Below are 72,089 nucleotides of genomic sequence, written 5' to 3'. Positions count from 1 at the left end.
GGTCACTGGGGAGAAGAAATCGGTCCCGCTCCTTTGCTGTCCCTTGTGAGGAAGATGTCGACCATGATGAGGTCTCCCCTCTATCTCCTCTTCTCTGGGCTGCACAAACCAAGCGGCCTCAGCCACTTCTCATATGGCTCCCGCTCTAGATGCTTTACCATCTTTTTAAACATTTCTTGTACCAAGGTCCTGAAAAATGATTGCAACATTCCTGATGGAGTCTCCTAATTGCTGAGTAAAGGGCAATAATCTCTCCCCTTGATCTACTGGCTATGTTCTTTTTGCTACAGCTCAGTATGCAATGAGCTCTTCTGCCAGGGCACAGAGATGATGCATTTTTGGCCTACTGCCCACCATGTCCTTTCTGCAGAACTGTTTTCTGGCAGTAAATCCCTGGCCGATCCCTGGCAGCAGGGGGTGAGTGTGTCTCAAGCACAGGACTTTGCAGCTGTCATTGTGTCATAGGTTAGCAAGCATAGTCTCGGAAGGGATGTCCTTGCTAAGGGGTGCTTACAGCTTCCTCTGGGACCTGATAGAGCCTATCAGCTGGCCAGTTTGAATATGGACAATTCTTTAAGCCACTTAAAGTTGTGACCGCCTCTGTGATCCACACTTAAGAATAGGCAAACTCCCACCCCAAGCTCTCTCTCGTTTCCGGCGCTGGCACAGGTGGCTGCGGGCCCCGTGTGGGGGCCAGCGGGCCCGGCCAAGCCCAGGTTGGGCCAGGCCGGGCCGGGCCATGACCGTCCTGGAGCCGATGGACCTGTTCCAGCTGTGGAACCCCCCCACTGCCTTGCCATGGGCAGCCGGAGCATCTCGGCTCTCCCCCCTCTCCACTGCGATAAGAAAAATTCAACATTCCAGCTGCAAAGCTGCAAGGCCGAGGTGAGATTAACCTTTTTATTGCTGTGAAGAGCTGAAAACCTGAGGGAAGAGAGAGAGGAGATGCTTAAAGCTGAAATTCTGTTGTGAAGCTATGATATATCAGAGTATACTGTTGTAATTCCATGAAGATACGGGGGGTGGAGTGTTCAGCTCGTAAGCAAAAGCACCTGCGCTGAGATAGGCAGATGCTGACGCAGCTGTAATTTCATGAGAAGTTTGGACAGGGAGAGATGGACCAGATGAGCACTTTTGCTCCACACGGGAAAGGAGAAAACCTCAGTTCCTAGAGATGCTCCCAGAGATAGTCCTAACAATGAAGATGAGGAAGACCCTTTGCTCCCAGGGAAGGAGAAGGGCCTCTGGTTTTGTTTCTGAATGGCTCAACCTTAAAATTGTACCCCAAAAAACTTCAAGAGTGGACCCTCGAACGCGGGAAAACCAATTGGTATCTGTGTGTGACCTTGAACAAGCTGCAAGTCGGGGGAAGGGACTCACAGGCAGAGAGACTCCTCTTCCTAAATGGACTGAACAATATTTGGAAGTGGGCGGCTGTCTCGTTGTGATAATGTTTTCATAGCATGAGCAAGAAGAGACTTCTCTTTCTAAATGGACTGAACAAGGTTATTATGGCAGTGGTAACAGACTGAACATCTTATGGGTTGTCTTTTCACATTGTCAGTGGGAGAAGGGAGGAAGGTGGGGGGGAGGAGGAGAGTTCTGAAGATGGTATAATTTTTTTTTTTTTCCTTCTTTTAGGTCTGTTAATAAACTTCTTTATATTCTTTCAAGTTTGGTGCCTGCTTTGCATTTCTCCTAATTCTTATCTCACAGAAGATAAACAGTAATGAGTATTTTAGACCAAACCACTACACTAAATTGGTGTTTCTGCCCGGTTACAAACCGAACCCGCGACACATTGTTGGATTTCATAAGGATCTTGTTATCCCACTTCTCCAGCCTTTCTAGATGCCTCTCAACTTCAGCCCTATCCTCAAGCATATCAACTGCATGCCCCATCTCAAAGTTACCTACAAACTTGATGAAGACACACTTCATCTAGTCCTACAGGTCATTGATAAAGATAGTAAGCATGATAAATTCCCTGTTTAGCCTCTGAGGAGCTCAACCAGTCTCCTGGTATATTATGAACCACCAAATTTCGAGCATGATCATGCATCCAATTTTTTACTTATCTAGTAGTCCATTCATCTGGACCATAATGCCCCAACAAAGATACTGTGGCAGATTAGACTCAAAGCCTTGCTAAATTCAAAATAAGCACTGTCCACCACATCCACAGATCTAGGAAACTCATCATAGAAGTAAATCAGGTTTATCAAGAATAGGTTACCTTTGGCAAATACATATGAGTTATTCCAAGTCACCAGAAATGTTTCTAGGGGAACTTGCTCCCTGGAGAGTTCTCTCGGGGATCAGAGAGAGACTGACTGACCTGTAGATCCCTTTGTGCTTTTTAGAAAGTGATGTTAACATTTGCCTGTTTCCAGTTCTATTATATTATTTCTGAAATCATGAAATCAAAGCAATCTGTGAAAAATCAACACGTTATTCAAGATCTGGGATCTGGGGAGAAGTTGAATTGATACAGTGGCATAAAAAAATTCTTGTTGGCATAGAAAAATTCTGGCTTGCTCTCTATTCCTTTCCTAACACTCTATTTAATTTTTTCGACTGTCACTGAGTTATTCATATAACTATCTGTGTAATCCCAAGGACTCATGCCACTGCATTAACAGGCTGCTCTGATTCCATCTATGAAAATCTGATTGTTTTTGATAGTGTGCTTCGATTTACATTTATCTTCACTGACTTCTGTTTGTCATTGGTGTCTCAGGTATTCGATTGCATGAGACTTCTTCAGTCCTCACAGCTGGTTTTCGTTTTTACCAGATAACTCTGTTTCATTGCGGACATTGACAACTCACTATCCTATCAATCTTGTTAAGTTTTCTTTGGCCCAAAGAAAGATTTCACTAAGATTCCATTTATAGATACCATATACTTCAACATCTAATGGGTTTTTGGTTTTTTTGTTTTTTTGTTTTTTTTTGCTTTTTTACTACCTTTTAAACAGTTTTCTTTTGTATGAGAACCTTCCCTGGTCTCCCTCTTATAGAGCAGAACTGATCAAAATATACTAAAAGAGATTAATTTTTAATGGAAAGCAGAGAATATCATGCATATGGGGAAAAAAAACAACACAGAATTTAGTTATATAATATCATTAACCTACTTGAAATTAGAATTATAGTCTTTATAGAAACCCTTCTATAAGAAATGCTTTTTGGATTTTGATAGGTATAAATGTTCAGGTTACTAGATTTAAATTTTATTTAGACAGAGGACAAGTTTGTGTTTCTGAAAGGTTATCTGATGATACCACTTAGATTTTCAAAGCTAATGCAGCTCCACACTTTCCCAAAATACTAAATTCAGAATCCCAGTATGACATCAGATGAATTCTGATTTAGAGGTAAAAGCATTATCTTCTGAATCAATAACATCAGCCTTTTAATATAAGTTCATGGTGAAGTAAATAGAATTTTTTTTATTGATTTTAATTGGATTTCACCTCTAAATAGCTCTTAGAAGCTTCTTAGCCATGTAACAAAAGCAGTTGCTGACCTTGTTTACCATGCTAGATATCATAAGATTTCAGTGCAAGGTGATATATCTTCAAATTTAAATTAAGTCATGGGACGTAGAAGGAACAAAGTGTTGCATTGACAAATGTGAGTAGGCAAAAAGTGGGTAAACAAAATTGTAATACATAGCATAATGATGTTTTTACTTTTTCTCCTTGCCTTTCATTGTTGGAACTATACCTTAATCTTGAGATATTTATTACTATCATTTGGTAATAAATCACAGAGAATCTATAGTGAGAATAAATTTTCTGACATTTTCTTAGTGTCGGTGTGTCTTAACTATGGATATTTTTGTAATTTCAGTGCTAGCTTTGAGGATTTTAACAGGAGCATCTTTCAACATGCGTAGTACACAAGGAAACACACTGACTTGCTTTTGCAATGAAGATTTTGGGTCAATGAGTGAGGACAAACCACTGAAACCGATCGTAGAATCATAGAATGGTGTTGGTTGGAAGGGACCTTAAAGATTATGTCATTTCAACCCACCACCTTGGGCAGGGACACTTCCACTAGACCAGTTTGCTCAGAGCCCCACCCAGCCTGGCCTTGAACACTTACAGGGATGGGACACCCACAGCTTCTCTATGCAACCTGTTCCAGCACCTCACCACCCTCACAGTAAAGAATTTCTTCCTAGTATCTAATTTAAATCTGCTCTCTTTCAGTTTGAAGCCATTCCCACTTGTCCTGCTATGCATGTATGCTCCTGTAAATTATCTGTCTCCATGTTTCTTGTAGGAATCCCAATTCTCTTAGTCTTTCCTCATAAGAAAGGTGCTCCATCCCTCTAATCATCTTGGTGGCCCTCCTCTAGACTCACTCAGACAGGTTGATGTCTTTCCTGTGCTGAGGACCCCAGAGCTGGATGCAGCACTGCAGGTGGTGTCTCTCCAGAGTGGAGCAGAGGGGCAGAATCCCCTCCCTTGCCCTGCTGACCACGCTGCTTTGGATGCAGCCCAGGATATTGGCTTTCTGTGCTGCAAGTGCACATTGCTGGGTCATGTTCAGCCTCTCATCCACGTGCATCCCCAAGTCCTTCTCAGCAGGGCTGCTCTCAATCCATTCTCCACTCAACCTGTGTTTGTGCTTAGGATTGTCCCAACCCACTTGCAGAACCTTGCACTTGGCCTTGTTGAGCTTTATGGACAATAAATCATTTGTCATCAGTCTGAATCTCAGAGAACGGAGTCATGGCTAACGATGATCATTCTTGGACAGTGGCTTTGAGCACCTCTGTGTTGCTTGTGAATATGACATCTGTTGATTATTTTTATGAGAGATACATAGCATACATCAAGAACTAAAGATGCTTTCTCTATATCTGAGTATTTTGGTAAGCATTTTATCTGAAATTCTTGTGTCTCATTCTAGAGCACAAAATTGTTACGGAAGATATTATTGTTTTCTCTAAGCTTTACACAATTAGTGTAGGCTTACACAGAGATACTTTCTATGACCTTAGAGAGATCTACTCTGAATCATTTAGTACAGAGATTTCCTGGCTTTTATTTGGGTTCTTCATCCACAGGGTGGCTGGTCACTGGAACAGGGTCCTCAGGGAAGTGGACAGGGCACCAAGCCTGACAGAATTCAAGAAGCTTTTGGAAGGTGTTCTTAGGCACATATGTGACTCGGAGATGGTCTTGTGTTGGGCCAGGAGCTGGACTTAACGATCCTTGTGGGTGTCTTCCAACTCAGGATATTCTAATTCTGTGAAGAAACGTAAGAAGGAAAGGAGTAAATACAGCCTTTTTGTGGATTTCATCTAAACAATTTTTTTTCTATTTTTAAGAATATTCATACTTTGGTTAAGAACCTGTTAAATCACTCAGTTTTACGATATAGTTCTCAACTGCTAAATAAATCCCTCTTGCTGTATTATATGATATTAAAGAGACTTTTAAAGACTCTGTAATGATTCTTTGGTTTGTCTATAGAGAAACACATTGGGTATGAGATGCTGGTGTTTATAAGTACTTTAAGCTATCATATGCTAACACTGCCAGAAAAAAGCTTACCTCTCACACCTGCTATCACTTCAGCTCTGTGCAATGAGCCACACTGGAGAACTGATGGAGCTGAAAAATAACTGTTTCCTTCTGCTGTGGAAGTTTTCATTTGAATAACTCTTGGTTCTGCCACTGTGAAGTTATGCCCACATAAAGGAGGATAGGGCATTGACAGGACTAGGTAACTTAGGATGCTACAAACAGCAGTAGCAGTTTAAAAAGGTCAAGCTTCAAATGAATGTTCTCTTTTTTACTGAGTGGCTATCATTTTCTCCATTTAATTTCTGCTTTATTTTGCAGGATTAATTAGCTAACCCGGTGGAGTAGTTTCCATGCTTTTCCACTCTAAATTACTCTTCATGTTTTGTATTTGCTTTAAATTAATGCTATTTGAATGAAAAGTTATTGGGTGAGGTATTTTTCTGGAATCTAGACAGAGGTGAGGGAAGAAGAAAAGAGTGATGGTAAGGAAAAGAGCCTTTGCAGCTGTGTAATCACAGCTGCATCACAGGATGCAGGAGAGAGCACTGCTGTTGAGTGTGAATGGCGAACCTGGGTGCCCTAAGCACACCTGCATCTCAGTATGATTAGTACAGCACTCTTACTTTTAGAGAAGAATTGTATGTTTTTAACTGCCTAAAAGGTAGCTGGTGTATATCATGTTGTCGAGGTGACACTGCTTTCCCTGAGTTTAGACGAGGCAACCAACTTTTTGATGATTATGTTGCAAAGACACTCACAGATGGAGCATTTGCTAAAATCTTATTTCCTAGGATCTTGGCACAGGATAAGTCTTATGTGGGAAATCATATCTCGAACAAAAGGTGGCTCTCCAGACAGAGATGGGCATCCCCACAGCAAGGGTCCTTGCAGCAATGTCTTCAGCCGGATTGTCTCACACTCCTCAACCCACTGCTCTGCTCAGTTCTTGCAGTTCATCTGGCACTGCTTCTGTGTGACAACCCCATCATATGCAAGCTGCACTGCAACAGATTATTTCAAGACAAAACATCTCCTAATTCTCTTAATTGTCTACAAAAGACTGCCCCATTGGACTTTTATATGTACAATTTGATCAATTTTGTGGCAGGAACCTCCTGAGAGTCTCTGAGATAGCACATTTCTCCACCCAGGTTGTTAATCAACATATTTAAGCACAGAAATTGGTCTAGGCACTGCGGGGTTTCCTGGGGGAAATCTTCAGGGCAGTCTCAAATTTCCACTAGGAGAGCTTCTGCACCAATTAGTCAAATCCTTAATTGAAAGGGTGGTTAGAAGTTCGGTCAATCACTGTCTCAAGTCAGCCTATTGTCTAAATTACTCCATTATCTCCTCTATGCAGATGTATACATGGGGAGTTTCTGGATCACCCAAGGAGTTAATGACTTGAGTGCATCCGGTGTGCACACAGGCACAGCCCTGTTACTCAGCTACACCACAATTATAACTATAGGACAAACTTGAATTCATACTTATTTTTATACTTAAGTTCTATACCTCTTGCTGCAATTAAAAGCCAGGCAACCTGAAACTCAGCACCTCAAAAACAGTAGCATTGCCTGAGGAGCAAGAGTCTAAATTATAACCATTCTTAACAGAAATTATTTTAAACAAGCCTTTTTTGAGTAATATTTTTATGCTTTTAGCAGATTCAAATTGTCTTTGTAGATAATGCAAAGTGATTAAAAATAAATAGATATCCTTTAACAAATTTAAGGCATAACCTATCTTCCTTGTGTAGGAAGGGCCTAACTGGACTATGAAGTCAAAGACTTACACATGTGCTTGTTCTTCTCTTTAGAACACTTAATATTATGCCTACAACAAACTCACTGAGTTTGAAATACCGGCCTAATGAACTAATGTGGCCATTCCTTTATTTGCATATTTATTTTCATAGGTCATGGTAAATGAAAGCCAAGTGACTACACCCAGCTTATGCTGAAGGTAACAAGCAGCATATATACCTCTATTCTCCCGTCAGAACAACTGAGCTCATCAAGGGTCGTAGCTCTACAACTGAAACAAACCACCAGCTGATTACAGCCAGGTGCATCCAAGAAGTGAGAACGGAGGAGTAGTCAAGACAGATCTATCTCATGAAGGTAATTCCCTTGGACATCATTTTGGGACACTGCATCTGGTAATCTCAGTCAATGGGAGGTTACACACAATTTGTGACTGAATGTTATAAATTTATACCTATTTTAGTTCCATATTCTGTCCTTTGTCTTATCAGTAGCAATGTTAAGTTAAAAAGAAGAAAGTGAAAACAAAATATGTCTCCCCCCTGTTAAACCTCAGCTGTTGGACTGCTTTACCTACCTCTTAAGAGTTACTACAAATACAGGGTCTGGCACTTGATGCTCCTAAATCACTTTAGAAGCTGTTTTTAACAGGTATTTCTGAAAGAAACCATCTTAACTGAGGTGTTGTTAATGCAGGCTTCTTAATCTCAAGACCTTATTTCTCCCTGCAGAATATCAGCAATTTCTACTGACTTTAAATAGAGGCAGTTTGTGTCCTGCAGGGAAGAAAAAGACCTAGGGAACATTAACTAAAAAAGCTTTAACACAGAAAACTGTAACTGAGGTCATCTTAATTCAAATACTTTACACTGTGCTGGCCTCAAATGAACTAATTTGAGACCTACGACCTTAACGGAGGGATTTCTCAATTGACATACTGTTAGCTGATGCAAAGTCTACCTGAAATAGCCTTAGGAGCTCTGTATAAGCATATTACTAAGCATATACTACAGTAAATGTGAAATTCTTCTGGATTTAGTAAAATCAGATATTCATATAGAACTTCTATGAGGAAAGCTTTTTGGGTATTAGTAAGTTTTTGAGTGGAAGTAAGAAAGTAATAATGAATTCTGATGCAAGCAGATTAAAATCTAAAATTATAAACCTTTTCTGTGCCATAAAGAAAGTTATGCAAAATCAATGTCTCTGTTTCTCCTATTAACTAGAAGAGTTCCAGGGACTGACTGTTGTATGCAAGGCCCCAAAACAGCAGCTAGTATTTGTCTGAAAAATTTGGAGACAGCACCATCTTTACAAAAGATTAGGTTTGCAAATATTTTTTAAAATCCAAATCAAAGCCAGGGATTCAGTTAACAAGAATATAAATGATCAGAGCTTATGTTCAGGACTCTAGCTTCCCCACATGATTTTCCCTTATCAAATATAAGAGGCAGCCAGATTTGTAGAACTTTTTGCATGATGGAGAGTTCTGTTTCTAAATTATCAATCTCCCACCCCTCACACCCCCCCCCCCCAAGAAAAAAAATCCAAATAGGAATTTCCCTGAAATAAAACCTGATAAAACAAAATAAATACTTTTTAATTGTCCCAGTCTTTACATCTCAGCTGGCAATGAGTACAGAATGTTTGCAGGTATCTATTGTAGCTTCTCAGCCAAAGTCTACGAGCCTGACTCCTCGTAGCTATGTGATGTGGTCAACATTGGAGAGACAAGCGGGTTTCAGCTAATTTCTGGGATAGACTATATTACCTGAGAGGAGGTGACAGAGCTAGAGGAGTTCCAGGGCTTGTGAAGCCTGGTGAAGAATATGGGGAGGGAGCTGTCACAGGCAAAAGGAAGGAATTGTGGCTCTTTTGGATCTCTGCTTCCTAGGAGAGTTGCCAAATAATTTTTCCTTCTCTCAAAGGCAGATGAGTATAAAACTTAGTGTAGCCATAATAATTCACCACTAATTTTTTAAGATTTATAAAAGAGAAAGGGACAAATAAGCACAGGAGAAAACCCCAAAACATATATAGCAAATCTTTTCAAGAACTCATGCAAAATACATTTTCCCAATATGTGTGCATGAAATGATAAGCAGACCCACACAGCTCAGGACTTTGTGCACATGTAATTCTATCTTCACATCAAGCATTTGGCATGTAAATGCATGGACAGTTAAAAACATTCAGACTTTATTGCATTGTTACAGATGGTAAAACAATATAATACTTGGCAATATCTAAACAGAGCATCAGTGCACGGCTCCTGCATCAGAATCCTTGTAATGGAATGCCATTATATATACAGGTTTAGGACAGAAACAAACCAGAAGTGATATAAAGTTCTCTTCCCACACAAAAATCCAAGAACTTTTTTTCATTTGAGCAAGACTGCTACTCTTAAAATTGTGTGTTAGATTTAGCTCCAGAGATTACATTTTTGTTCTCATGACTGTGTTTTTTGGATTTAATGCTGTCTGTTGATTTTGGACTGCTGAGTCTGACTACATATATCAGACAAAAGGATTGGATGTGTGCCTTCGATGTCTCCTTCACTTACAAAATTTGCTTTGGAGAAATGACATTTTTGGTGTAACAGATTTGAAGGTATTCCTTCGCTGCTATATTTTGTCCCCTCAGAAGGATATACTTATATTTTTCTGTCTAATATTCTTCTGTGATGTGTTAGTTGATTTCTATGTCTAGTTTAAAATGATAATTGCTTTATGAAAATTTTCTTCTTATAAAGTTTCATACACTTCCACCACACATGAACACAGGGATTTTATAATAACAATTAACTGTTATTTAACTCTTAAGAAAAATACTGAATTATGCATGTGGCTATTACACAGAATTTCACCTGCATTTTGAGAAATGATTGGTTAACCTGTGTTTCTCACTTTGTCTCTCAGATCACATTATTTTCCACCTCAAGGTCTTACCATGTTTACAGTAATGACCAATATTACATAGATCTGCTCATACATCTGTTAATTTATAATTTTTTACATAGTTTCTTTATGTACTTGCCTATTTGGGAATATAAGGGAAAATGGTACTCTGTTGTTTGATGGTATAATTATGCTGCAGACTTCTGCCAGAACATCCATGTCAGTTGGGATAGATGTGGTGTGATTTGAGACTGATTTAGCTGTAGGAGCAAAAACCTATTGTGTAGACTACAGTGGCAGGACCATATTTTTGTCAGCTCTCTGTGAGAAAGATGTACTTTGCCAGACATAATAAAGATATGTAACCAGAGTAAGAGAGCTTTACTGACATGATGGAACAGTTTAACTGTACTTAGAAAGTAGTTGTGGTTTGGATTTGTTTGGTTTGGTTTTGGTTTGGGTTTTTGGAGGGTTTCTTGGATTGTATTTTTGTTGTTTTTTGTTGTTGGGGTTTTTTTGTTGGTTTTGTTTTTTGTTTTAATAGCAACTTTAGGCAGCTTTTCAATGACACAAAAACCCATGGAAACTCCTTAATGCTTCTGCATCTGGACTTTTCCCTGCAATATCAGGTGAAGAAAAGACTATGTAAAGCCTCAGAGATTTAGTACATTTTCCATTTTCTGGACTATTTGTCTACTGGATCCAGTAACTTTAGTAGGTTATTTGTCAGGAGTTTGGTTCTGGTAAGAAACAGTAAAACAGAAGTTGTCTGAACAAAAGTGCGTGCTTGGGAAAAACTCCTAAAGAAAATAACTTGTTTGGTCCACCTTTGCTGTATGTGTTCTTTATGAAGTTTATTCTATATAAGATGACATAAATCCCTACAATATGATGCTGTTTCCAAGAGTATAATTTTCACTATCATTTAGGGTTTTACAGGGATCTTGATCAAATACAACTTGCTTGAATTTGTGTCTGTATTTGAGAATCCAACAGCTAGAAAATGAGTATTCACCTTACCTAAAAATAAAGTTAATATAGGTATTACAGCTCCCACTTTATTAAGCTTTTTATCGAACTCCTGGCCTGTCATTGTGACAGCTGTACTTGGCAATGGAGGGAAATCTCATGGCTGATGCTCCAACAAGGAGCTCTCATTCTGGAATAATGTGCTAGGTGAGGTCTCTGTCTCAGGCAACTCAAATTTGTCCCTCCAGAAAAAGATAGGAGGGTTTTATACAAGAATGACATCTTGGTAATGAGTAAACTGTACACCATAAGGGCCCAGATGAAAACTTTCTTCTTTAACAGACCTTTTAGAAATATCAAAAATATCCCAAAAACTGATGGGGAAATAGACTTAAACTGCAGTTCAAGAAATAATATGTCTTGTAATTTTGGAGACAGATTAGACAAAAAAAAAAAAAAATACTACACCTGAATACAAAAAGTAAATAAAACCAATGTTCTTTTAGTAATATTTAGAAATATTTAAAAAAAATATTAAAAAATCCAAAACCTAGTACTTTTGTAGAAAATTGCTTTTTCACTCTCAGATTTTTAACAAACCTTATAGCAGATGTCTTTACACTTTTATTAGTTTATATGTTTTCCATGGGGACTCATGATAATAGATTCCTGATGAGATATTGTGGTTCAGACTTCCAAGTGCATTCTCTTATCTTATTGTGTTGGGGTTTTTTTCTTTTTTTCCCTTATTTTTAATAACTTAGCTATGCACATATTTTGTCATTATGTCATACTCTTCTCCTGGCTCTGATATGAAACTTTGAAGAACAGCTGTTATTATTAGGCTAGGTATTCTGGTGCTTCTTTATTGTTAATAAACTGATGAATGCTTTTATACTCCATTTTTGCCTTGAGGTTTTTAAAAAGTAGACATTATATCAGGTTACTGAATTACAGGAGATACATTCTCTAGTATTATTAGGTGCCTAAGCACTTACCAATCACAACTTTCATCTAGCTATTTTAATCTTCACCTGTATTAGTCTTTACTTAATTTACTCTGGTTTACGTACGATCAGGTGCATTATCCTTTACCTTTGTTATCACAAAGGACTTATTTCTCTCTCTTCTATTTTGTAATCCTTTAGGAAAATAATGATAATTATGTATTTATTGCCCTTGGATATTTAAACGTCACATTTTACCTTGCAAAATTACAGTAAGTAAAGAAGTACAAGTCAAATGTAGTTTTTCTTTATGGATGCTGAGGTGGACAATTTCTGTAACTTTTTTGGCTGCGTGTTATTCAAGTGAGATGAATATTGCTTTAAAGTAACTTTTGTGTCTCAGCTAATTTATGCTTCCTGAAAGACAACTAGATTCCTCATAAGAATAGAGAAGGATTCTTAATGTTTCCTTTGTTTGCAGAGCAGCACACAATATAATTTAAATTGACAAAACCTTAGAAAGGTTCATCCAGCTGTTTGCATTGCCAACAAAAACTTAAAGCAAAGGAAATTTCAGGAAAATTGTTCTGTAGAAAAATTTTCTTGTCTTTGACTCATTTATTACCCATCACAAGGCTTATTTTAATCTTCCTTATTGTCTGAGGGGCTGTCCTTCAAAACAGCAGGTGCTGAAGTCTATCATATAGCCAAATTCTTCCTTATATGCATATAATGGAGTTAATAGACATTTAATATAGAGGTACTTGAAGTGAAGCCTAACCCACATGAACCATGCACCTGTAAAATTGATAATAAGATACTGTGTCAAGGAGGATACTTTATTCACTTCCATGGAAGAAGGAGTTGGAAGATTAGCTTGATCAATTATATTTCAACAACCCAAAGTATTCCACATTTTGAAACTGAGAATCTCTGTGATTTTAGCTGTTGTCAGTCAGAAAAGTTACTCTTCTTGTCAGTCAGAAAAGTTATCATATATAGCAGTATGAAGAATTTTTTCATTGCATGACATTCAAGGAAGTAAAGTAGGACATGTGTTTTTCCTTGCACAAATCAGTGGCAGTATAGAGTCAGCCAGAAGGGAAGGTCTTGTGGGAAGACCTGCTGGATTGCTGCCAGAAGGCTTTGCTGACATACTGTCCCTGATAACCTGAAAGGGGGAAATTCTGAGTTTCCTTATTTTGTCAAGAACACTGGCAAGAATAAATGGTAATTTTACAAATTGTAGTTCAGGACAAAATGCTAGTCAGGATTAGGGTAAAAATAGGAACAGAATATGCAAGAGTCAAGGGATCTGTGACCTTTTCCTTTCCTCTGACTAAGTATAAAATTTTTGGCAAATCTTGTTGAGATATTAGATATTATATAGTTCATTGATCCCGTCCCATGGTGGATATTTTTGCTTCTGTTATTGTAGTATTTTGGAGCTTTCAGTCTGTTTTGTGCTTGCACTTACAACCATAATGAGCAAATACTATTTAGAATCACAGGTTCTTCACCAGAAAAAATGAACGCTAAAGGAATTTTTTCTGATATTAAAGCAGATATATACTTCACCTAAATGTCTATTAAAGATCTCCAGTTATTGCCACTAGATACTAATCACAGAAATAATCTAGCAATGCAAATATATTGCAACATAGTATATGGCCAATATAAATATCTATCACCATATAAGAGATCTGACACAAGTAAGAATTTTAAAAATTGTAAAATTTAAAAAATTGCCAGACCTATTTTGCTTCCTTGATGTATAAGTATTATACAACTTTTGATTATTTTGATGCACATTATCATTTTGGCTGAGTTTGGCCTCATTCAGTTTACAGGTAACCTCTGAAAAAGAACTGGCAGTTGTACAATATAAGATCATTTTTCACACCTAAATATTATTTCCACATAGTATATATGTGTTTATGGTCTTTTTGCTGCCATAAGCTCCTTTTCATCAGTAATTGAAACACTTAAATTGAGAGTCTATAAGTCTGCCTACAATATTCCCCTTATGTGGCATTGAAAATTAAATGAAAAAAATTGATTTATTGATTTTGCTTATCTAACTAACCAGTAAACGAAAATCAGCATCTTGTGTTAAACTAAGTACAGCTGATCAAAACTGATGTGCTTATTATAAATACCTTCTTTCTTTCCCCTTTCTTTTCACTGTCATGAAAAAAATAAAATGGAAGAATATGATGAAATTAAAATATGTTGCATGATTTTATTTATCTGAAGAAGCATTCAAGACTCTGAAGCATCAGAACCATGAGCAAATCCACAAGTGAGGTATGGTAGTCACAGAGATGGGCTGGCAGGGACAGTGCCCCCTGAAGGACGGGCTCGGAAAGCCATATGTGGACCGTGGGCAACGGACCAGGCAAGTGCAACTAGCCTCCAGTCTGATTTTTAACCCCACAAGGCATTAGCACCACACAGCTGATCTGGCACAGAGTGTGTCAAGCCAGTTTTGTGCCTCCAAGAAAACAGCCCTGTGCACATTCATGAAGTCTGAGGCTCTGGAAGACATGAAGCAAGAATACAGGTATAATGCCTGGGACCTTTTGGCTTCTTGAGAGAAATTGACATGAGAAGACTGAGGAAATAACTCTCTCAAGGTACTAAGATGAAAAAATGTAAAACTTCCATATTAGTGGGACACACGATTAACATTAGGAGAGAAAACACCAGTGGAACCTATTTTAGCAGGAAATTTCCCCTCTCTTCTGACGTGGTTATAATCCTGCCTTGGTGTAGTACTGCTGAAAACAAACATAGTCTCATTCTTTAGTCTTGTAATTTATATTTGGTTAAGGAATTTAAATAAAATTTAATGTTTTTTGAATAAATTTGGATAATAGTTTCACAAAACGGCATTTCTTTCAGGGAAAAGAAATCAGAGAATTCCACCAATTTTAGTTTTAAGAATCTCATATATCATCCACTGTCTGAACAGATGAAGTAAACAGCTTGAAAGCATCTTGAAGCATTTGAAATGTGTGGTAAAGGGAGTAATGATCACATAAACATAGCATATAATTATTTCTACTTATAAAGGGACAATATTTCAATAGTATTTTTAAAGATCATATAAGTTGTGATGAAATATTCACTTGAAAAGAAGTCAAGCATTTGAACCACAGTTTATCTCTGAGTCTTTGAGCAAATTGACAGCAACTTGGCTTTAACTCATCAAGGTTTTCTTTCCTTCCTGCCCACAGCAGGAATCCCTCTGAGAGCAAGTAGGCTGTTTTACAACTGAAACCTTAATTTGAGACAAACAGATGTAATGTAAAACTAGCAATTTGTTTTGTTTGTTTTGCTGCTGGAAGAAAAAATAAAAAAACCCCACAGATTATCATGCCGGCTACTTTAAACACAATCAATAATTTGAAATTCACCATTAATTCACCTCTTACACTTGTAAATCCTTACAAGCAATACCACGAGAACTGTCCAGATCTCCAGAGAATGGATTGCCCTACTCTAAGAAAAAAATTATAGAATGAAGATTCACTCTTCAACTGTGCTACATCTGGAGTCTTATGACTGAGTTAATGTTTCAAATTTGTGTGTGCTTCATGGCAGAAGTACCTCAGAAAGGCAATCTGAGCTACAAGCACCATATAGCACCACATAATACCTAGTGTGGAGTACTGGCAGGAGAAATATTAAAAATGCCTTTTCTCAGGAACTAAAGTGTAGGATAAAGGAAAAAATGCTAGGTAACATTGACATCCTCAAGTATCTTCTAAAAAATCAGATATGTTGATAGAACTGTTTCTTCTCAGCTTTTGTCAGCCGTGTACTTAAAATACTAATTCAGAAAAGTGAATTTTTAGTTCTGATTAATTTTTCTTCTGTCTCAAGAGAATGTTTTATTCCTACAACTGGAGAAATTAACACAAAAAATGCATTCAGCTTTTTCTGACACTGGACACTTTGAAGATGTTTTGGGCCAATATGAAAGCATAAATCAACAAATTATGCATTATGATTCTTATCTTTGAAAAGTCCAGTTTTGTTTTCCTTTCTTGGGGTCATTCCTGTATTTTGTCCATTGACTCTTGAGTATAAAGGTAAAACAATTCCTACAAGCAGATTTTATTCTAAAGGAAATGGGGAAAAATGAATATTTATCAATTAACTCCGTGCTGAATAAACTATTTCACAACATTTTCACAGCATTTCCTAAAGGAAATTTCTATTTGCAATCTACTGCTTAGTTTTTCTTTGAATGTGTTGTAAAGAACTGAGCCATCACTCTATTTCTATGGACCAGTTGTATATCATAGATCAGAATAATAAGTAAATATTTATTTAAGTCTGCAACTATGCACTTGACGATTTCTAACATTGCTTGATAGATTAGACCCTAAACTAACTAACCAGAATTGTCATGCCAGCTGAGACTGACCATTAGTAAACTGTGATTTGAACGCTTCACTTTCTTATGTTCAGTTAACATTTTTCTTTTGCAAACACTGTTCATTCTCACATTTCCCAACAGAATTATAGAATGGCCCCTGCAAGTATCTTTTTAGTATTTAGCAAAGTTTTGATCTATTTCCCAAGTGTGATAAAAAGCCAGCTCAGGCACTGACAAACCACTATATGAAAGGCCTGAAGGATTTGTCAAAAGCCTAAATAGCTGATCTGTAAAAATCAGATTATTTTCAGAGTGATCCATGGGAAGTCATGGTCCTTTGTTAACAAACTATAATATAAGACCTGATACATTATATATGTAGCTTTGTTAATGTATGATACCCATCATGAAAGAAATGCAGAATGTCTATTAATACTTGTTGTGGACAGATGCAAGTAAGTAACAATACCTATTATTTTTCTGAAGTGAGTAATAGTGAAAAATATTGCCCATGAGTGGAATCTGTCAGCCTCTACAGGTACCTATTTATTTCTAATGGTTACTGAGAAAAATAAAAGCTCATTGACTGTGAAGGTGCCTAATCTATGAAACATGAACATCATCCTTGTGGGAAGATAAGGCATTTGAAAAATTTAACCTCGACAGGGTAAGGACCTTGATAAAGGTTGAGATTACAACAAGACATAAAATTAAGGAAGGGAATTTGAAAAAAGTAAGACTGGACGATCACTAAGAACTAAAAAAAGTAGACTGGTTTTGATTATCTTTTTGCAGAGTCATAACATTATCCTAAGTAGGCAAAAGGGTAAGCAGCATAAAAGATGAAAGGAATGAATTTTGAAAAGGAAGAAAATATAGATGGATTCAGAGACTGACAGTACTCTTCGTCATCTGTTCCTCCTTCACTGAGATAGGCTAAATAAAAGATCTCTATTTTACAAGGACAAATAAGAACACAAATAAATTTCCTGTTACGTGATAGTAAATCTTCAACTAAGCTATTTCTTTCCATGCTGCTATGCAATTTTGCATAAAATATCTTCTACTCTAAAATGTAATCCCTAGTGAATTTTGTACAGTCTAATTGTGGATTGGTGAAAAGTAAGAGAAGTGCTGACATAATCTTAAATAACAGCATGCTAAACTAAAATGCCTAACTTGGATAACAACATCTAAAACTTTGCTCACTGGTGTGTGCAACACTGGCTTTGAAGCAAACGTAGCTGTTTGCAGCTCAGCAACGTATCTAAAGAAATTTTATAGTACATAAAATGATGCAAATGTGATTACTATGTCACACTCAGGTCAGTATGCTATGCATTGTGCATCAACACAGTATGAGTGGTTTCTGCACCATGAAGATTAGGGCTCAAGTAACAGAGTAAATGTGAGTGTTATCTCTTTTGTATAGTTCAGGACTGTAGTAGGGAGATTACTGACGATATCCGGGAAACTTTGTTGGGAAGTTGAGAAGTGAACCAAGATCTTCTCATAGGCTGATCAGTGTCTTGAACCTCTGTTATAGTCTTCTGGTTTTGTTTTTGGTTTGATTTTTGGAAATTTTTTTAATATGTTGGTTTTATTTCTGAGACTATCACATTATTTTGACTTGTTTTTTGTCAAAATAAATTCAAATAGCTTTTTCAGACTAAGGTGGGTCGGTCCCAAGTTTTCAAACTTCCAGCTTAGCAGTGCTTACTTACACAGAGAAAAAACCTGAAGCTAAATTTATGAAAGGAGTATCTGCTAAATTTAATTTTGCATACCTCACTAGGAATGATAAAACACAAAACAAAAAATGTCTCCTTACTTATCCATTATGATCACTTCTTAATTCAGCTGGAAATAATAAACACACTTTCTTGGGCATCTTAGCAGGGAAATTACATTCTGTCTGTGCAGCTGGACATAGTTTGAGTTTGACAAGGGAAGAGAACTGTAGTTTGCTCAGCACTGAAAGCAAGCAGTAAAACGTGAGGGTAAAGTCTAAGCATACCACTGAGGCGTTGGATTACTTGGATAAGATGTTCACTGCCTTGTTTGTTTGTTTGTTTGTTGGTTTTTCCCAGCTATCTGACATGGCTTCTCCTCTGGAAGAGCAGAGCTTGTTAACATGCTAAATTTGTATGTCCTTCTCTCGAAAACTTATGTTGCTTGGGAGGAGAACCAGCAGCCATGCCGATGTTATCATCCACTGCTACAGTAGTCACCATCAGAGGGGGGGTCTATGTTTCTTGAGTGGAAAGATGAAGGACATCCTTAATAAGACATCTTCACAAAGGGCAGGAGAGTTGTTGCATGTCATGGTTTAAGAGCACCAAGGGCTCTCTCACACTTTTGTGTGTAGAGGATAGCAGTTCCTTCATACAAAGAAAAAAACATTTAGATGAACTTGTCAATCATTCAACTAAGGAAGTTTTATCTCTGTAATCTTAGGGGGGATAGAGAAGATGTTTCCGTTGTTTTTTTTCTACATGCAAAGATGAGAACTAGGAGAGTTATAGTCATGAAAAAAGCACCAGTTAAACTTCGCACTCTGCATTTATTTACCTACCTCTTAGTAAATGCATGTGGCCTTAGGCTTAGCAATAATCGATGCAAAGTTAAATATTTATGAAAAGTTTTCACTTTTAAAATATCATCTGCACTTTTATCTTGCATGTTTATGCTATATGAGGAAATGTTTTCAGTTAAATGGAAAAGCATCAACATTCTATTTCCTACAAAGAGAGTAAATTACTTCCCATTAAATACAATATGCAGGAAGTTTCCAAAAGCTTCAAGATCACTTAAACAGTCACCTTTCTGACACAGCTGCAAACCCTTTTTTGACTTTAAAAGAATCAGCTCCACTATTTGCTGGAGCATCTAATCTCTGCTAGATGAATTCTGTGGAGACACATTCCAGTAGTTTAATCTCTGCTTCATTGGATTTCCTGAAAAAATAAATGAGAGATTTCTGAGCACTGAGGTTTTAGATTCCAACCTCTTTATTTCAAATTAAAACAAAATATAATAGTGCTAGACCTAGAATCTAGGTGCCTAAATATACACCCAACACTTGCAGAAGTATTTTGCTTTAGAAAAGGACATTGTAAATTTTAAGAATAATTACATGGTATATACTGTACTGATCCTAATATTACAAACACTCACAAGACCAAAGTTGAAGACTTGACTGACTGAGCATTGGTAAAAATAGTTTCAGAGGAGCCAATTATAAGGTTAATCATACATATAATCATACACATAAATGTTTGCATGCCCAGGTATATAATTAAAACTTTGTCTTCATAAATGCCTTTATCCTGTCTCCATCAAGATCCTACTCCTGGGTCCTATATGTGAAAAAAAAACTGAAACAGAATTTGAACCTTTCATAGTTTCCATTTTGTGAATACTAGAGTAGAGGGAGCAAAGAAAATGTGAAACAGAAAAATGAACTCACCTTTATGAAAAGAAATCATGACATAAGATCAAAACGGAATGACAAATGGACTCTGCACTACAAAATTTTCACATAGGGCCTTAGATTAAATTCTGATTATAAATTGCAGTCACTTATTAATAATAGTTATGTCTCATTTTACATAAACACCTGCTGAAAACTCATTGGAAATAGACATTTTTTATTCGTTCCTCTACAGAGTTGTGTATATTCTTCCATTTAGGTAATCTAAACAAAAAAATAAACTGGAAATACTTCCAAAAACAATGTTTAAAAATGAACACAAAACACAAAACACAATTAATTTATTTCTCTCCTAGTTATTACTCAGAAATTTTAGGATAAATCACACTGTCTCTCACTGTTCGTATGATCTAGATATAGCTAATATTTTAAGTAGAGAAATAGTGAAATGTGAGACTGCATGAAATTACTGCAGATTTACCCAAAAAAAATAATAATTATTAGTTCTCTTTAAGATAGTCTTGAGATAATAGCCATGATCTTGCTTCTATTAAATAAAAGTAGGATATCTGTTTACAGAAGAGGACCCAGAGGGGAAATAAAGATGTACAAAAACCTGTTTGATTTATATAGTTCTGTGATTTAGAATACCAGCCTGGGATTCTCAGGACAGTTTTACAGTCAGAATAATAAACAATTTTCTTCTAGATCAACTGGTGAATTCCATGTTATAACTTGTTCATCTCAAGTAAGCGTTCACTTGACTTCCAGTGCCAGTTTAACAGTTACCTTGTGAATACAGGAAATATAATTTTTTTGCTACATCATTTGTATTACTAGCAAAATATTTAACATATATTTGTAATCTATCCCATAGGAAAATTTCTAAATATATTCATCTGATTTTCCAGGGGTTTTAGTCTCTTGACAAAGATGATAGTGATATCTTGTCTTAAATTCTGTGAAGTAGTGGTCACCTGCTCACGTATAGATGCAGAGACTGTTGCAGCCTTTGTGGTAATAAAAGCTTTTATTTAAAATCCTCTAATGACTCATTGAGGAAAGGATATGAGTAATATCTGAAATTCAGTTCATATGACCTTGACAGACAGCCAGTACAGAGCACGGGAGAGGAGCACACAATGAAACCAGTATGGAAAAAAAAGGATCCTTTTAAACATATCCTATTGAGAGGGAGTTTTTCTCTTCATCCCTCATTCACAATGAAAATGGATTGAGGTAAAATGAGTTTCCATATCCTCACATATGGACGAGTGTGTCCACCAAACTCCCATTTCATTTAATACAGCATGGTAGGGGGATCAAGATGGATTCACCAGAAAGACTTTGGTATATATTCATCCACAAGTCCAAGAAGTTAAAGAAATGAGCATCAGAAAAGGATGTATGTGTTTCAATATCCTCTTGAGTGAAACTTTTTTTTCTGGCTAAACATCCTATAATAGGTCACTGGAATACTTCTGACACCAGGTTAAAACGGCCAGAGGTCTCTTCTCTAACTTTCCACAATTGTCTCACATGAAACCTTAATTACCTAACACTTTCTTGAATGGATTCCACTATAACTCAATAAAATGTGCTAAGGGGAACTGAGGAGCAATACTGGAGCAAATTTGATTTCAGCTACCACCCACCCTTTAATTGCTTCAGTGGCTGAAGTCTCTGACCATTTAATCTTTGAGGCACTAATAATGTGCCCAAATGATCAGTTACAAGTTTTTAAAAATTGCCTTGTGTACATGCATTAGGAGCTCTTGGTAGACTGCGGTGGGAAGGAGTTGCTATAGAAACACCACCTTAACACACTCCATTCACTGATGGCTACAGAGAGCTACAATGGTCCCTGAATAACTACTACTAATCCACATGATATTAGAAAATTGCTAGGTTTTTGCTCTCAAAATTCTTACTTGCAATGCCAGGGGAACTCCCCCTCCTTCCCTGCACCTTAGCCTCCCACCTTTCCGTTCAAACCTTCCCAGACGGAACTTTGCTTGAACAACTACTTGCCTGTGTTATATTGTTCTGTTTTGTGCACACAGCTGAATTCAGCTGTGATCTACACAATATGAAGAACTCAACAAGATTAAATAAAATCGGCTGCTTTGTCAGAAATTCCTATGCAACCAACTGGCAAAATATGTTGAGAGCATCAGGTTGGAGTAATGCTTGGAGGAAATGAAACTTCTTATTTCCTGTAGCTTTTCCTATCTGAGTCTGACTGCTTAAAAACTGCCATCCCATCCATCGCTCCATTTTACCTTCTTTCCAGAATTTTTCTCCTTAATCTGGTAGGTAATTAAATGTGTCCTTTCAGCCATTCCTTATTCATCTTTTAACATTTCCAACATTTAATCAACTGTAGGGGATAGAAGTACATGCACAGTACAATTAATCTTTCTCGACTGTAATTGTGATTCAATTTGAGATGACAATCTCTGAAGAAAACTCAAAAGTTAAATCTACCAAGGACTAAAATTAAATCCAAGACATCTTGTGGAGTTTACCACAGTCAAACCTTAAACCATTAATTTAGGAGATAGAAGATCTGATTTCTAGACTGTCCTTAGCTTGCAGAGAAGTATAAACCTGAAAGAACATAACGGCTTTTTTCCCATTCAGATTGTTTCCTACTCTGCTAAAGCAAACCAAAAAAAAGAAAAAACAAACCAACAAAAATAAAAAAGAAAAACAAAAAACCAAACCAAACCAACCAACCAACCAACCAACCAAAAAAACCTCAAAAAACCCCCCATGTATTTGAAGTAGAATAATTAGAGAACTTATCTAGAATAAATTATTATTATTGTCTTCCAAGGGCATTGAAGAAAAGGGGACACTTAAAGCAGTATCTTTCTCTGCAGATGTTAGATATCTGCTTTCCTCTGCTGACTAAGATTCCAGGTGGTTCTTTTAGATTACTTGGGTTAGTGACCTTCTCCTTCCTAGATGTGAACCTCTACAGTGTATTCCAAATTCCAGATTAATTTCCTCCTTTATAAAATTCCCAAATCTTGTGACTAAAAGGAATGTTTTATTTTTTGGTCTGTAAATGTTTGTGAAATTATTCTCCCTGTCAGAATTTTCCATTCAACTGATTGCCCCATTTTGGACTGGGATAAAGTTAATTTTCTTTCTAAAAGCTGTTGCAGGCCTGTGTTTTTTATTAAAGATGAGGAAAATGTTAGTAACATGCTAATGTTTTAGTTGTTGCTAAGCAATGTTTACACCAAGTCAAGGACTTTTCAGCTTCTCACAGCACCCCACCAGTGAGTAGACTTGGGGGCACAAGAAGATGGGAGGACACACAGCCAGAACAGCTGACCAAAACTGTCTAAAGGGATATTCCATACTGTATGATGTCATGCTTGTTTTATAAACTGAGGGGAAAGCTGGCTGCGGGTTTCTGCTTGGGAACTGCCTGGGCATCCATGGGTGTGTTGTGAATAATTGCACAGTACATCACTTGTTTTTATATTTGTGTATCATTAATATTATTCGTCCTTCCTTTTCTGTATCTATAGCATGCCATAGTATATGTATGGGATAATATAGTGTATAATATATATATATAATGTCCTTTTCTGGGTTTTATATGTATATAGTATGCTGTAAAAAAAATCAAAAACTGTCAAAAGTCTATGATTGTGTATTGGTTCCAGCCAGGACAGAGTTAAGTTTTGCAGAAGGCAGGAGGAGGCATGGCTAGAACCCAGAGATTATTCTATACCAGTTCATGTCATTACCAGGAGTGGGGAAGGACGTCTCTTCTGAAAAGAAGGGGTTCCTTCCAGACAAGCGAGTATGGCAGAGGGAGCAGTGGGATAACACTGGTCCCAAGCTGGAGGGAATGGTGGGTTGGCACTGGTCCTGAGCTGGAGGGAACTGTCAGGGTGGTGTGGCTGTGGTTGGGTTGAGCTCTGCAATGACCACTTTTGCATGTGAATCATTCTCTTTTGTGCATTTTCGTTATTTATATTTTTGCTGTTAGTGTTTTTTCTTTTTATCTCTGTGTTGTTTCCAGTAAATTGTTCTTACCTCAGCTGGTGATCTTTACCTATTTTGTCTCCAATCCTCCTCTCCATCCCAACAAAGGGAATAGGATAGGAAGGGGAACTGAGCATCCAGCACGTGATTTGGAGAGTCTCAGGTTTCTTTGATTTGGGAGCACTAAATTGGGAAGTATAATTCCTAAATCATGACAGGTAGGCAAAAGTTATTTTGACAAAATAATTTTTTCTATGAAGCTGTAATAATATCATATGTTTTTAATGTGAGAAAAATGCAAAAATATCTTAATTTTGATTTCTTATTTCAACTGTGAAAACAGTGAAGTTGCTTTGATTTTAATGGTACTTTATCCTATTCTTTAGCATGACGACAATTTTAGAAAAATCAACTTTATTTTAAGATTTAACAATAACGGTTTTTTAGCAGTCGTTGTAATGTCTTATTTTCTGGAGGCAAAATGTATTTATATAGAAATGGAATAACTTATCTCTTAATAGTACCAGAATTTTTTTATCACAAAAAAGAAAAATAATAGAAAAGAGGAAGAAAAAATCCTGATTTAGTAAGCTAAAATCATTAAATCCATCTGGTTTGTGCTCCTTATAAGCAATGAGAATGGATTGCAAGAAACCAGAGTGTTCCATGAAATTAGTTTCATTCATATATGAAGAAGGACCATCTTATCAGATGAGATTAATCTGAAAAAAATGTTGAATGTCAGGTTCTTTAATGTCATCTCACCTTACTGAAATGAGACACATACAAGTGTTGTGTTAAAAAATGCCAATAGTTTTTTCATGAACTCTGCATAGGCTAATTTATACAGTATCAAGAGCAGCTGGGGAATTCTTATTCTTCAAAACTTAGATAAGTGATATCTCACCATCATATACTATCAGGAAGTAGTCTCTGGTCTGATGTAACAAGAATTATCTCCTCTTGTATTATTTCTCCTTTACTTTTGTGCTTTATTTCCAATTTCAGAGACATTTTGGTAATACAAAGGCTCCATATAGTGTGAGTGTACAGTTCCCAATTCTTTCTCACATTGAACCATTGCTTATTTATTCAGCTCAAAAAGTGGTTGACACCATACTTGAAAGTAATAACTTTTTTAAAAATTCTCACATGAAAATTGTTGGATATCTAATTCTCTCTATATTTCCTTGAGGGAAACTGGTTTACTACTAGCAGGTTAGCCATTCCTATGGCAAATATGAATTTCTGTCTTTTCCTTATCTTTTATTTTTATGCTTCATACAATTTAAAGAGATAACATGAAAACATGGCACATCCCACTCCGGACACCAAATTGATAATAACAATAATAATAAAAACAAAAAACAAACAACAACCAACCAACCAACAAAAAAAAAAACCAAAATAAAAACCTCATCCATCTAAAGAAACAAGTTCTTCTCAGTTTGTCTTTGCCACTGCTTAGACCTGAAACATTGAACATGTCTGTTCCCATTGTTTGTAGGATGGGAAACATAAATTTAAGATATTAATTATTTCACCTCTGGTATGACATGGACACAGAGTTTTGAGGTAATTTTGAAGTTAAGTGTTATCCTGACTGTGCAGTGGTAGCTGGCTGCTTATGATCACTAAATTAGTAATCCTGCTAGGTAACCAGACAGCTTTTGAGTTTTGATCAGAAATAGAAATGATTTTTTTAAAAATATTTCTTAATATTAGACCATTAAAATTATTCTGTACTATATACTCAATGAAACAAAAGTCAGTTATTATGTCTGTAATCATTACATGATTTTGAAGGTTAATTGGTAATAAAATCTGAAATGTCCAAGCTGTTACAATCATAACTATTATATCATTTTTAGAACAAAGATCACATAACTAGTGAACTATAACAGACCTCACAGTTTTTATGAAATATGTCTCAGGAGGTTTGTTAATCTCTTCTGGGCCATCTGTCCTATTTGAGTCAGAGAAGATAAAGACTTTTGGGATCAGGAAGAAAGTAGGGCAAGGCATTCTGGGACATATCTAACTTAGGTAGAAATATCCAGGAGGGGCTGTTAAAATAAGGATCATTGAACAGGGCACATGAATGACTAGAAGTCTGGCTAGAAGACTTCTAAAAGTGCAATTCTTTACACAGAATTTTACCACAGCTTGCTGAAGTTAGTAAGAGAAAGAAAAATCACAGTGATTGAAGTTTGGATTCCCCGGACTTTATCAGAAATTACTTTCCTCATCTTCATGATACTTGTCTCTGGCCCATCATGCTTTTTGTCTTATAAAGGAAAAGAAAAATGTCCTTTTTATGCAAGTATGTACTGAAAAATGGCAATATAATTTAATGAGACTGTTGGTCTCAGTTGTCGAGCCTCCGGCAGAGAAAGATATTTTTGTTGGTTTTTTTCTTTTTTTTCCACTAAAAAGTGTATTCATGGTGTCAAAATTTAAACAACCACTAAAGAAAGCAGCAAAATTTAACAAACCATAGAATTATGATAATGGGCAGTTTGTATTGCCGTGGTAGTAAAATGCAGCCACCTGTAGAACCAGGTACCAGAAAGGCTCCAGCAAGTTCAGCTCCTCACCAGTGTTGCGCCTTGGTGCTCTGTTGTATCCGTGCTCCCTTAAGGGCTAATCCTCACACTCCTTCTGTCTCCACTACTAGAATGGTTTGCTGTTGGCTTATCAGTCTACCCCTGGAAAGAAGTACACTGAGACTTCTCTTTAATTGGGGCTATGCATTTTGGAACGGCTCGAGATATTTTAATGGCCTCCTAGATACCAGTAGGGAACCATATAATTTTTTATCAGGTTCAGCTATACAACAATGAACAACCTTTTCAGAGCCTGTCAGTGACAGGGAGTTTAGACTGCTGTATGTGCATTTGCTTCCCTTTGAATGCTCCATCTCTCTGCAAGTAATATTGTCCTAAAAGGGAAAAGGACTTTTTATTATTTCAACTGTAAACATCAAAAGTTGGCTCTCATCTTTTCCCCTTTAACTTAGTACAAATAACCAACTAGTCAAAGAGCAAGAACTGCCTTAAACAAACTACAAAAGAATCAGAATAGCCAAAGGTGTAAAAAATCTGTGCTTCAGATGTGGCTCCCTGATAATAACATTGTTATGTTAAGCCACTGGGTTGACTAGACTAAAATCACATACCGAACCTTGCTTTTAAGCACATCATTTCAGAGGCTGAATTTCAGACTTCAGCTTTCCTAAACTGTGAAACCTCTATGTACAATATAGCTAAAATATTATTTTGAATTTAATTTGTTAAAAGCCCTAATTTTTTTAGCTTGCACCTAGGAATACAGTACCATGCCATAAACAATATTTGATTATATTTTTTTAAAAATAATTCACACAGGCAACCATCTTTAAAACTACCAGATATACTGATAGCAGAGCTCTCAGTATTCCCAAATATTCCCAAAGCAGTATGCTTCACATTATCTCAATAGTACAAATACAAGCAAACAAGAAGACAGACATTTTTCATGTCTAAAGACATGGTGTTTTATGCAAACCTAGCTATATTTATTTTTTTGCTCTTGGAACTGAATGCTGTTGAACTAGTAAGTGCAGTGGGAAGATTCTCACTGAAGAGAGGCCACTTTGATTACAAGAAAAGAAATCCAAACACTGAAAAGCCCCAGATATTTTGTTAAGTTACTTTGGCTTGTTGAGGTGCCATGTATAAGCTAAACCAGTGTAACAGACTCATTGTGTACTCTTATCTCATGGCAAATGTGAAGTAAAACTTCCCCCAGAAACCCAAATGTTGGTCTTTTTTAAAATGTTGTTCCTTTTAAATTGCATGTTTCAGTTCTTGTTTGCAATGGATGAGGTATCCACATGAACTCAGTTAAAGAACCTGTCTAACATGTGATAAGTCAGTTATAGGTCTTAATCCTGTGCTGTTATGCATTTAAGAATTATTCACATTCTTGTCTTTTAACTTGCTTTACAGAGGTACACTTGCCATTCCTTACCTTATTCCTACAATATTTATTCTCTTTTGCATTATTTTTTAATTGTGGCTATGACCTTGCTTTTTCTATGACCTCACCACCTGGAAAGCTGATAAGATTACCACCAGATCAGAGATCAGCCATGCCTCTGGTACCAGGAATCTCACTAAAAGGAGGAGGGAAAATAGAAGGGAGGTATTTTATCTAATCAATAATTCAATGTCAGATAGGAGCTGAAGGCCCCTCATGGCAGAGATTTCTCACCGGGGTGAGGATTCCCTTCTACCACACTACAGCCCTCTACCCTAGATGGAGTCACTACCTCCAACCTACAGGTACCTATAATCTACAGTGTCCAAGGCAATCTCCTGAGATATCAGTCAAGAATCTAGAGCCAACACCTGGTGATTCTGTCTGTCCTTGATCTAATAAATTTGTTAATTAGCTTAGAGATGAAAGGAGGTTATAGTATATTCTAAGGTCAAAAGAGACTGGATGACAATATTGACGGCTGAGCTTTCAGATCTCCTGAAAACAGTCAGCGCACCTTACTTCACCTAAGGCTTATTTAAAGATGATCTGGCAGCAGCTGAGGACTAAAATGAATTTTCCATGGGTGTTAGCCTGTTTAGAATGCATCCACATTCCTCAGGTCACCGGTGGCACTGTCACCAGCAGTTGTCAGTTCTCATGCTCCTGGACTTCCTGTCACCAGGCAGGAAAGAAAGTGTCAGCCTTATTTAAGGTAAGGATGACCAGATTCCTAAACACAAGTGTCATGGAATAATACTTTTATATGTTAAAATTTCATGATCTTAGAAGAAGAAGATCCTTGGCGTCTTCTGGAGCAACTGGACAAGAATGCATTTTGTCAAGGGCTATTGCACTGCATGCTGTTCAAGTTGGAGGCTATAATGTCTTGTGGAGAATTGAAGATCGTAGTGGTACCACTCAGCAAGAGGAAAGGGGAAGATATTCCCAAAGACATGAGGTTATCCCAGGGAGTATGTCCACACAGAAATAGTGGATGATGGACTGGGTCTTACATAGGCAGCTTCTGGATGATACCAACCTGCACAGGAGCTAAATACTTGGAAGTGATCGGCTCTCATGCCCTGCTTTGGTCAGCTCATTATGGAGAAGATTAACATGCCCTTGCCTGGAGGAAAGCTGGCTAACCGCTGCTGCTTGTGCCATACCTGAAGGGCTTCACTCCTCCCAGTGTGTGCAGACTGTACCCAGAAACAGAGGGAGACTGATGTCTGAAGGCCAGACTTTCAGTATGTTTCCAGCCATTACAGAGAATTTACACTGGGCTCAGCAAGGCTCCCAACCCTAATGAGCTTCCTACAGCCATCTGTAGGGTCAGTGTGATGCCAGTAATTCTGCTGCTCTGTGTATGCTGAGAGGGGCTGGATATTCCCATGAGCAAGGACCTGTAGGAATATGACATGGTGTGTGAGAAAAGTCAGGTGTAGAAATTTAGGCCTTAAAACATTCTTACCAATGTTTCTATATTGCAGTGTTATTGTGACTAACAAGCCTTTTTTAGCGGCATTTATATACATGCTGCTTCCATCACGTTCAGAATAAGGATACTTTAAGCACTTTAATGGTTTCATGTTATAGCTACTTAAGAGACTTAAATCTAATGATTATTTTAAATAATATTTTAAGGATTAGAGAGAAAAGAACTTCTGTTTCTGACCTCCTCTGTCTCAGAAGTCTGTCCTAGCATGAAAAATAGTTTGTGTTTGTTCCTATGGAAAACAACCTCAATCCTTGCTTAGAGGAATAAAGTAATTATAGAGTAATAAAGAAAGGTAATTTCCCCAGCGTGTGTGGAAAATGATACATAGAACACAACTATTTTGCATTTGTGTGCAAAAATTAAAACACGGTAGCAAAGACAGCAAAGTACCCATCCTTTCAAAAAGAGATCTGGAGAGCAACATAAAGCTCTGAGTTTCCCCAGCACTTCTGCTTGGCTCTTTTCCTACTCTCCTCAAAGTGTGATAACTATAAAATTATTTCAGTGGATATTTCTGTTATTAGCCCTTGTGATCCCTCCTCAGAGATGAGGAATGATTAAAATCACCCCAGGAGAGTTAAAGCTGCAGCAAAAGAGCTGTGTGATTACTGTGAACTCTAAAGTATTTTAAACTGGATGCATAACAGATAAAATAGCTTGCCCATAAGTGCAAACCAAGAGAAGGCACATTGAAGTCGTGCTACAAAAGGGAAGCTAACTATGTGCAGTACAAATTCTTATGAGATTTTCCCAGGAATAAAAATCAGCCAATGCTTTCAGAGTATTTCAGACATTATTTTCATTCTTTTTTTTAATCTCAGTTTATCTTCCTCTCTTAACACAGTTGCTGGATACACTGCCTTAAATACCACAGAGTGTCTGTCACATGCATACGATTCCCTCTATGTACAATTTTCTCCAACAATGCAAGATCTAATTTCACCATTTCTGCTGTCTGCGGTGAATTTTTTTCACACAGCTCTAGATGGCAGTGCTGATAAACAACTAGTACATTTGGCAGGGATAGATTTTATTTGGTGAACTGCTACAATTGATTTGGAGTCTTAACCTTTCCTCCACTTACCCTGTTTCCCACTCTACCACCTGCAGCCCTATAAACAGAAAAGACTTGCATGATGGAAGCCATCTGTACAGTAACTCATCTCATCAGAGTGCTGAAGAGCTGTTCTGCTCAAGTGTTATCAGTGTCTTCCAACTCACTGTGTATTTTTCTTATTGCTAAAAACAATCCCAAGCATTCTCTTTGGCAGATTAGTAAGGAATTCAAGTAGCAGATGTTCAAATCACTTTTTATTTTTTGTGTATTGAATCTCCATAAGGATACCAAGATCTGTTTCTTGGTCTTTGTGCTAAGTGTAGCAGTTCAATCATCTCTGCTCTATAGAGAGAAACTAAGGAAATGACTGTGAGTATATTGTCTGAAAACCCATGTACGTTTTAAAAAAAAATTATATTTAGCTTCCCTGGGAAATACCAAGAACAACATATACTGATTTTTATTCCTATGCCCCCATGAAAAATAAACATCATGTCATAGGCAATACCTGAATACATGTTTACAAGCTACTGCTGCACAAACTTCCTTCAATCAAAACTCTCCCTAATGTACAACAAATAGAAATGTCTATCTGACATTCCTCAGTATAAATTCAGCATACAAAGTTGTCCCCTGAAGACATGACTGAAGTTGTCTGATGGGATAAAATCTACTGGATTAGTTGGATTGCAGATTTTTTTGATAGCATACTTATTCTCTTTCTTGCATAGATATAGAATTCTCTTTATAATTTATAGAATCATTGAATATGCTGAGTTGGAAGAATCATCACACATCAAGATCATTGAGTCCAACTCCTGGCCCTATGCAGGACACCTCAAGAGTGACACCATGTGTCTGAGACCATTGTCCAAACACTTCTTGAACTTAGACAGGCTTGGTGCTCTGACCACTTCCATGGGGAGCCATCAGCTTCATGCAATTTCCTTGAGTCCTGTCACTGGTCACATGAGTGAAGACATCAGTGCCTGCCCCTCCTCTTCTTCTTGTGGGGATGTCGAAGACCACAATGAGCTCTCCCCTCAGCCTCTTCTTCTGCAGGCTGAACAAATCAAGCGACTTCAGCTCCTTCTCAAAAGGCTTCCTCTCCAGACCCTTCACCATCTTTGTTGCCCTCCTTTGGACACTCTCTAATAGTTTAATATCTTTCTTACACTGTGGTGCCCAAAACTGCCCCCAGCACTCGAGGTGAGGCCGCCCCAGTGCAGAGCAGACTGGGACAATCCCCTCCCTTGCCCAGCTGGTGATGCTGTGCCTGATGCCCCCCAGGACAGCACTGACCCTCCTGGCTGCCAGACACTGCTGACTCATGGTCAACTTGCCACTGACCAGGAGCCTCGGGTCCCTTTCCACAGTGCTGTTCTCCAGCCTCTCTTGGTCAATACACACAACCAGTATTGCCCTGTCTCAGGTGCAGTATCTGGCACTTGCCTTTGTTAAACCTCCATACAGTTGGTGACTGCCCATCTCTCTGATTTCTTGAGATGTCTCTGCCCTCACGTGGGTCGACAGCTCCTCCCAAATTAGTGTCATCAGCAAACTTACTTAGTATTTCTTTGAGTCCTGTGTCCAAGTTGTTAATGAAGATGTTGAAGAGAGCTGGGCCAAGGATGGAGCCCTGCAGACCCCCACTAGTGACTGGTTGCCTTTCTGATGTCAGCCTGTTCACCATAACCCTCCGTGCCTGACCTGTGAGCCACTTGCTCACCCACATCCAGTGCCGTTATCCAGCTGTGTGCTGGACATTTTGTCCAGAAGAATACTGTGAGAGACGGTATCAAGAACTTTGCTGAAGTCCAAAAAGATTACATAAACTGGCTTTCCTAGATTAGCTTAGTGGGCTGCCCTATCATGGGAGGAAATCAGGTTCAACAAGTAGGACTTTTCCCTCACGAGGACATGCTGGTTGTGACTAATGACTGCATTGTTCTCCAGGTGTTTTTTCAATACTTCCCAGAATAAGTTTTCCATTATTTTACCAGGCACTGAAGTGATCAGAACAAGTAATTTTAGGTACACAGGCATTATGTAGGGTTCTCTTAGTAAAATATATAGTGCCATGGGAGGTTCTAAAACATTTTAATGGGATCTTCTACACTGGTAAACCTTAGAACACCCTCAAGCACGATTTTGGCACATGTTGGCTAGAACTTCCCCAGCAATTTCCATAGCTTAGGGGTAAGAATCTTCCAGGCATCATTACCAGTGGGCAATTTGCATTTAGAAAACTTATTTTGGAGGCAGTGAAATTATACTAGCATGCCCACATATTTTTCTGTGCCAGTAACTTCAGTAGTCCAATATATTCTTGGACAGGTTTAATTTGCTCCTACAGAAATAACCTAAATTTTCAATACTTTCTTTCCTTAAAGAAATACCTCATTGCTTTCAGACCATAAGTTTATGAACAGACATAGGTACTGCAGTTACAGAATCCAGACCAAAAAAAAGAATAAAGAAAGTTGTTGGAACCACATGGGTGTGAAGCTGATGAATAGTCTGTAGCATGAGTCTTATGAGGATTGGCTGAAGGAACTGAGGTTGTTTATCCCAGAGAAAATGAGGCTCATGGAGGACCCTATTACTGTTCAAAACTGTCTAAAAAGAAGATTTTATTCTGGTGACCGTCAGTCTCTTCCCCCCAAAGTGACAGGACAAGAGGAAATGGCCTCAGGTTGCATCAGGGGAAGTGTAGATTAAATACTAGGGAAAATGACATCACTGGGAGGGTGGTCAGGCATTGTAATAGACTTCCTAAGGCAGTAGAGGGAGTGCCATCCCTGGAACTGTTTAAAAAGGTGTCAATGTGGCTCGTGGAGATACGGTATAATGGTGTCTATGGTGGTACTCATGTGAAGAGGTACTTGGGGGGGAGTTAACAGTTGGACTTGATGACCTAAGAGGTCTTTTCCAAATGTAATGATTCGAAGATTCTGTGGTTTCTACCCATCATTCTAATGAATTCTTGCTGAAATGTGAGGAATATTTGAGACTTTACTGAGAGGATTTAATGTTTATCACACTAATCAAGATAATATCAATCAAATAAGATTATATTCCTTGAGCATGATACAGTAAAATGTTGATATTTGGTCAGTGAAGGTTTTTAACTTGGAAATCTTGGGTGTCTACCACATGGTGATAAATGAAACATAATCCTTGTGCATTTTGATTTACTGGCATAAAAATTACCACAAAAATAACATTTCACAAAACTATTGAAATAATTTTATTCTTCAATCTTTAGGATCTTTAGGGAAATTTTCCAGTATAAATGAAAATCATTATATTTGTTTTCAGTTGTCCTGTAGGGTTGACCTGTAGCCTCAACACAATATCAAGGTACAGAAGATCAAAATCTGGCAAATACAACTCAAATCCTACTGGATCTATGTGCTTCAGAGCCTTCTCAGTTGAATGCTGTTTGGCTGAGTTTCTTGTCAGGTTTCTTGAAGGGAATTATTCTATAGCGTGTCAGTACTCACATGCAAAGAGGTGTCTGATAACCACCTGTAATGATGGCTAAAAAATGACAGAAGGGCAGAGATACTATTTTAACTTAACCTACCCAAGAGAAAAGCATAGAGGCATATCTTGACAATACAAGAATAGACCTTATTGCAACATGAAATCTGCATATTCAAGTCATAAATAGTGCAATGAAACTAGTACATAATACAAGATTGCAAGGGATAGCTTTATTCAGGCCTGCTGGAAGTATTATTGGTAGATAAAAGTCATCATGTCTTCTGTTGTGTTCAACTCATAAAAGTGATCTTATGTGGGTTTTATCACTATTGACTAGAAAGCTAATACCTTTTTTATAACTATTCAATGCTATTTCTGACTAAAGAATAAACTTTTCCTATCTGAAGAAAAGAAGGATATTGCTTTCTCTCTTTCAGGATGTTCCTGCAGTCAGTTCCTGCAGTTAGGCAAATTGTGATATTTTTGAAACTCAAAACATTGTAGATATCCATCATTTTTGATGAAGATTCTGACGGGAAGTTTTCTGAGAGTCAATAGGGACTGAGAGGAAGATATTTCAGTTTCAGAAATGTCATGCCTAAAATACTGTTTTAATGTAAAATATATATAACAGATATAATACACTTTCTGTAAGATTGCACACTCATGCTCTAAGATTATTCATCTGCTCATAAGATCAGCTTGAAAAAGCTTTGGAACAGCTTGACTTTCAGTATTAAGGTAAAAAACCCACAGCAGAGTGCTGCATATATCCACACATACACAAGAGGATGCCTTGACAAGTTTTTTAATTTTTGTTTCAATCACTGAACACATGAATTTTCCTGGTTAATATTTAGTCTTTGGGAATGGAAAGAAATAGGTGTTCTGGTCAACCACAATAAGATCATTCTCAAGCTATATTTCCTTAATAAAACACACAATTCCTCTCAGACACATATAAATCTAAATAAATGTACTATGCCCTGTGTTTGCTTGCTGAAATAGGCATACCAGAAGGCCACATTAAATATCTTAAATGATGAAAATCTTATCAATTCTGTTGGCAGTTTTGTTTTGCAATTTCTTAATCTTACCAGCTAAAGATTTTCTCAAATCAAACTAAAATTTTCTGCTTAAGAGAGAATGCTCATTCCTTCTTATTCTGCCCTTGTTGGCTAATGAGAATAATTGGTCCCCATCCTCTTATAACATTCCTTTATGTATTTGTAGCCAGTTATCATGGCTCCCCAGTGGTCATTATGTTTAGGTATTGAACATCTGCTCAAGAGTTTATTGATGCTGTAGATAGTACCATATCTGCTGGGAGTAATAGCACATTGCACTATGTGGCCATTCTGGGAGCCCTACCTGCAGGAAGGTCACTCAGTAGTAAATCCGAAACACCTACAAAATGCAAAGTCCTTACCATGAACACAAAGAAGGTATATATTTCTTCACTATCACTGAATTAGGCTGTTGTATACCAAAAAGCAAGATCTGTTAAAACCACATATAATTGTGACCATTTTTTTTTAATACCAGGCAAGGATTTTATCTGTATTTGATCATGATGGTTTTATGGTGCCTCAAAACATCAGATATTGATTTTATTTATTCCCAGACATTTTGTACTGAATTCCTATGAGGTCTTGACATTTGTATAGTACCTTCCATGCTTGAGAAGAAAATATTGCAAGCCTGACAGGTGTTGACAAGCAAAACATTCATTAGTGAAGCATAGTATTAATTATAAAGTTTGTGTCCTTTGTTTGGATCCCTACTTTATCTCGGAGTAACTTTTAAGTAAGAAACACTTGAATGTGAAGTCTACAGTAGAAAAGAGATGAAGTTTTGTACAAGTTTATAACAAAATAGAAGGTCACTTTGAGCTAAGAGTACACCCTGATCTAAAGATCATTTCTCTTTTATTTATTAAATAATGCCAGCTACAAAATCACATTTAAATCCTCCACTGACAGGAAATAATTAGGTTAACACCAGTAAAAATTACATGGAATAGCTCAATCAGTGGGAATTTTTAAGTGGGATAGCAGGGAATGTAACCAAAAGGAAATAGGCCTTTGGGTTTCTTGAAATTTAAGTGAAAGACACATTCACACAGATGCAAATAATATCATACTGTAGAGTTTTGTATCATCTGTTATAGTAATCACTGTATCTACCAGCATGTAATGATGTTTCAGTCACTCTGCACTTCCTTTTTTTAACTCATTTTCCTCAGTCCCTAAAAATATTCTGTGAATGTTATAAGGATTAGACAACTCCAGGAAGGAAGGAAGGAAGGAAGGAAGGAAGGAAGGAAGGAAGGAAGGAAGGAAAGTATTTGAATATCTAAATGAGTAGTATCTGCTATTTTTAACCAGGAATATATTTTTAAATTAATTTTCTGTTTTACCTTATCGTACAACCCCAAAAATGTGTGGCCATGTACTGTGATAAAGATGTGACACCAAAGCTGAATATTGCTGTACCGGGTTTATGTACTGCTAGAGCAGTGGGGTGGTATCTTACTCTCTGTAACAACTGCTGGCAGATTAGCAGCCAAAACGCTGAGAGCCTTCCAATTTGAAGGCATGGGGCGGGCCAACTGGCACAGTATTTATGAAAGGGACATTCAAACTATGCACATTGCTAAGCTGCCACTGTGAATGAGAAAAAGAAAGACAAGCAAAGTGTTATTGAAGCAAAGCCTAGAAAAAGAGCATCAAAGAGATTGGAACAATGAAGGGCTGCTTTCAGAATGGGATCATGAAAGCCTGAAGCCCTGTGGCAAGGCTGGCAGGTGGACACATGCTGCTGCAGATCACAGCAGCAGGGCAAGCCATCAGGATACTATACAGAGTTGGCAAGGTTGTTAGAATCCAGTTGGGCTAGATTAGAAGCCCTGCAGAGAAAGGATTAGCAGCTATGAGCATAGTTTAGACAGCAGGAAGGTGAAATGAAAATCCACAGTCAACCTATATCTACCTTTGTGCTTTTTTCCTCCTTGTTGTCAGTGAAAAAGGCCATCATGAAGTGAAATGTTTTAAAGTTTCGTTTGGATATGTCAGTCTAGAATATAGTTCCTACTCTATTTTATTCCCAGCTCAGGGGACTGAGAGCATTGTGTCTGTAGTGGGTAAGGAGAGAAAAGTCCAGGTATCTGCCTTCCATTACCTCTGGTATCTTGTTTTCATTCAAGACAAATCTTGGAGTAATCGAGACCGTTTAAGTTTCTATGGAAATACTATAAACAGAAAACTACGGTCATGTACAAGTGAGTGCTCTACATATAGTTTTTTACTAGTTTCTCATAGATACACTAGAAATTCAGCATGTATGACTAGAGATCTGGGATATGATAATTCACAATGAATTGCATCAAAGTCCCATGATCATGTTTTGGTGTGGACTCTCTAAGTTTAAGTCTTCTTGATGACTTAAGGTACAGGAAATTTCCAGTTTTCTGCAGTTTGGCTAACCTTCTGCTGAGGTTTCAAATTTGAGGGCCAGAGAGGTCCTCTGCACTACTACCTCACCAAAGAATCTGACCTCTTTCGGAGTGAAGCTGAAGTTTCCAGGATAATCCTTCTCCCTTCCTGTCTGGTCTTTATTGTCCCTATATGGAAACAGAGAGGATGACTGGAAGAAAATACCTTTCTTCTGGTACTTTGGGGTAGACAGTGGGAATGTGAGAAAACAGGACCTCCCATCTTGTACACAGGGATCCTGTTTAAATTCTAAGGCAAAACACTCACTTCAGTGCATATATCAAATCAAAATAAAGCTGCTCTAAATCAGCTGTATTTATTTAGTTAGTTATTTAGTTAGTTATTTATTTATAACAGGTCTTATACCCAGATGAACCAGCACAGCTAGTTACATGATAGATTGTATCAAACCAATAACATTTACACTGATTTTATATCATGAGGCATATGAACTGGCTTTCGCTTGTGACTCAGTTCACAGAGTAACAGGTCAGCTCTGAAGTAAATGAAAAAAGTCCATGTGAGTTCAGAGAAGTATTCATTTTTACTACTTGCCTTTTCATTTGCTCTGAATAGTGATGGAGAACTTTTACAACTATATATAAACATTGTTGATAGGGACTTTTACGTTGGGTCTTTTCATTAGAGTTGAGCTGTGTTAGTGAATTCTTGCATCTGGCAAACCTAAAATTACCTAGGCATACTTTCCTACATTTTTCTACTTGAAAGTAGAACCTAAGTTATTTTAAAGGATTCAGGTGAGATCTTGTCTAGGTATTCAGATATATTTAAACCTTTTTTTGTGACTGAATCTCATCCTTCCATAAAATTACTGATTACATAGCCTGATGTGAGTGAAGGTGACTGCTGAGAATTATTTTCTTGTTTGTTTATAGTTTTTGCTCTCAGTGACATATTTCAGCCTCACTAAACCAGAACTTGTCCAAGTCTTCCTTCCTGTGTTAGTATGAACAATATAATCATTTTTCTTGGAATCTTAAAGGCAGCTTCAACATGGGTATCTTGAGGTCCTTATGCTAATGCCATCATATTAGGATTATTTTCTACATATTTTTGTAACTGCAAAGACTTTTATTTTACACTTTTCCATTAAGTAATATTGCTCAAGCTCACTGAGTTCAACTTGGATAACGTTTATACCCTCTTTATCCCTAGCAACTCAATTTCCTCATTCACATGTATTCAAAATAATGCAGCAAGTCTATTTTCCCTCTCCCTCTTTTCTATGATCTTCACAACCCCCTTTCTTTCTGCATCATAATCTGCACAAACCTTTCTAGCTTTGTTTTTAGGAATGTCCTGCTTCTACCTTTCATCTGTTATTTGCCACTGAGAAATTGAAATTTACCTTGAATCCAAAATGCTGTGCCTAGCCTCAGCTGTTACGCACCCAAAGCAAACACAATGACACTTGCTTCCTGATTTTCAGTCCCATCAGGGAAGGGATCCTCACTAAATTTCTGCTAAACTACATCACTACCAGTTTTTACCTTTCTAAGAATTTTTGCTAGATTGGATACCAACAAGAGACTTAGCAGTGGTTAGCCACTGACAAGAATTGCTGTGATAAGTGTTGTCCCTTTGTTTTGTTGTAATTCCCCTCTGTTTGAATCTGCTATTTTTTGTCTTATGGTTAAATAAAACTTGTTATTTTGGGACTTTCATTGTTTCAGTACCTTTCACAAGAGGGCATGGGAAATTATTAGCGTTTCTAACTGCTAACTGTAATTATGATAACTAGAATCAGTAAGTATTTGCAAGAATATTATGGTATCCTGTTTTGTTTATCAAGCTGTACCATAATTTGATGAGATTATATAGAGATTTATCATCTTTATCATATTTCATTTTCTTACACCAAAGAAGAATGAACTATAAATGGGAGGTGTATGATGAACTCAGTTTATATTTAATTAGAAACTGAAGTTAAGAGCCAAGAGCCAGGCAGGAGTAAGCTGCTAGTGAAGGTTAGGCTGCTATAAACCTGATAAGGAAAAACGTGTGGGGTTTTAAATTGAGATTGCTGGTAAGGTGGCTGTGGGTTTCTGTAGTGACAAACTGTACTTACAGATTCTAGGAGCCCCTGATGAAAAGCTGTTCTCATTCCCTAATGCTTTATGGGAACACTGCAGCCTCTTGGAATATTTTTCAAGCAAAAAGACATCATTGTGACAACACTGGAAAAAGAAGGGCAAAAAAAATTTCTTTCTGGTAGGGAAATAAAGACATCTTAAGCTCGACTTCAAAAGCTCTCTACAGCAAACAGTAACTGTGGAGATACCGTTTCATCTTTGCCTCTGGGATATTATTAAGCTTTTCTAGTAGCTTTAACTGCAGGAGAAGGGATTACAGAAGTTGCTGCTGTGTAGCTGCCTGACATACAAATATCTGGAAAAGCACAGATCACGTTTTTGTACAAGGGCCACTTATTAGACAGCACTGAAGGCTTAACCTAGAGTGAATAGCGCACCACACTGCTAGCTGCACACAAACAAAAAACATGCAAGACCCGCATGATTTATGCTGGCCTTTTAAGTGCTTTGGGTGAATATTCAGGCTCCTGGCTTCCCTCTTGTCATGGTTGTGTGTACAGAGATTGGTGCTAATTGAGGCTGTACTGTTTTGGTACAGAGAGCCATGCCATGCCATTCACCCTGCTTCAGTTCAGGCTGTGTCAGCATTTCCATGACAAATCCTTACTTTCAAGGGTTTACAGCTTAATTGGAGCAAAACCCGCAATTGGCTGAAATGACACACACTGTTCCCATGTTAAAGGCTTTGTGCACAGGAGCCAGAAACACAGAGAAAGAAATTGTTTCAGGTGCTTCTATTTACTTGGAGCTGCTGCTTTGGCCTGGTAATGGCTTTGTATTCCAAAATGGAATGTGTAGGGTCAAGGTCCTTATTGCGAGTTACTACATTTGAAATGGGGAAAAAAAAAAATCAAAAGAAGCGTATGGTTTTTTCAGTGCTTTTCAGCAAATCACTGAGGATTTTGCAAGATTAGCCTGGTGAATCAGGGATTGGAAAATAAGTTGCAAAGTGGCAGGAGTCAGTTTGGAAACAGATGTGCTCAAAACAAGTCCAGTTTCACTTTGTTAGTCCTAAGAGACTGTATTAGACTGAACAGCCATGCTTTCTAGGCATCTACAGGAATAAGTCTCTGGCATTGAGTAACACATGATGTCCTTAGCATCTGCTACACCCTGTCAAATCTCACGAACCTGCACTGAAAGACAGATTTTGTTTTTTAAAGATTAGCATGAAAAAGGAAAGTCACCTTCTCTAAATACCAATAAGAAACAGTTTGATGTTATAAAGCAGGGATGCTGTCATGGTCAGAGGACAGTCACTGCAATAAATAGTCTTTAGGGCAACAGTAGCAAGTGGTTCCTGGCCAAAGGCGATGAAGAGCTGGGTGCTTCAGTGTGACCTGCGTAAAATCAGGCAGGTGAATAATTGTTTGTAGGTTTGGATATAAGCTTGGTATTTTTCCATATCCATAAGTCAAGTGCTGATGGTGTCATTTTTATTCTTAGGGAGCTGATCTCTGCCCCTTGCAATGCTTATAAACAGAACAATTGTTATGAACTTGAGGGAATCAAACTTTTCTTTCACCCCACATGCAGTCTGTATGTTGAGGGATTATATGGCCATTGAATCTCAGCTATTTAATTCTATGGTTAAAGTAAGGACAATATTCGGTCTGCACTTAGATAATCTCTTAATCTTGCAGGATTCAGACAATTCACACAACACCTTTCTCACTTTTCACTTGCAAAAATTGTGGGAGTCCTGGCACACTGGGAGTCAGTTCATAAGAGATTCGAATACCTCATGTAAATATAAACCTTCAGAGAAAGATTTTAATTATAATTCAAGTTATTTTTGTTATTTCAAATAACGGTAGATAACAATGAATGTTGTGAGTCCATCTCTTCTAGGTGACTATAAAATCTACTTCATACACCATTTTTTTCCCATGTGTGAACAATACAAAATTATACATTTTAGAATAAATAATTGATGAAAATATAGTTAATATTTATATTTTGAAAAGGAAACCAGATTAAGTGGGAAAGATTGTCATTTAATTAATTGAAAAAAGCTTAAGTAACTTGGAAATTGAACTCCTGGATGAACTAGTGGTTAGAAATGAAACAGTGTCTATAAACATCTATTTGCAAAACAGGTCCAAACTTTGACTTTGAAGAATTTATTCTTGGCTTTACTATGTTCCCTCAAATGCAACATTAAATAGCAGAGCACTTTGATGAATAATATATATGAAAGTGAAGAACCAGAAAAAAATATTCTATGATTCATTAAGTTGTTTCTTTCATATGACAATGAAATAAATGTGAAATAAAATTAAAAATATGAGGAAGAGAGTATTGCTCTTGCAATATTGCTCTTGCAATACTGCCCTTTTGCTTTGTCTTAACTTGCTCATGCTTTGCAAAAATTAAATGACTGACATGATATCATGAGACCAAGCAGAAATTGAAATGTTGATGTGCTACAACACTGCTGTTTTTCCACATATGTATCATTGAATTCTCTGCTTCTTGTTTGGTAGACACAACAGTGCATATTCCTTGGGTTTAGTACTATCAGAACACTGCAAGCTAAAAAAATCTTTGATAGTAGTAAAGGTGAGAAAATTGTCAAGCAACCCTTAAACAAAAATATTAGTTTAAACCCTTCAAAATCAAACTAGAGCACTGATGAGACAAAGGGAAGGAAGGGCACAAGTGGTGGCACAGTTCTTTGGCATAGCATCCCTTCTTCACTGGCTCTTGAAAGGCAGAACCCTCTCATGTGTGTACAATGTTCATATAGGGGTTGTCATAAGAGGAAACTGCATGTTACACCAATTTCAGGAATCTGAAATTATGGGGGTTTCTGGGCCAGGACCGGCTTGACGTTGTTCTACGTTATAGAGAACCAACAATGGTCATGTTGACTACTGATGGTCCAGAGATGTCATAAACAGAAATCAGGAAATTGTGAAACTTGCTTTAACAGCCCAAATTTGCCTTTCTCCTCTGTTCTTCTTCCTTCTTCCCTTTTTATATTCATCCATATATTTAACACTGTAACGATGGGATCAAATGTTTGCCCTTGTTCTTTCCAGGCTGGAATGCCTTCAAAGTAGACAGGTCTTAGTTACTGACTTCATATCAGAGATATCTGAGTAAATCTGAATACTGTTTTTACACAGGATGTCAATCTAGAAGCTTAATGGTCCCCTCTGATTTTACAATCCATGAATCTGTAAATAATTGCAATAATAACTTGAAGATCTTACAATGCTTCCAAGAAAAATGGGGTACTTTATATACAAAATACTTGCAAAGACAAGGAAAAGTCCTTTAGGCCTATAGCCAAGCTAGCACATTGTAGAAAATTAATTTTCATGCTTGTGCTTTCAACAAGAAATATGTCGCTATGTAGGAATTGTTTGAAAAGGATAATCACTTCCTTTACAACAATGTGTGCTGAAAAGGAAAACTTTTATAAACACTTCAGGCACAAATGAAGTATTTCTTTTTTTTCCTTTGAAAAACTGAAATACATTTAAAATTACCTGGTGTAAATGATGTAGCATGTTATGATAAAAAATCCAGCATTTTTAAATCAATGTGGTATTAGATTTTGTAATAGGGTTAAAATACTGCTTAAATGAATTTAATTGCTGAATTAAATTCAATGTATTTCAGAGAAAATGTAGAATTTATATCAAATTCATATCTTAGGTTGAACATAAAAGCCAAACACTTGTAATTTTTCTTTTATATGAATATGAGAGTTTCCATTTTTCTTCTTCAAACTGAGTGTATCAATAAAATACAAAATAATATATATGCTAACAGTTCGAATTCCTGCATACATGTATTATTTTTCAAAATCTCGCTTTCTTTAAATTATCTTTTCCTTAGGATTACCTGATCAGTAATAATAAACAAAATCTATAAGAAAACTGACGGTGATATACTATATATAATATTCTTATATTAGCCAAGCTAAGAATATAAATAGACATACTAAAAATGTAAATTTCTTGATAATTTGCAGTGCAGTATATATTAAGTAAATTGCCAGTATTTACTTCAAATAACTTTATATGTAAAATTTTTAATCTGATTTTTCTTGCTTTAAAGTAATAGTTTCCTTTCCTAATAGAAGTTTTAATTACTTTATCTAGTCAGACATTTCATTTTTTAGAAATGGAATGGTACTTGGAATTCCTAGGATATTTTTTTTTTCTAATCTAATCTAATTTGTGAATGCTTGAATTAAAGTTTTGTGTTTATTTTAGGACTAGGAAATCCAATTTCTACAAGTTATGTTGCTAGTAATTCTGTAAAATTATTAAATTATATATTTATACTTCTTGGTTTTCACGTATTTATTTTAGTATTCTGATAAGGAAATTTAGATGGTTTTAATATTATCTTTTAAATTTTAAAGACTAGAAAGGTTAAAATATGTAAATAAACAGTAAAGAACATATAAGCCAATAAAACAGTACTTATGGTGCTGACATATTCAGTGGAAAATAATATTTATTGTTCAGAATTTGTAACAGAGGAAATCTATATGGAGACTGACATACTTGTATTTTATGAACAGTTGAAATACATAAAGACAGCCCTTACTTAGTATGGTGCACTTCAGTCTTTGAATGCTGCCCTGCCTATATACTTTTAAAGAATAATTACTTACTTCTTAATACCCTAAGAGGAAAAATCAGAATGACAAAACCTCTCTGAAAAGATCTTCAAAAAGCTATCTGTCTGTAGAAAGGAAAGAGTGGGAATGATGTCAGAAAAACTCGTACTGCACTGATGAATTGTTCAAAATCAATTTTAATTTTAGGAACAAATATGGGGGAAAAAAGAAAGTAAAGATTAAATGCAAAGACAAATCATTCAGTGAAATGATCTATGCAGCAAAAATGTAAAAGGAAACAGATTTTATGAAATTCACTCTCATAAATTGTAATATATAACCTTCAGTTTACTCATGTACCATAATATGAAAATTTTTTTATATCATATATTTAAAATTACGGCTTTGTCTGTCAGTGGTGTACTCAAGTAGTGGCAGCTGATATGCCAACAGCCCTGGTAATATTTCTCCAAGCCAAAGGAACAGACAGAGGATCTTTTTGGGGCACTAGTGAAAACAAGACTTCCAGCAACATTTCCTACATGTCTTTCAAAAAGGTACAGCACGTAGTTCTTCTAGCACAGCTCTTCAGCAATGAATGGCCTTTTAAGTGAGGCAAGTGGTACCATGTTATGATAATCAAAGCCCTTGAACAAGAGTTAGAAGCAGTGGGAAGGAGATGGAGCAAAGCTTTAAGCAGCCTGTAGTTATATGCTCTGCCCCCAGGTATCTTCTGTAGCATCTATTAGAAACTGAAAAGTTGTTCAGCACTGTCAAACTCTCTGAGTGCATCAGTAGTGAGGGTGGAACCTGTGAAGCATTGGAAGCACTTCTGAAACATCTGCTTCAGAAGGAAAATAAGACCGTGGAAGAAGTATTAAATAATAAGATACATGAATTAGTGCTAAACATAAATCTCCATTTTTGAAGACAAGAAAGGCTCACAATCCACACATATGGAAAAACACTAGAGGCATAACTTTGTATAATGAGAAATAGAAAGAGAGGGGAAGAGGGAGATGAATTTGCCCCCTAGATCTGAGAAAGCGCCTCAGGCAAAAATTCTCTGGAGTGTGTCATATCTCTAAGCGGCACACACAGCTCAGAGATCATACCAAAGAAAAAACTGGACAAAGAATTGTCCCAGACTGGGATAGCCCCGTGGGCACAATCTGGTCACCAGCACTGCTAAAAGATTCTTTCTGTCCTGAGGAAGTTAGCTTGCAGGCATGGGACATACAAACAGTGATTTTCAATAGGGACTCTGAAGCATCTGTGAAAGAATTTAAAGCTGAATACAATCTAGTATTATGATTATGTTTAATTTTTCATAACTGTTTCCATCCTTCAATCCTCTACTCAAGGTGGTTGTGTGTGAACCTGACAACTGTTCCTCAGTCATCCCCGGAAGCAGTGGGTAAGTCTAGGTAAAATGATGTGCACAGACCTTCTCTTGGAAGAACTCTCTTTCAAAAAAAAATGAGGGGACCCAAGGCACTCAGGAGTTACAATTGCTCTTGGGAGAAACACTGTAATACTTAGAGCCACAGTCTTAGGAGTCCTGTCTGACAAGCATCAGTGACTGCAACACCTGCAGGGAGAGTAGCATGATTTTGGACAGATTTCCTCTGACAGATCATATCAGCTTTATCAACCAAATGGAGTATTTCAGATGGTAGAGTGAAGCACGCATTTTCCCAAGGACCATGTCTTCCATTGTACAGCCCTGGTGAGCACAAGCCTCTCTTTGCAGGCTGCACTAGTGACTCTTGGGTACCTCAGGAGCAGATGGCTTTGTAGCAGTGTTGTAACATGAGAACACCTTTTGTGCCACAGAAACGCTGTGAAAAATTGCCTTCAAAGGAGATGTATTGCCTTTTCTTGTGTGGGAGTATCATATAAGGGAACTCTGACAGTATGGAGACTGAGTGCTGGTTTATCACAGCACCATAATTTTTTAAACTCAAATAATGCAGTGATGCAGGAAAAAAGGGTGAATTAAACAAGGAGCTTTATCAACACAGTAGTAGTACAGTATCTGTACAGTACCACACATACAATGCAGTGCCATACATGCCATGTGCCATTCAAAAAATGTCAATAAAAATAAGGCCTTTTAATGTTATTTTTGCATAAGTGGAATTCATGCACAAGTACATTATAGTTGTTAATGAACAACTGAAGTAGCAATCCTCATGGTAAACGACAGAGCTTCATTTGGAAAAGGTAGTGAGAAGGATTCTAACAAATCTCCAAAGAATCTTTGATTCTTAAGAGTATAAACTCAATTTGACACAAAATATGTACAACTTTGCAAGTGCCAAAATGAGAAAAAAATCGTTAAAATTTGCAAGCCTAAAAATGATGAGAAAATGGGGTGTAATCATCATTTGAGGAAACAGATCTTTCCTTTATACAAAGTTTGTGTAAGGTTTCATGTTAAACATAAGCATCTTGCTAAATTTTCTATCTTTCATATTTCTGAATTACCTTTTCTGAGGGAATTTCATTGAAAATTCTTAAGCAATTGCTACGGACTGCGATTGAGTATGGTATGAAAATGCAATTGAATATGGACTGCAACTAGCATGAAAAGTGCTGAAATTCATTAAAATCATGATATTATTAGCTCCATTAAAACTCTCAGTAACATTTTCACATCTTTCTTAAAAGGAAATGTCAAATGAGTAAGCCTGTAAGAAGGGATATAACATTGAAAGCGTTATTTATAAAGATTCAGGTCTATTATCTGCAGTAACATTTCAAATGCATTTTGTCTCCACCTCAGAAATAAGCACTCTGTTTATTTTCCATTTGTCTTTTGTTGTTATTTGCAAATTTACTTCCATCAAAAGTTACAAATTGTTCATTTCTTCTTCTTTTTTGTTTCTCCCCTTTTCCTTCACTGGTGACATACATACAGCTGTTCAATCCCTCTGAGTCATTTTGAAACCTGTGAGAAACTGCTGCAAGCAATATCTTCCCTGATAATAACAATTTGATGTAGAGTCATTTCCTGTGCAGATCTAAAGAGGAAAGTAAATTGGAATTTTATTTCAGCTGGGAAGAAAGCAGCAGTGCCAAATACCTGAAGTCATTGAAGACCTGATTTCAAAGATGATCTTAGGATTTAGGACCCAGGACATCTGTCTTGTTTAGGATGCTACTGGTAATTGGCTACCAGATGTGGTTGCATCCCTTTTGAACTGGTAGAAAGGTAGCAGAGCATTAGGAAAGACTAAAGTTGCAGTTAGCTTTGAAATGGTAAAAACAGTGCTAAAGACTATTTGAAAGAAAATATATGCCCTCAGCTCAGAGATGTTTTAATGTTAACGATGACATTTTTTAACCAATTTTGGAAATAGGCTTATACATGTCGTTAATTCATGTACTATTCGCTATTTAATCCTGTGGTATAAAGTTTAGCAATTTAAAAATAGTGTCATAAAGGTAATCCCTTTATCTTTAAGTAAATCTGTAGTTCAAATATATTAATCTGTTCCTGTTACCCTGTATTTTGATAGTACATAAAACACCCACCTGCCCCCTAAGTTATTGCATCTTTCTGTGTTAGGCAATATATTGAGTACATTCAGCTGTAATAAACAGAGAAATCTTGTTCTACAGGGCACACTGTAAAAAATGTCAACATAAATGTACAACAAACAGAACACAAAACAGTAAAACTGTGTATTGTGTTATGTGTTGGAAGACATTCAGACATTCAGAATGAATGTCAACTGCCTTATGACATTTGGCATGTTTTTAACATCCTCTTAAGCACTGGAAAATACAGATAAAAATGCGCTAAGAGTTTTCTGGTACAGATAAAAAACCACAGCTCCAGCCCTAACATCAAAATTCAGGAAACCTGACCAACTTTGATTTATCTGCTTAGCAATTTGGGAAAAAATGGAGTAAAAGATGTCAACTAGAGATCACAACCAAGCTGTATCAAACTACTGCAAAAAAAAACCAACAAAAAAACCCTGACCTTCCAGCTTGGTGGAGATATATCTGGAAGGAGTATGGAAAAATATTTTTTCTACTTAATAATAGGAAGTCACACCAGGAAACAAAATGTGCACCTACTTACGGCTAACAAGTAGGGCAGAAAATTTGACCTAAGAGAAAAAGAAACAAAAAAATAAATGGAAGACATGGAGCAGCTTAGCAAAAGAGAAGGTAAAGGAACTTTTGTAATAGTCTTCATATACCTTCAATGAAGATGCAGAAAAAGAGTATGCTGCTCACCATGTCCAATGTGAATAAGTTGTGAGAAGGGTTTGAATCATAGAATCATTTAAGTCGGAAAAGACCTTTACGATCATTGAGTCCAACTGTTAATTTGCCAAGTCCACCACTAAATCATGTCCCTAAATGGCACATCTACAGTCTTTTAAATACATCCAAGGGTTGGTGACTCAACCATTTCCCTGGGCAGACTTTTCCAATGCCTGACACCGTTCCTGTGAAGAAATTTTTCTTCTTTTCAGTTGGAACATGGAAAATACTCGCTCAATATTAAGGGGAAAAATGATGCATGGTATGTCAGGCTTTCCACAAATGAAAGTTGTTAGGAAGATAGTTAAGCAAACAGCTTCCAGGAATGGTGTAATTGTATTTAATTCTGATTTGGGTAGGATCAGATGGCCTCTAGAGTATTTTTATGTATATTCCTTTAAATTTTCTTGAAAAGCAATATTTTCTCAATACTAAGGCATATAAAACTTATATCCAACTATAACGTTTTTGGACAACTGGACATAGGTAGTCAGTGGATGACTTTTGATTATCTGATAACACTTCAAAAATCTAATTGCCATATTTTGTTGCCTACAGATCCGTAAAATATGGCAGTGTTGGGAAAATCCTATAAATCGATGTTTTCCCTTTTCCTGATGTGCTTTTGCACAATCCTTTTAGAACTAGACTTTAGGAACCCTTTAATACATGTTGACAAGAGAGATAAATTTAACTCCCAAAATTATTTACTATTCTGCATCAATAGATAAACTATCTTAAAAAACCTAATTTTAACCACTTTGTGAATAAACATCCTTCACAGAAACACTAATAAATGTGGTTCCAGATGCTCAGCATCATTACAAACACAGCTTGTTTTCTGTCTGTTGTGCCTTTTATTTATTCAAATTTCAGGCTTCAAAATGTATTCTATGACTTAGGTATTTTTAACAGCTCAGAAGGTCGGGGCAAGAAAGGCAAAATGGGAAAAAAGACAATTCAATTTTTTTTTCAATAAAAGAAATGTCAAAAGGTTTTGTAGCAGGATGAAGTTCTATTACTATGAATGTTTTTTCACTATTTTTAATTTTTCATTGTTTGTAAATCACATACAAACATTGCCAGTTTAACAAATTTGTTCATTGGTTGAAAATGTTGAACAAATGCTATATACGCTCAAGTCCAAAAGCAGATAATGAGCCGGTATGGATACTGCTTCAAATAATCAATATGTGCAATTTTGAATAGCAGCTGTTTGATAGGCTGTGAAAAGCATGTGACATTCATCTACCCCTATATGAATTATTCCCTCTTTTACTTTACAGTTTTCAGTTTTCACCATTATCACTTTCAATCTGTTGCAGCTACTGCAAAATCTGCTGCTTTGGCACCCACTCCAGTCAGCAAGATTGTTCAATGTTCAGTGCTCTTAGAAAAAAAATAAAAGGGATTATGTGCACAAATCAAGAACTGTATCTAAAATAGAAAATAACTGTGACTGTACATATGAGTATATAACAGTGAGTAAGTCCAGGAGAGTCACCTGAATTTAAGCACCAAACTGGAGTTCTTGAGCTGCTTCTCCACACATTGACAGTGTTGAATGTCCTTAAACAAGTCACTTCCTCTCTCTGCTGCTGTATCTCTCAGTGATCCTGGCTGCCTTTGTAAAGTGCTTTTTATATTTATACTAAATCAAGACTACATGCTATTATGAGTACTATGACTATAGAAATAAAAATGACTGACCTTGTCACTCATCTGTACATCTCCATATTAGAACTACTAGAATCTGTTTTATCAATAGGAGACGTGTAGACAGTGTTGTTCTGTATTTTGTGTGAAGATCTTAAGTCCTTACAATTCTTAATATCTGATTAGGCAGTCAGAATAAAGGAAAAAAATCTCAGTCTAGTGAATTTCCAAAGGACAGCCCAATAAAATCACAGTTCTTTCTAACAGAATACCATATATTCATATGAAAAAAGAGAACAAACCAGGACAGTTTGGTTCTTACAAAATATAGAGAAACTGTGGGGTTTTTTTGGAAGTTACAGCAAAAAAGAAGGAGATGGAAGCTTTGGGGTTAGCATTATTCACACATTAAAGAAGTACAAATTAAACATCTAACATATGAAGATTTTGCAGCATTTTTTAAAGTCAAAGTGGACCTTTAAAATAGCCTTCAGACTATTTTGCTCTTTCAGAACATGCAGGTATGCGTCAGGTTGAAAATATTTACAGATCTTTGAACTATTCTATTCTACCTCATGCCTTTGAAGATCGCAAGAAAAACATTTTAAGGAAAAGAAAAACATAATGATGCTATCAACAGACACACAAAGAAAGCACAAGAGGTAACAGTCTACATTAAAGAAAATTTGATGGACAGACATTATAGAACTTGGGACATAAAGATACATAAATATTTCAATTTTTTCCAATTACTGTAAAACACTTTTCAGTAACAGTGCTCAAGTCTCTGAGAATCATTCTGCTATTTTCATCTATTTGTATTAATCATAGGGGATACAGGCTGAGCTGACTAGGTTTGAGCACTTTCTGGTTCAGGGGACACGGCTGCAATTCCAATTGCTCCACCCCAGCTAATGCTTAATATAATTTTGTGACCTGATATTCTCCTCTGGTCCTGTCTGTGGCATACTGCAAAATCCTATTATTCTGTACTTAGGAAATCTGCAAAACATGTTTTTTCTCTTCTCTCTGATTATGGTAATAGAGGACATACTGAATTGACCTGTGACCCAATCTAACCAATCTAACTCCTGTCATAATGAGTGGCAAGACCTACACAAACTGCAGGTGTTATCCCTTTACTATCTCATTTGCTGGCATGGCTTTTAGCCTGGGTGAGCTGTTCTAAGTTAATACCTCCTATCTGCAATGAATTTCACTCCCACAAATTATACTTGGTGAAAAGAAAATATTTTACCTCAGTGAGTTTTAGACAATAAGTTTCACTTGAAACCTGCCCTTTGAAAAGTTCACTGACCCCTACTTAGCTGTCTAAGGTGCATTTTAAATTAATAACCTTTGAAACAACGAAGAGATGATTTTTCTTCTTGTATCTTACCCCGGCAAACAGAATATATCAAATATCTTGATCACACACACAGAGACGCCCCCTTTACCCCCTAACCAGTACGTTTTTGCTCAGCAAAGTCCAAGTCTGGCTACATTTAATGCTCAATCGCAGTGTGAACAATTTGTGCCCTGTTCATCGCTTGCCTGACTGATTTGGTAGCCTGGTTTTGGTTTGGTTTTATTTCACCGGTTAAATCCTATAGGATTTGTATGTGGAAAACTACTTATTTTTTGGGAAGATTCATCCAGTTTTACAAATTCTGACAGGCAATGCTTTTTTATGAAGGATGGTTTCTCTTGAATTATTTTTCACCTTTGTATTTTTATGATTTAGTGTTAAAATGGTGACTTTTCTTTGCGGAGAAAAATCTGGAAATTATTCTTGCTCTTTGGAAATTAAGATCTTTTTTCTTATTCATTCACTTTCATGCAATAAGGCTCTCCCTGCAGAATTCCTTACAAGGAATCTATGCTTCATTTTGTTTTATCATCTACAAATACACTAACTACTCTATTAATAGGTATTTATAGGAGAAGGGGGAAGAAATCTTTCCTGAAGCGACTTTAAAATGAATACTGATAATAAAAAAGATTTCAATTAAAGATTAGGAGAAAAGAAAAAAACCTCAATAGATACAATGTGCTCTGCATATTCCTTAGAAAGCATAGTATGAACTAGTACTGATAAGAGATACTCTAAATTCAGTGGTGGTTACAGATCCAGCCTGAGCACAAAATCACAACACAAAGCGTTCTTTGCTGTCCATGTTGCTGGGCTTATGTGATCTGGTATAATTTTAAAAGATTTTTTTCATATGACCTCTCTCTTTACAATATAACAGGTTTTCCTCAGAAAGTGATAAAGCACTAAATTAAGCTATGAATAAAGAACCATTTTCCAGCTGGTTTCAACTTGTCACACTTACACATAGAAACTTTGGATTTGGAATTTAAGATACTAAGACATCAAGAGTCAAAACCTGAAGCAAAATTTAAATTTTAAGCATTTTATATTTCTGTATTTCTCTTCTTTTTTCTTCCTCTTGGCTCTGTGGAAGTTTTGGAAGTGGCTGCACGACTACTACAGGCATCTGCTGCACTACTTTGCTCCGTGTCTTAGGAAGAATATTACATGACACCAGCACATTAAGTCAGAGAGAGTCACTTAAATTCTTTGCTTCAGCTTTACAAGCAGAACATAGGGGAGAAATATTTTCAGCTTCATTAAGAATAAGGAAATTTATTGGAAAAATATGACTTTTTTTATAATGAGGATTTTTTTTTTTAAATGGAAGTCATAGCACCAATTATTTTCTTTGTGAATACTAAAATTTTCAGCAGAATATTGAACATCAGTAGTTGAATTTTTAAAATTTATAAATCCACTAAGAGAACCCACACAGCTTTTCTTAATGCTTTTCTCCACATTGCCTTAGTGAAGGTAGACATTTTTGGCAGCCTTAATGCATTTTATTTGTAGGTGTTAGTAATTAATTAGGCTGTATTCAGAGCAATGTGCTGTTCCATAAAATAATAACTTTTCAACTGTAGGTATTCTGGGGTAAGAGGTACAGGACAACAATTAGTAAAAGAGTGTAGTTTTACATTAATTTTCTTGCATGTCTTTTGCTTTTAAAAACACTTGAAAACAGAAGTAAATACTTATTGAGAAAAGAATGGAGCAGAGGGGACAAGGAACAGAGGTGAGAAAAATTTAGATTGAATGCTTAATGCATTTAAATTAAAAAACATTATAAAATGGGCATGATAATTCACTCCAGGAAAAAAAAAAAGAAAAAGCCCTTCATTTCAAGGCTGTCCTTTCAAATTTTATCTAGGTCATTGTGCATCAGGGACCAAGTATTAGCTCTGGCACAATGCTAGGAAAGACAATGAAGTCAGCCCACAGACAAATTTTTTTCCTAACTGTTGCTAACAACTACTGATTAGCTAGCTCACAACGCTACTCAGACTGATTTAGACATTTAAAAGTCTCAAAGTGTATGTATATATCCACCGAGTGAAGCTATGTCTTACACCAAATGGCATCCTTGTGAGAAGATAGACATGAATAGAATATTTGTTATTTTTCTCAATAATAGTGATTGTTTCCAGTAGAGTTGTGGTCTGTAGCTCCTGTTAATACTAATATTGAGAGTGCTTATTTTCTCACTTCCACTTTTCTGCAATTCAGTCTGTATCCTGCAATTCAGTCTGTATCCTGGCTCTGTTGCTCAGAAAATTTGTGTTCATACTTCTGATCCCTCATCTACACCACTCTCTCCTCCACTGACCCCCATCTTCCTCTACTGTCTCTTTTTTCTTACCTCAAATGATCTTCATCCTGATGTCTTACTTTCCACTGATGTTTTCCTCTTGAAACTACAGTTATGCTTTAAGCCTCTGTGCTCATAAAGACAAAACGCACTCACCAGAAAACCATAGATTTGCCTTGCTTTTGTTCAGTTTTCTGATTTTCATTTGTTTCAAGACTCCAAAATTCTTTTTTTTTTTTTTTTTTTTTTTACCACTACACCACTACAGCTTATTCAAAAAGTGTGGTGGTTGGGTTTTTTCACTTATTTTTTAAACCAACTATAGGGCAATATGAGAAATTCACTAAACATTTGAATATTGCTCTATTCACTATTTTCCCAGAAAAAAATGTGGTTTAAAATGTTCTTACATTTAGATAAAAATACTTTAAAAGATATTGAGCTTAAATTAATTCTCTATCTAAAAAAATATTTTATTGATGGGAAATGGATAAATTAGAGGAATACTTAAGCTCTAAATGCCATTATAAAGGCTTCATAATTCTGGTTTAGAATCTTGCTCAGTGACATTGAGCAACCAACTGATTTAAATGTGCAAAGAACACTGTACATCACAGAGTTGGTATGCAAGAAAAAAAAAACAGACCAAAAGCAAACCCATCTCAGTAGAAAATTCTGTACAGCATAAGGATTTCCAGGACTTTCATTTTAATTTAATTAACTTCAGCAACAATTAGGTTTTGCAGGGAAGATATTCTCCTCTTTGCTTACTTCAGTCTTCTGTCATCTATACACTTGATTGTAACCACCAGCAGAAAGTGTGCTTGGGAGTGGCAGTGGCCTCCTTTCAGAGAAATATGAAACAGGCTGGAAAAACACTAATAAAACTCGTGAGGAAAATAGTCTATGATGTCAACACAGCCTTCAAATCCATGAACTGCATTTATTAAAAAAATAAATATACACTTATGTCACGCTCTTGTCATTAACATTTAATGTGCAAAGAGTGGGTGAACATTCTATATTTAATTAAAGCATAAAATTATTACTTCCATCTGCACAAGCAGACCTGAGAAGTGGCTTAAGGTACACAAAAAATTTACATCTGGTATTCAAATATAGGTGTGTGGGGGGGACATTTTAACTGTATCAGGTGTCACATCATTCCTCTAGTGTAGAATAAATATGATACGTTATTTATTAATATTTGAAGACATTTTCAATATTTGAAGTTTCTCAGGCACTTGTATAGAGTTTATATCATGTGAGTGAATCACAGCTTCCCAGGGTTAGGAATGTCTTCAGTTATTTACATTTCTTATTTTTATTTTATTTTATAGCACACACAGAATGTTCTTTCTCTCAGTGCTGCTTTTTTGGTAATTCTTTTGTTCTACATTTGGTGCCAAGGAGCACAGACCATGTAAAATCCATACAGCAGCCATCAATCTCCTTAACCATATGCTATTTTTACAGCAGGTCACCTGTGGAAATGCTTTTTTCAACCAAATCCTCCTTCTCTTGGCTTGTCATTCTGCTGGTTCACACTGCGGCTAATCCCGGTGCCATCACTCTGCAGCCACCAAAGCCACCATCTGCTCTTTGCCCTACTCCGGCCTTTGATCAAACAGTAAATAAATCTTTCAGGATAGGGAAGGATTTCCTGGGTGCTGGCCATACGGCAACATATTTGGTCATTGCATGGAGCCCTGGGTAACACTGTGGTTGCTGGTAAATAACGTATCTTCCCATTATTTTGACTTGGAGTTATGAAGATTTCTCAGTGCAGAAATCAATCATTCTCATCTGTCTCAGGAGTGGCAAAGGTACTTGAACATGGCTTTGAAATAAGGTTACCAAGTGGCTCTCATGTGCCTCAGAGCAGGAAAGGCTAATCTCCTGCAGGGACAGGGAAAAGACCATACTGACTTTCCCACAGTCCCACCTGAAATATGTTTGCTGACAAGTTCTGGAGACACAGAAAGATGTTGATTAAGAATTATTTGCTTGGCTACATGTGAACAGACCTGAAACCAAAATAATAAGTCTGGGTAGCTGCAAGAGAAAATCCAAAATGCCAAAGGGGATCCTGATTTTTTTGATAGGGGAAGGGATCTGCAACCACTGCAATACTATAGGCCAGTAAACTTTAGCACATCTTGTTTTTTGCTGGGGAGGCAACTTCTGAGCAAAGATGGGACACAATATATTACTTATCTCTCTGTGTGCATGGGGTTGAAGCACTGAACGGTACAATTCTTGCTAAACCCTGCAAAACTGCATCTGACTTTGCTTGAGATAGGACAGAGGCTATCACAGTTGCTGAGTAAGCGTAACTGGTGGGCCTTAAAATATCTGTAGACTATAACAGAATTGCTGAACTAACAAGCTGCTGAGCCAGGATAATGAATAGAACATAGCAAAAATAATGCAATAACTTTGTGGTTAAGACAGCTGTAAACGAAAGAAAAGAGGAGCTGTCTCTCAGCCTGTTTCAACGAACTGGCGTCCCAGTTTCTTGTAGTTGGACTGGAATGGATTCAGCAAAACAGCAGAAGGACAGTCTGGACAGCTGAGAATGTATGTGGCCAGTGGGTCACAGCATTATAAGGAGATGAAAGAAACTCAGAAATTCATCAATGTGAGTTCAGAAGAAGAGAATCAGCATTGCAGATGCCAGGGGCTGAGAAAGATGAGTATTTTCTCCAAATGAGCTTGAAATATTGACCAGGATATGCTTGGAATTCCCCACGGATTGAGTGTGACTCCTAAGTGCCAGCAGACATCTTGCAGACCTTTGTGAGATATGAGAACTTAGAGATCTGGGCAGAAGAGTGCCTCATAACCAGAATGTATGCTGCTAATGACTGTATGCTAGGGATTTTATCATAAATATTCACTGTCTTTTATATAATTTCATTAGTTATCTTTTGGGATTGCTACAAAGGTAGGTAGATAGATAGATAGATAGATAGATAATAGACAGGTATATCCATCCATCCATCCATCCATCCATCCATCCATCCATCCATCCACTGCCATGTAACTTATGATTATCTCTCATCATTCTGTTGCTATCATTGCCTGTAGTCATTGGCTGGGTTTGGTTGCTGTATTGCTGACTCGTAGTTATATCTGCTGTGCTTTCACTTAGTGGAATTTTTATAAGCTATCGGTCAACATAAGGTATGAAAACCATCCCTTTCAGAATATTGTGGATCCCTGTGGTTGTGCTTCTACCTACTAAATAATTTGTATTAGTTTTTTAATATTTACAGTTACATCTTCAGAAAATTTAAAAAATAATAGGATACTGATATGTAATTGTTCATATTGCTAACCTGTTAGCCTGCTTTCTTATATGTCTAGTCCAGGAGAACCAGCAAAACTAGAAAATTATCATGATAGCTAGAATGTCTGGGAATGTTTTAAACAGTAACATGTTGTAAGTTATTCCAAATAGGCTGGTTGGATGTCACCAACATGTTTTGGCTGGAGGGGAGTTTGTTTGAATGGACAGAAACTGCAATATATCTGTTGGCTTCAGGAACAAAGCACAAAAGCTATTTCATCTTATATAACAATTACACACAGCCTGGTGTGTCTTTCCTGCTCATGTCCATGAAACTTTTGAATAGAGTTCTACACCCTGTAGTGGGACTTCCTCTTTTTTATCTGAACAGCTTTGCAAAATGAAACTTTCTGAAAAGGTCCATTGAGCAAAGCACGGCTTATAGCATTTGAATTTATGTATAAACATTTGTTAAGAACCTACAAAACTTAGCAGAGCATGATAACTTCTTATAAGGGTATGGATGAACTTACAAAATAAATGAATTTTAAATCCCATTCAGCATGTACTAAGAGCATAAACAGAATATTTTGTCTTTTTTGCTTAATAATTAAATTATGTAATAATACGAGATTTTATATTGTCCTTTACGGAGAACACGTGCTCAATTTTTTCACAATCTTTTTCTTTAGAAGGTTTTTTCATTTATTTCTCATTCTGTATTTTAATAAAAAGCAGAAAAAGTATGTAAAATGTAACACATTGAGTTCTCCTTTCAAGCAAAAACAGATTGTTTACTCTTGAATTAGTGGAAAAATGTCCTATGTCAGCACATTTGATTTTGAGTTTATATGAATTTGAGTCATTAAGCTAAGTCTAGACTCAAAATGACTCTTTTTTCCTGTCATCTGGTTTTAATTGGATCATAATTTTATGTCTTCACAGAATAACTCTCATATGTTACTAGTATTTTAGCAAATATATATATAGAGAGAAAAATACATGATTTTCCTCTCTCACTTCCTATATCCTTTTCTCAAAGACTTAAAAAACTATTTAGCATTTTAAGAACTATTCTTCTGCTCTTCTGTTTCTCAGACTAATTTCCAAATGAGGGGAGGAAGTTCCCCTTATCTCTTTTGAAAGTTAACTTTTGCCTTGTGGGATAAGTCACCCAAATGGGAAAAATGAAAAAGAATTCTGCAAGGTAATGCCCCCAGGGCTTGTGTGGATGCTCACTTCAACCAACAAAGGTTTGGAAATGAATTGGGGGTCAAATACGTTAGTCTTTGAAAATCAGTGCCTTAATTTAAATATACCATAGTGAAAATACAGAGAGCTGCAGCATTTCCCATTATCAAGAACCAGCATTCCAGGTCAGCAGCCATGTTGACAGCAGCTGTTCCTGCTGTGCCTGAGCCCTCCTCGCTCTCCTTAAGGCAGACACTGGTCATGTCCATGATTACTCTGTGCTCAGATATCTGTATTCATCTAGGCAGCTGTTCCTCCTTTCTTCATCTCCATCACAACAACACTCAACCTACAGCCAAGACACTCTGATTTTATGGCGCCTGTGATAACAGGGAATATATAAAGAGGGAAAAATACAGTACTGCTACTGAAAGCATTTGTAATTCCTAGCAGAGAAATAGGCATACATCATGATCTATCCGAATAACAGTAAAAACATTATAGTTATAGATAAATTATAAACAATAATAATAACGAATAAATAAGAGTTTAAGATATATTTTTCATCACATGTTCTTTTTTCTCTGAAATTAAGAGGTAAGATCAGGACACATTTTCAACATGAAATCTGCAAGCATAAGCACTTGGTACTTCATTACTACTTAATGAAAACTAAGATTCCAAGTAATAACAACAAAAAAAGGAACTCCTAGAGCTGAGGGTTCAAAAAAAAAAAGAAATTAATCAAACCAGACATCATGGAAAGTATACTGTCAAGATGTTGCTCTTTGTTTAGTCAAAACTAAGGTGGACTTTTCACAGTACTCACACAAACAAAATGCAGTCTGTGCTCCAAGAGACTAAATATTGTCATTCTTAATTTTTCATCAAAAATGAATTGCCTAAATAAATAGGGAAACAAATATTGTTAAAATATGGCTGCAGAATTTACTCTGTATCTGTTGTTTTATTCCTTTCCATTTATTTAATGATTTATTCTGAAACTACCCTTGCTTTCCATTGTCTTTCTACAGGCTCAATGAAAACCCATGTCACTGCCAACTGCTGCTGCACCTGATGTTTTATTTTTGCAGCTCTCTCCAAAAACCTTGAGACATGAGCTTGTTCATGAGACAAGCTTTTGCTACTAACCTAATGCAAAATAGCCCGTGGTGCCATTTAGTCGGCGTAAGATTGATCCTTTAACCACTGCACATGGTTAAAATTTGCAATGATGTTAACTGGGGTTCGATGTATATATTAACAGGAGGCTGGAGGCCTCACTGGATTCCTTTCTGCTATATTCAAAATCACCATAGGTGTTATTTATACCACTTCTGTTCTTAGTGCATTTGCCAAGAAAGGAAAAGTCAGTCCAACACAGTTGTCATCTAAAAATAAACACCAATGAGATCTTCTTCCTGTGGGCTGTAAGGTCATTCTGTAACTCAGCATGGTTCATTGATCTCTTCTACCCCCTGTGCCTTTCCAGATTTATTGGAAATCTGTTCAAAGGAGAATATATCTTACCTCTTGCTACTCTCGGAACTGCTGCTAAACGCTGAGTAAAAGATTCTTTTCTATTCACTTTATTCCTTGTCCTTAGAGACAGAATCAAGGAAAATCTTCCCAAGTCTCTCAGACATCAGCTGAAAACAGATGAGCTGGGAATACAGGTTGAATACCTTCTGCTGCTCTTCCTTTGGACAAGTTCACTAAGTTCAGGAAACACCTTGGGACCAATTCATCTCAGTGCGCATCTGTATTGCTTCTGTCATTAGCATGAAGAGCCTCAAAGTAATTTAAGTCAATGATCTGATTACTAATAAAGGACAGCACTAGATACAGGTCAGATATGTGTGCTTTGTATTTCCCTTCCTTTTAATATTTCACAGTATTAAACAGTACTGTGAAGAGAGAAATCTCCTTGCTAGCAAGAGATATATCTATATAACTATTTAATTCCCATCAACCTAATCACATCATGGCATAGTGCAGTTCAAGCATTCATGTAAACATATGTAACTAATTAGAAAAAATGGAGTTTCATCCACATTCACTCAGGTTATGTCCCCTCTTCACTGTAAATCCTGAAATAAATGGGAAAATGTGAACACCTGTGCTGGGAGTTTTACTAGGAGCTCAGCAGCTGGAATATAATCACTGAGGTTTCATTAATTTGTTGTTCTTTTCCTTTTTTCTTTCTTTAAAATAAAGGTTTTCAGCAAGACTAATGTATATGCATTCAAGCCAGAAGGATGTGCTGAATTAATAAAGCAGTTTATGAGCAGTAGGATCGTGGAGTCTGTGGAGCTCCACCGAAACAAAGGGCTCACCTTTGGGGTACCCCTAAAAAATAGTGTGCAAAAAGGGAGAGAGGCTTAGTGCATCAAAAAAAAGAAAGATGAAGCACTCGAATTCCTTTGATTCCTGCTACAGAGGCACATCTGACAAAACAAATTTGTGTCAGGCTTTTTGCAAAGTGTTATCTCCTGCTTTCCCCTACTGCTGGGCCAAGCAGCTGCATGCCCCTTCCCCATCTGTGCCTCGTTCGTCTCTTCCCTCTCTTCTATATTCTTCTTCATCTTGAACATTCTCCAGTTTTTGGTCTGATGTTTTTGCTGCCAATCATATAATGATGGAATAGAAAGGCTATGCTCTGAGTTCTAATAATTTAATACTCTTACTCAACCAGTAAACTTGAGAGGATACTCTCTTTAAGCCATTATCTGATGTGTATAATATTAACAGTATTTTTTTCTCTTCCTCATCTTTCTTCTTCATCCCAAAGGTGAAGTGCTATTGAAGATGCAAAAGAGTTCAGAAAAGGAATATTTCTCTTTGACTAGACATTCAAACACCTCTCTATCAACCCCTCTCATTCTCCACACATCTCTGCCTTCATGACTTCTTTAGCCTCCGCCCAACAAATTCTTTTGTTCTCTCCCCTCAAACAAACATGCAGCTCATATTGTGAACCTTAACTAAATGAACACAGTGGTATTTGCAAAGTGGTTTTAAGTCCAGGGCTGAAAGCTGTTGTTTCACCCCAACAGAATGGCATGCAAGAAACTCAGCTGTCATACTTGACCACTGCTACTTGGAAGATGTTCTCTGTGAATTTATCTTAAAAGATTTTAAGGTCTTTTGCCTGCTATCACTGCTACATGAGAAAATGAGCAGTAGTAACAGCTACAATATCAATAACAAAAGTGTACACAAGAGAGTGATTCACCACAGAGCCCGACCTGACCACAGCCATGACACCCGACCACTCCACCCGCTTGAAACCGGCATTACCCAAACCCTGCCTCCAGCTCAGAACTGGCACCACCCCACTGCTCCCTCGGCCACGCTGACTTGACTGGAAGGTGGCAGCTGGTAGCAGGGGGATCCCAACAACTGACTGTCCTGGAAGCTGAAGTGAGCCTGACTGGGAAAGAATGGCAAAATCACCCTATTGTGACAGGCCTGGGGGCCCCAAGCATCACTGGTGTAGACTACCTCAGGAAAGGGTATTTCAAGTGATGCCATGAAGATTTTTGCCTTTTCTTTTATACCCCTGTTATACCTTTTTACAGCTTCTGTATTCCTAGTACTTTTTGCCTACATTCTTAGACTTGTTTGTTAAGCTAAGAGACTAAACATTTTAGAGGCTTCGTAGCCAGGGATCAGTGTGCCCCAGACCCCAAGTCCTCTCCAGAACATATTCTGTAAACCAAGATAGAACCATCCAGGGGAAGGTTCCTTGGGGAGGGGGGGCTCATTTGAACCTCTCATTGGGGAATCTTTGATAGATATGCTAATTAGTAAAGCCTATAGTGTTATACCCAATGTTGGGGGGGGGACACGGGAACACGGGAGACGAGAAGAGACACAGAGACACAGGGAAAGACTCAGTGGGGTACATCTCGATGCATATGACCTGGACGTGTACACCTAAGGATCCTTAAGAATAAATACCAAGGTAAAACCCCTTTTCCTCTTCTAACCGTGTATGCCTCTTGATTTTAAGACCAGAAAAAGGCATCACAAGGACACAAAAGGGCATTTTTGGGATAGCTGCTGTGGAGACAGAGGAAATTAAACAGCTAAATAAAATACCTTGCCTGTTTTCTCAGAGGACCCTTCTGTTGTGGGACTTCTGGGGGTTGAAGAACAACAGGTACCCATCACTACCCAAGTATATTGTCAGCAATACCGCACCAACTGGGTCCCCATAACACCCACTCATGAGAGGATTCATGAACTGGAGAGCCAGGGAGTGGTTAGGAATACTCATTCACCCTTTAATAATCCTACAGTCCGGTGCATAAGTCCAATGGAGACTGACACTGGTCTGTTGTGGCCTGAAAAATGTCACACCATCACTGAGTGCTGCTGTGCCAGACATGCTTCAGAATGGAGTCCAAGGCAGCAAAATGTCATTGCTAATGCATTTTTCTCCATTCCTTTAGCAGCAGAATGCAGGCCACAGTTCATGTTCACCTAGAGGGGCATCCACTACACCTGGAACCAGCTGCCCCGGGGGTGGAACCACAGCCCCACCATCTGCCACGGACTGATCCAGATTGCACTGGAAAAGGGAGAGGTTCCATAACACTTGCAATATATCAATGATGTCATCATGTGCATCAACACAGCTGAGGAAGTTTTTTAGGAAGGGGAAATGATAATCCAAATCCTCCTGTAGGCCAGTTTTGCATAAAGCAAAGTAAGGTCAAGGGACCTGCCCAGGAAATTCAGTTTTTAGGAGCAAAATGTCAGACATCATCAGATTTCAATGGACGTGGTCAACAAAATAGCAGCTATGTCCCCACTAGCATCTATGTCCCCCAGCTAGCAAAAAGAGAACACAGGCTTTTGGAGGTGCTGTAGGTTTTTGGGGGATACATATTCCAGATTACAGTCAGATTGCAAGCTGTCTCTATCAAATGGCATGGAAGAAGAGTGATTTCAAGTGAGATCCTGAACATCAACAAGCTTTTGGAAAAATTAAACAGGAGGTTGTTCATTCAGTAGCCCTTGGAATAGTCAAGACAGGATAAGATGTGAAAAATGTGTTCTACATTGCAGCCAGTGGCTAATGGTCCTTCCCAGAGTCACTGGCAAAAAGTTCACAAGGAGACTCGAGGATGACGCCTGGGGTCATCTGAGTTGAGCTTTTAAGGATGGTACAGCAGACTTACAGACCTCAAACTCCACCTAACCCTCACCTGAATGATGTGGTTTAGAAATGGTACCCCCCAGTTCAGTGTCCCCACCAAAACTTTCCAAACCACACACCACTCTCTCTTGCTTTCCCACGTTCCTCTCCCCTTCCCTGCTGTGATAGGATGGAGAGGGGAATTGGTGGCACAAAGGGCAAGGATCATGGGTTGAGATAAGAGCAATTTACCGGAAACAGCAAAGAAATAAGAAAACAAACAGAAACGATACAAATGACAGAGGGTTCAAGAAAATAAATTATTTACACCAAGAAAACAGCCCAATAACAGAGAGTAGCAGACAGTTCCCTCCACCACGTTTACTCAGCCAGACTGGAACCCCTTCTTCCCAGAAGAGAGTTCCCTTATACACCCCTGGCAAAGATATGAGGTGGTACAGAATAACCTCTGTGTCCTAGGCATGCCCCCTTCTGCCTACTGCAAAAAATTAACCTTGTCCTGGCTGGAAGCAGGGCACTGAGGGACTACAGCCTCTTCTGAAGTTATTAATCAATTCACAAATTTAGGAAGAAAATAACTCAAAAGTACTGTTTGCCCCAAAGGTACATTACTTTGTCTCTCCCTTCATATACAAATAAAAATTAGACCCACATTTCCCAGGATAACATTCTTCCATTTAAAAATCATGTGTGAGAGAAAAAGGCCATCTACAAAACATGCTGGGGATCTGTAACAATTTTGCAGTTAATGCTTTTATCCAGACATGACTGAACTTCATGCCCTCCCCAAGCTCTTCCCATCTGCTCAGTGAAACACAGGCTAAGAAAACATGTCACTGCTGTAAATTGATCTTGAACTTTCCTGCCTCACATTCACGTCTCCGAAAAAATCCTTAAAGCTGTAACTAAAGCAGTGATGTACTCAGGTAAGAAACAACATTGAGTTAGGCAGCCAAAATCTGGCCATTTTCTCCTTAGTGTGAAACTGGCATCATTTCACTGAAGATAAAGGTGTAAGTCCTGATTTGTCTGGCCAAGAGCACTTCTAATTTATGGCCTTAGTAGACTGGTTCAGGTTCTCTTTGGGCTTAAGTAAATAAGTAACCTATAATATCCTCCAAACCAATGCAATTGGAGCAGCTTTAAGTGCTACACTTCGCTTCTGAGTACAGAAAATACAAGTTTATTGTGCATGAGGGATCTTTTATTTTATCAAGATTGCTGAAAATATAAAGGGAATTAAACATACCCCCACAAAAATTTCCTCCAGAAGCACATTTAAATAAGACTTACAGAACACAGTTAGTGGGGAAGAGCAAGAACAGAAAGTGTCTGCTCTGATTTACTGTAAATCTCTCCCTGGGTGATTTTGGTGACTCAAGACCTGAGAAGCTTAGAAAAATATATATGACAGAGTCAGACACTGTTAACCCTATGAATACAAACAATAAATATTGTACCCCTCACTATGAAAGAAAATTATAGTTTCTTGAGCTCTGAAAGAATAACACCACCATAAGAATATTATATTTCATAAACACTTGCAATTAAGAATCAAAAGGAGAAAAGAAAATACCCCAAGTCCCTTCTTTTAATAGACTTTATATTTATGAACAACAAAATTAACAGGCATGCCTCAGTTCAAATAGTACTGTAAATATTATTTATTTATCTGGAAAATGACTGAAAAATTTTAACACAGAAAAAATTTCCACAGTACAATTTGTTACTCTAAAAAAAGCAGTAAGTCTTTACCGGCTGTAATTGCCTCAGTGCAATTGAATATCCCTATATACTTTTTTTTAAAAAAGCAAAGAAACAGTCCTATTTCTCTATTCTTCCCTCACTTCATATTTAAACCAGTCCATCTCTAGACCCAAATCTACATCTTAAAGCCCATTTATGTGATAAATATAAACACTGGACAAAATTTTGCCAAAGCTTAACTGTGATTGAATCTGCCTGATCCAAATCACTTTGATAAATTTAGACCAAATCATTCCAATAAACATTCTGTTTTCAAGCTATTTGGGCTTGGTTCGATTTCTTTGGGTCTTTCTTTACTTATTCTGGGTAAGCTGAAGCTTTCAGAAAAATCAAAAAATCCTTTTCCATAGATGAAGTTAGTGTCTTTTAAATACCACAAAGACAATATTTAGATTAAAAAAAAGTTTAAAATGTGTGGTAGTGCTCTTCACCTAATATCTAATATTCAGAAGACCTTTATTTTTCTGTCCTTCCTTGCCTTGGTACTGGTCGTCTAGTGAAGATGTTGGGAATGTTACATTGGGCTATCTGCTCAGTAGTAAATTAAAACTTTCCAGGATAATTTTCTGCCAAGGAAGTCAACTGGAATAAACCCTATCTTTACTATTTGATTATTTTAACTGTCAAAACATGCAAGGTCTCCTGACTAATGGATCAAAGCCTGCGCTGACTCCTGAACTATGAGTGAGATAGGTTTGAAACCAGCCTGTCCTCTGTCATAGAAGATTGAGTTTTACCATTATGTTGGTGCCCTAGTTAGTTTATCTGTATAGGTGTAGCTTTTACCTCTCTCTTCTACAGTTTCCCCATCTGCAAGGAGAGAAATATGATGCCTGCTTCTCCTAACCCACACTTGGCAATCTCTTAAGGAAAGCATTAGCTATGTCCCTTAATAAAGAAAATGAACTGTTAAAAGATATAATGCAGACTTACTCCTCTTGTAATCACTGTCAATCTCCAAATCTGACATCCACAGCAACCCCTTTACGTCATTACTTACTCTAAAATGAAAATATGCTGAGGGAACAGTAGCATTGACTTTCTATTATGTGTACTAAATGTGTACCGAAGATTTTTTTTAGAGATATGAAAAATATAAGGTCAGAGTACTGGAATTTCTCTCATTGTTTTAACATTATTTTTATTATTAAAATTGAAATTACTAGATATTTATTGTTACCTAATATAGTGAATATAGAAGTTTCAGTTCAGCAATATGTTCTTGCCACTGGCTGGTAAGGTGTCCTGTTTAAGTTAAGAAAGCTTAACAGGAGTTATAGAAGGCAACCATTTTGTAATCAGTGTCATGGTAATGCAGGGCTATACATTTCTTTTAAAGCTTCAATGTGCAATCTCTATTTTCTATAAGAGACAGCTACTAGCACTGTCTTGTTATTTGGTTTGCCTTCTAATGAGTGGTATTTCAGTGCATGTTTGTGTTCTAGTGAATTGGAAAACAGACTTTTCACAGAGAAATGGAAAATGTCGTTATGCAAAATAATGTCTAATGAGGCATTTTTGCACAAATTTTAGGAGTCAAAGTTGAGAATTAATGAGTGCCTTGAGCTGAGCGAATAATAGGAGATTATGTGGCAGTTGAGAGCTGCTTTGGTTCACTATCTGTTAATTTCCCGATGTTCAAATAATTTCCTTTAATAAAGAAAGTATAACTTTTTTTTCATTTCTATCATTCCTTTCCACCCAGAATCTTTGGCTTGTAATTAAAAAACCAACCAAACAAAAAATCCCAGTATCTGTTTATTTTCTCTGAGTGTTTGTAGTGCAAGGTCCTGATCTTACATGTGTGAATAATTTTAAGTGGATGAGCAGAATTAAAATGTTTGCAGAAGTATTTATAGGAATAAGGCTTAAATCCAGTTGGTACTCACTGCTTGTGCTCTTTTTTGACACAGGACTTGCCTTTGTTGCTTCAGCTTTCTTAGTTCTTGAGAAACCTTTCTCAAGTTTGGGCATGTCTTAGTGTTGGTAGATAGAAAGTGAAAGTTTAGATCCTTAGAAAAGACAAGAGACCTGACATGTACCATCAAGGACATTTTCTACCTTCTTTAGTAGAGAAGGCAGGTAAAAGTCTTAGGTAAAACAGCTTTCCCTTCCATACCTACACAGACGCAGTGAAGAACAGGACTTAATGGTTAGGTGCCAAGGAACAAAACTCCATGGGTGCAGTGGTGCAGGTGGCTGCAGCTACTCTTTCTCCTGAGAAGAACTCAGACAAGCAGCTGCGGGGGTTAGCAACGCAAGTTTAGCACGTAACTTTCAGTCATGGTGAGAACCCATAATCCCCTTGTTTTGTCTTTTGCATGTTTTCCCCTGATTGGTTAATAGTTTGTCACCCTGTGTTATGTATGAAGTTCGATATATTCATTTTCCTTCTTTAATATGTATTAGTTCTAGAAAGTTCCTCGTTCCTCGACACCCCATTGGATCCTTCCCTAAGTCCCTCCTTTGTGTTGTTCCCATTGGTTCCCTTCCTGTCAATCCCACCTGCTTGCCCCTATCCCATTGGCTGAGATCCCTTTCCCCACCTATTCTGCACCCAGTATAAGGTCCCTGGACCCTCCTACCAATTTGCCTCTTTGTCCCTGTCTTTTCACGGGAATAAACCTGTGTGGAACACATACAGAGAGTCCTCTCTCTTTACTTCTCTGCCTTCGCCTGTGTGCCTGCCTGACAGCGACAGGAAGGTACAGCCCCTTTGGGTGAGGAGCTCTGCCCCTTTTTCATTGTGTGTTGGGCGCTGAGTGCCGCCTTCCAGAGGGGTTTCAGCGTTGACCTCCGGGCTTCTTTGTGTCGGCACGCGAGGGGTAAAACCCCCTTCTGCCAGCTCCCAGTAGCTGAAAACCCCTCCACATGGGAATAAATTTCATAAGATAAGTATTTAAGATAAAGGTTTTGGTCTCCTAATCTTCTAGAAATACTATGAAAACAGACATCTTAGAGAGTCTCGAGTGTGAGATGTATACGGGGGAAGAAAAAAGGTGTTGTCAACCACAGTGGCTCTTCATTTAAGTCAACAGCTCCTTGCTCTTACCCTTTCCTGGTGGCCCAGTCTGCACAAGAAAAGCAATAGCCCTGAGACAGGACACACTAGGGGTGAAGTCTCTAAGAGCAGCCCTGTGAGCTGCCTTGTCTACTTCTTTAAGAAGCACAGAAGGGCGGAGGGAAGAGCATGGAGTATAGTGTGGGAAAAGGGAGAGAGTGATAACAAATTGCCTGCCTGCAAAGATGATAGATGCCCATTGAGGCTTTTTTTTGTCTGTCTTTTAATTCCCTAGGTACTAAATGCGTGTGGTGATGGGCTAATCTTGAGTATCTCTGGACCTTTCTTACCATGCAAGCAGCTGGAAGGCAGACATCTGCACTGTGAACTTACTGCGTGAGATGATTCTCTCACTTTCCCCCCCCCCCAAGTTCCATCAGCACTTTTTCTGATGGATTAAGCCTTGTGTGTGTATATTCAGGGATGTCTGCAGAGTTTCCCCTTCCCCAGTAAAGCCAGGGTTAGTCTGAAGAGTCTGGATCATGGGACATTATTTAGATATTTCCACAGAAGGAAATGAACATATGACTAATAACAAATGGCCTTGTTAATAGGGTAGTTCTGGCAAGGATGTCTGTGAGAAATAAGGTTCCAAAAGTTAAGTTGCCCTGATCTGTGCCAGGAAACAAGAATTCAGGGTGAAACAACATATTTTCAAGTTGAGACGTCGCCAGGTTATTTCTGATACTACTTCAGCTTCTTCAAAGACATCCAGAGGCTACATGTGGCTCCAAAGAAGCCTGCCCAAAGTGAAAAGACTGACAATCTCACCCATTTTTACTGATATTTGAATTTCTGTCTTGCTTAAATTGGAAACAGACCTGAACACCATGTCAGGTATGGGGAGGGCTAATTAGAGTCTGAAGAGCAGCACCAGCATCCTGCAACAAGCTGGGTGATTCTGCGCTGGGTCTGGCTGGGATGGAGCTAGCTTTTATTGTAGCAACCTGTATGGTGCTCTGTTTTAGGTTTGTGCCTAACAGTGCTGATAATATATCAGTGCTCCTGAGCAGTATATGCACAGCATCAAGGCTTCCTCTTTCACTCATTCTGCCCACTACAGAGGGTAGGTTGGGTCTGGGCAAGAATCTTGGAGGATTCAGCTGCAGCTGGCCTGAACTGGCCAGAGTTGTGCTTTATACAACTATTTTATGTAGTGTCATGCTTATCAATAAAACAGTGTTTGCAGACTGGCTGAATATTGGCCTGCTTATAGGGGTGGTGAGTGATTACCTCTGCATGTCTTGCATGGGTATTTTTTCCCCTCTTTCCTTAATTTATTAAAATTTCCCACAACCCCACAACTTTTCTCTCTTTTGCTCTTACTTTCTCCCTATCTTTCTGGGGAAAAGGAGATGGATTGAGAAAGTGGCTGTGTTGGTGCTTAGGTTATGGCCAGGATTAAACCACCACAGGTCCCATCACATTTGCTTACAGTCACAGTGTTTCTGGCCTGCAGTGGCATATATTTGTTCTGCTTGCACTGTGCCATACCTCCAGTCTTGTATGGCATGCCAAAGTTCTGACTCAGAGATGGGAAAAGAGAAAGAAAAATCACTACTCCAGGATCACTGGGAGAATGTGGCTAGGCACAGTCTCAAGAATACTTCGTCAGATAAACATCTATTTGGCTTTTCTCTATCTCAGTGTTTATGTGTCTTTACACACTGACTGTGAGTACCCTTTCTGGGCTCTGAAGGTCAGTGAGGGATCTGTATTCTTATGTGATATCTGCTTGTAAGGCAAAGGAGGACTGCTTTGTACTACTGCAGCACTTAACATCCATTTCACTGGAGTAATTTGGATCAGTGGCCTTTCTCAGACACTGCATGCAGTTTTTACTCTCTGGTTCATTCCACTTGTTTGTACTCTTCCACCGTCACTGTGTGCTGCTCAGCACAGCACCTGCTAGGCTACTAAAAGCCTGGAGTCAGCAGCAGTCAGTTTACACTGTCAGGTTTTCCTTTTACTCCTTCTGACTGGTGTTGTGGAAGCAAATACTGCAGGGTCACTCCCCTTGCTTGCCAGGCAGATGTAGCCGTTGTTAGATTCCAGAGGATGAATCCATTACTAATATTTATCAGTCCTCAGCTATCTGATCTTCCTGTTACATATACTAATAGAATATGGCTCAGAGATGGTAGTCCCTATAGCACCATCACACTGTTGGTTTAGCTTCAAGGAAGTGTGATTCTGCATCACACTAACGCAGCTGGACACTGCTTAAGCCCTGTGATACCCATCAGAGAGCAGGATTGGGCTTTCTTGTTGTTTTTCTTTTTTTTTTTAAATGTGTTAACCTCCCATAAACTGTTTCCACAGAAATCCCTTTCCTCTATCTGGAAAATAATATAATTCCACCAAAAAAAAAAAAATCACATAACTACCACAGCATTATAAAACTTAGGTTTTACTGTACATCACTGGAGCTGCTGACTGGCAGCAGTCCAATAGCACAGAACTGAATCAGAAAGCAAACAGCTTCCAGTGCAGTTTTTCACCTGGCTATGAAGGGTAGCATTGCCAATGGATGGTCAAGGATGGGTCCAAAGAGGTGAAGGTGAGAGAGATAATTACATATAACTTAGTCCCACTCCAAGCCAGCAGATTTCTATGGCATATGTGGCTATGGTTCTGAGCTGAAATCAGAACCACTTTTGGTGTAGAAGATAAGAACATAGTTAACTGTACGTCAAAATGCAGTGAAGTACCATTATTTTAAAGATAAGAATTATTGTTGTAAATGGAAAAGTGGGCAGAGTGATATTTTTTTCCTTATTTCTTTTTTAGTCCTTAACAATTTACACTCTCCTTTTAAGGAAATTCTTTGTCACTCCAAATGCTAAATCAATGTCACAGGTGCATGGTTCTTTGTTTTCCCTGTAAGAGTGAATATTGCTTTACAAGCAGATGCTATATTTTAATAAAAAAGGTATTTTGCACCGAATTTTAATATAATAGAAATGGACATACTGTTGCATGCTTTCAACTGTAATAAAATAGATTCATTATAGTACGAGAAGGATTTTGAGTTTGAAAATATGTTTTCTTCAGAATATTTAATAGAAAAGAACATATCATTTCTCTATATAAATTGATAGAAAAGGGATGCAATCACCGTGAGAATGCACATCCATTAACAGGACCAGAAAAGGAAAGATTTTTGATGAATATGTTTGTGATTTTCACATCTCATAGATAAATTCTATCAACCAGAAATGAAAGCCATTTTTCCCCTTAAAAAAAATGAATACAAGTTTATGTGAACTGTATGGTAGGTCCTTGCATTCAAGGACTTCTCTGCCTAGCAATGCCTCATAAAGTAATTGGAGTAATAAATACTCTGCTTTCTTACAACTAAATCTGATACAAACAAACACTGGAGAGTAAGATGTGGCAAAAGTAAATTAACTGGGATAGGTACTGAATAAAGGGATTGGGGGTTTCATCAAAAAACAGACATGGAGCTTAAGGAAGACTGAGTTCTGTTCCTGATTTGTCTGCAGAGGGTCTGTGTATTCTTAGATCATAAGGAGGCATTTCTAAGTGAAGATGTGCACTTATTTGCTGTCTCTGTGACTCCTATCTAAAGGTGATGTGGTATCATGTACCTCAGGCCAGTCAAACTCAAACAACCACGTGTTTTCAAAGGCAGTCTTCAGTGTGGTTACATAAGGAGGGTTCAAAGCCCATGCTTACTAGATTACTTGTAAATTACTTTATTGCTGGCTACCATTTAGTTCTTGAGTTACTTTAATTTTGTGTAGTGA

This window comes from Corvus cornix, chromosome 3 (genome assembly GCF_000738735.6).
Source record: "Corvus cornix cornix isolate S_Up_H32 chromosome 3, ASM73873v5, whole genome shotgun sequence".
Classification (NCBI taxonomy): Eukaryota; Metazoa; Chordata; class Aves; order Passeriformes; family Corvidae; genus Corvus; species Corvus cornix.
Note: the sequence above shows the minus strand (reverse complement) of the source record.